We start from the raw sequence: 60,948 nt of genomic DNA, 5'->3' as shown, positions 1-60,948 counted from the left end.
AGATGAGACATAGCTCCATGCCTGGCAGATCTTATGCTGTGGTCGAAGGACACGTGTTCCCATGGCCTATGGGCTGTTAACACGTAAGTCGGCAGCTATTTAAAATTATGTCCGCTATGCTCTTGCCCTTCATCCTTGTTGGACCTCTGTGAGTTGTCCTCCTAAATGTCAAATGTGGCATGACCCCGGGCCGAAACTGATTATAAACTGTAAGAAGTGAGACCTGACTTGCTGACTTGGTTGAATGTATGTCATCGTATCCCAACTACGTGGAAGTCATTGGTATATGTGTTTCAGAGTAGATTACTGACAGATGGTCGTAGACCCGTGAACATCCGGGTTAGAATTGGTCTTCAGCAACCCATGCTTGTAAAAGAGGAAGGGATCGTGTGGTCAGGTTCGCTGACTTGGTTGACAAATGTCATCAGTTAGATCGATGCTTATGGTGTTAATCACTGGAATGTCTGGTCCAGATTCGATTATTTACAGAGCGCCGCCATATAGGTGGAATATTGCTGAGTGCGGCATCAAAGAATAAAACACTATCACACACCACGCGACAGCCATGGGAACAGAACCCAATTCGAGCGTCACCAGCGAACGCTTTGCCAAATGGGCTACTGAATAGTCTCCATTATAATGTTATGATATAAGAAATACAAACTAAGAACATGTTACAAAATTGGTTTATGTTAGAAAAAGCTCGGGGATATTTACAAACATATGTACAATGTATTATACATGTAGACTAGATAACAATCATTGACATCAAGGGAACGGCCAGCGTTCATTTGGAGGATGACTAACAATTTACAAAAGAACAAGTTTCGTAATTCCTTCTATTTGAACATATTTCACATTACGAACGAAACCACTGCAGTAATAAAATATGAATAAACATAATTGTTTTCAATATATGACTCATTCGTGAAAAAAAGATTATGAAAAGTCATGTTAAACAAAACATACAATAGAGAAATGTGGAACATTGGAAATATAATGCTAAATGTAATTTGTTGAGAAAAACAAGATGATAGTATCAGATCATGTTGGCATTGTCAGTTAAAGGCTGCTTTTACCGTTATCTTCATTAACTACATAAAATCCTTGTGATTCCGAGTACACATCGTTTTCAAAATAAACAGGCTTGGTGGTAAAGTGCTCCTTGTCGTAAGACCTTTTTTGAAATTTTGAGGCATCATTTTCAATCGTTCGAGCTTGTCGTCTCCTACAATAAATTAATATATACATAGCTATATACAATGTAGCTTATCAATGTAAAATATCATTCCATAATGATGATGAATATTAAACAATGGACACTCCATAATACTGTCTAGATGTTAATTTAAATGTATTCTTTTCATGAGATAATAACCAAAGTGGCATATTCAAAATCGTCTCTTGTATTGATCTTTGTACAATCTCTTATCTTATGCATTTTACTCTTGGCCATGTTGCCTTAGATATGGAACAGATTTCTTCAAAGATTTCCTTATAAGGATGTTACATTATTACAGAAAAAACTCTTTCAGTTGTCCACGATTTGGAGTAATGTTTGCCTACAAAGAATAAGTACTATGCGGTGTGGTTATTTCATAGCTTCAGCGTGCCTGTAAAAAAGTGATGAAATATATAACTACAAGCAGTGGTTAGAACGTAGTTGAGCACGTAATATATATGAAATTCAACGTGCAAATGTATATATCATATAATATCAATAACCGACGTATCTATTCCGTAAACTTGTAATACGATACAGAGGAAGGGTATGAATACCAAATGGAATAATAACTGCATTGAAATATAATACACTGATAAGAACCAAAATGCACCCTTTCAGGTCGAAACATATTTTCTCTGTAGAGAATGCATATATTTACTCACAAACAATCATTGTGAATCATGTATATGACGTCATGTGCTTCTATCTAATTTGATATCTTCCATTGTTTGTTCCTCGTTAACGATATAGGTTCTTTGTTTTCCATCCGAGATTTCTGGATCTTCCATATTAAAGGTGGGGTTATTAAAGTGGGGCTCGTCTGAGAAATGCTGTTTGTCATAGCCGTTTAATTCTTCGGGTTTCTGTTTAAGCGTATGCGACATCCGGTGTCTGAAACAGGAAGCGGAAGCTGTTTGTGCATGCGCAGTTGCAAGCAGGACAGGAAGCCATAGCAGGGAATGACCCCCTGAATAAGATAAAATGGCTTCCTCTTTCTGAATTTTACAGATAAGGGTCCCATTGAACAAAGCAGCCTTAGCACTACGCCAATTGTAAGTCTATGTTAAGGTATGGGAGTTACGATCACCTTAGTGCTAAGGTCACTTTGTACAATGGAGCCCAGAATGACATCTCGAAGAAGCACCGCTAGGCATTACCATGCACGTGAAAGCAACTTTTACGAAATGTGACAGTAGACTTCTAAACAAATGTGACTATGTGAGTGACATTTCACTTCCATGCTGCAGACACAAAAAGACACCTCAAAGATATCCAGATTGAGGTGAACTCTCGATTCCAAGTTAAAGTGCTATGGAGGAGGCCCGAAGACTAACAGTTATTCAAAGCAGAACAAGCTACAGGCGAAGCAGGTGAAGAATTCTATGATTGGGGACTACTTACCTTCTATTCCGTATCACCAGCACAATCACTATGATGATAATCAACAGTAGCAGTAGCCCGAGGACGATCCCAAGTGGTATGGCCCAGTCAGACTGAAAAGGGAGAAGATACCAGTCAATATTGATGTGTATTGTCCACTACAAGGGTCACGATCATAAAGCTGAAATATAATTACAATAGTTTACATCGTTCTGTATAAGTGGGAAAGAGTGAGTGTGTGAGTGAGTGCTTTTAGCAATATTAAAGCAATATCACGGCAGGGGACACCATAAAGGGGCACCCATCTGGGTGTTTGGCATGACGAGCGAACGCTATAACTTCTGAGCTATATATGAATAAACAGAAGCTTTAAAATGGATTGGAATAAAAATAGAAATTGAGGAAGAATATAATAAGAATTATAAGAAATATAAAATTTCAGTATGTTCAGAGGTACTGTCAAACTCACCGTATCTGAATCATCATCATTCTCGCCTTTGTAAACTGTTAAATCTAAGGGTGATATTTCGTTTCCTATGAGTGCATCTTGTGGCGTTGTCAGGTCATTCTCTGTAAAGGCGGCTGGACCGCCGGTTGGAGTCACAATATACCGGAGTTTGGTCGGTGCGTCCCTGTGAGGCAAATAATTTCATGGTAAGGAATTCTATAATGTCTAATTATGATCAGTGAAACATGAGCACTTTTGTAGGGAATATACACTGCTACAAACATCGTATTACCTTTTGTAATTAGGTTATTTTGTTTACACTCTCATTTTGGAAATCATGTATGAACCCTACCCATACGGATCGGAATTATTGGGATACAGACGAATCACTATCAGGATCCACTGCCATCTTTGTGATTGATTCAAACTCTCTTCTAGTTGCAGTATACCAAGGCTTGTGGGTCAGCATAGTTTCACATTAATACATCGGTAAGGTTGATAACCGTTTTACTTACCCTTCGACCTGCTTGATTCCCACTGACAACGTACCAGTATAATCTGAAAACAGATAAAATCAAGTATTAACATACAAGGAGATGAGATGTACTCATAATTCACACACGGAGGGAAAAGGATTATTCTCCAAAACTATAAACATATTAACGTATTTACACATTTTTCCAAATTTCATTATCCAAAACTATAAACATATTAACGTATTTACACATTTTTCAAATTTCAATATAAAAAATTACTGTGGATGCAAATCCCAACTGTGACTTGAACTTGATTTTCACGTGTGCATATTTTCCAGGTGAATTTTGCATATTTGTGTGACCGTGCTACTTGATATTATCACCATTTAAATACACATGCTGATGATACAGTCGAACTGCACAATGGACTCTGGTTTCCTTGGAAATGTCTCATGATCATAGAAATGTTTTGTTGTTTATATTTACAGTCAGATATAACAAGAAGACATGGTCATCAATATCCCCCGCCACAGAGTTCTGTTCCTATTTGGTTCCTGTTTTTTAATTCCACCACAACATTCATGTCCTGAAAACACATACCACGTTTGGTTTCCCTATCTATAACAGTTTCTGAGAAAATCTGTTCCCATTGGGGATACCGTGCACAAGTGAAGACATAACTTTGTAACAAATTGTAATTCAGTTTCTGTTTCCAAACTCCATGAAGGGATTCATGCCCTAAAAACACATACCAAAATTTTGTTTCCTTATTTATAACGTTTTTTGAGAAAATCTGTCCCCTCGTATATCCCCCTCCCACTTCGTGACGGGGGGTAATAATGCTCTAATAACAAACATTCTTGGTGACATGGTAGGAATACATTATAGAATTATATAGTTTCATAACAACAGTCAGCTTTGCTTACCTGGGTTGGCTTGCATCCAGGCTTTAGTGAGAGCATTTTCGAGGTCGGTAGTATCGTTACCAACGACGCCTGTTACCATTATCTCACGGCCCTCTCGAGCTGAGCACCCACAGGGGGTAAGTCCAGCGGTGGAACTGAATTTCTCCCCCAACATTCCAGTGTCCACCCCTTCAAACCGCGTCCAGTGGGAGTCACCTCTCTGAATGGCCACATTGTACTTGACCTGGGTCACTTGGTCATCACTGAGAACAATAAGTGTTGAGTGAACATATTTTCCCAGTTAGTCATGGTTTCTCACTTACATATATAGCGAAAATATATATATGTTGTGTAATCTCAGCTAACGCAGAATAAACCAATTCCCCTCCAATATTCACTATAAACAGTACAACCAGAAATTATTGAGAATTTAAAGATTGTACTTTTATTTTTTTTTCATTCATTACTCACGTATCAAATGTGAATATTAGCAGAACATAACTCCAGATTCAAAGACAGGTGAACAGTTAGTATTTTGTCAAGTCACCATGGGCAGCAATGCAGGCTTCAATGCGGCGGGACATACTACTGATCAAAGAAGTTAGAAAGTCGTGTGGTCCATGCTGTCCCAATATCGGACCACCTCTTCTTTCATTTCAGCAAAATTTGTCAGATTTTTCTTATTGACATTTTCCTTCATAAGTCCCCAAACATTTTCTATTGGATTTAGGTCAGGGCTATAGCTTGGCCAATCTAATAATGTCAAGTTTTGGTCAGAAACCAGGCCTGTGAATGCTTTGAACAATGTTTTGGGTCGTTGTCCTGCTGGAAAATCCAAAATTTCCATAGAACACGTGAGCAGATGGAAGTAAATGTCCCTCGAGAATATCTGTGTACCGCTCAATGTTCATATTTCCTTCAAATACACAGAGGGGCGTTGCCCCTAACACAGATATGCCACCCCACATGTTAAATTTCGGACTGTACCTTGGGCGCTGATACAAAGGTTTTTCAGTTTGTTTGGTCCAGAATTTCAGTGTATTAGGAAACAGCCACACAGAACTTTCATCTGAGAAAATCACATTGTCCCAGTTAAAATTTCTATGCTGAAAGCACCAGTTCAACCTTCGCTACTTTTGTTCAGGTTTCATGATCGGTGATGGAATTCCTTGACTTTTCTGCCAACCCATTGCATGTAGCTCAGTTCTAATTGTCTCCTTACAGACAGCCACAGTTCCTCTATCAATCATATCCAGCCTTAAGTTTTCTAAACTCCTTCGTTTGTTTTTAGAAACAAGAATACCAAGCCGCCTCCTGTCACCGACAGTCAATTTTCTGGGCCTACCTGCGCCTCCCTGGTGCTCAATGCCATATCCATTTGCAATATTTTTCAAAACACGATAAACCGTGGACAAAGGGATGCCTGTTCTACTTGAAATCACTTTAGCTGATCTGATGTCCTTGTTATAATACTCTAAAATCAACTTCCTCTTCTCTAAATCATCCATACTGAGGATCACTGAAAATGTCGTCTGCTAGCAAGTAAACAAAGAGGGATAACTCTTCACAAACTAATGAAAAAGGATTAACGGAGTTGTCTCTCTTGAATGAACCCAAGCACTTGATAGCTGGTCAAGGTTGTTTATACTAGAAATCCAATTGAACATATTCCTAAAATTCTCAATAATTTCTGGTCATACTATATATCATCATGGTCAAAGTATACCTATAATGCTGATTGGGGAGGGAGTGAATTTAGATTTATGCCGCTTTTAGCAATATTCCAGCAATATCATGGTGGGGGCCCCTAGAAATGGGCTTCACACATTGTACCCATGTGGGGAATCAAACCTGGGTCTTCAGCATGATGAGCCAACGCTTTAACCGCCCCAGTTCATCTGTCATGCCAGAATAAGTTAAAGAACACCCAGCTGCTTCAGGAAGACACATTGACATGAGTACACTCTTATACATTAATCATGCTCCTTATTTGTCTGTGACAAATGCGACAAACACATTATCGACCAAATCTGAGTGAGTGAGTGAGTGAGTGAGTCTAGTTTTCGCAGCACTCAGCAATATTCCAGTTATATGGCGGCGGTCTGTAAATAATCGAGTCTGGACCAGACAATCCAGGGATCAACAGTATGAACATTGATCTATGCAACTGGGATACGATGACATGTCTCAACTCAGTCATCTAGCCTGACCACCTGATCCTGTTAGTCACCTTGTACGACAAGCATGGGCTACTGCATGAAGATCAGTTCTAATCCAGACCGTCACAGGTCGACTGCACTTAATTCAAAGTAGCATTATTACGATACAATGACTGCCATACCTTGTAGTACTATAGAAATTGTCATTAATATCATTGACCATGACGGAGACATTCTCTGTGGGGATCCCAAGACTGCTGCCTGCACAAAATAAAATATAGGGATTAGTCATTCCTTAATGTTCCAGTTGGACACACCAATGTTTATGAGAAACATGTCAATTTCGAGTAAATTGACTTATTCATCTGTAGAGGAATGAGTAAGAGTAATCATTTCATCTGGAAGAAGATACAGGAAAACGCTGTGCTTCTCACAATATATAAGCTGACATCCGTACATTTTCCCCTTTTGTGAGTGCTGACGTCTCTTATAATCAGTGTGCGAAATAGCCACTGCCCCGCTAGCCCGTGTCTAGTAAATATCCAGTCGGGCCACTCAATTTCCAAAGTCACTGGCCCGACTGGCTAGTGAATTTTCATGGGGTCATTTTGTAAATATATCACTCTCTCCGACTTGTTAAGCTATAATACACTTTTTAATCATGCAAGACTGTGGCATAGTAAAAATGTATATCATACTAGCAGCTTAATGATGAAACCCGTGTCTACATTCAAATTTCGGTGGGCTAGTAACTTTCAGGCATAGCTAGCCCAACTGACTGCCTAGCAACATTTGGAAACTATTTCGCACACTGTTTATAATTATGGAAATGATTTTATGTTATATTTATTCATATGTTCATATATTCGTCCTGTACGTTGAGTTTAAGGAGTAACCACTGGTGAAACCACCTTTCTACCATTTCTGACTAAATAACTTACTCCAAGTGGCCAGTAGACCGTCTGCAACCACACTTTCCTGGTCATCACCGAGGCTGCCATCAAAATTAAAGGTGAATACTTTCTTCACTGGAAGTGAAGGGCGTTCAAGGTTGTGATTGGTTAAAATTTCGTCCAACTGATCTGGAGACAGTGCGGTTGATTGAACGTTTCCATTCTCTATTGTCGGTCTGTAGAACACCCGTGTAACTGGTTCCCTGGTACAAGAAAAAAACACAGTGTTCATTGTACATTCTTGGGAGGATGCACCTCATGAAGACAAAAGTATCATGGCCAATTAACTATCATACACGTCAAACTGGTGACAACTATTACTGCTAAGAATGATAAAACCATGTCCTTGTTATGTGAGACCGCCTCCGTGGTGTAGTGGTTAGAGCGTCCGCCCGGAGAGCGGCAGGTCGTAGGTTCGATCCCCGACCGCGTCATACCAAAAGATGTTAAAATATGGTACTTGTTGGTCCCTGCCTGGCGCTCGGCTTTAATGGGTACAACAAGGACTGGTCGGCTGGGAGTCAGTATAATGTGTCTGAGTGGGGTATTCATGCTTCACTGCGGCATGGTATCTCAGTGGGCTAGCACTATGAAAAAAACAACTTAAGTCTGGGCTAGTACAAGCAGCCGCACATACACATACACACGCATGCACGTCGTTATAGGAGCGAAATATTCTCAAGCACGATGTAAAACCCAATTTCACCTCACCTCACCTCACCTCACCTCACCTCACCTCACCTTGTTATGTGAAGCAAAACTGTTGGAAACCTTGTTCAGAACATTGGAAACAAACAACATGTTAACCAAATGAAAGTGGAGAGTATAGCCGACTGAGAGTATAGCTGACTGAGAGTATAGCTGACTGAGAGTATAGCCGACTGAGAGTATAGCCGACTGAGCTGACAGTTGAGAGTATGCCGACTGAGAGTATGCCGACTGAGAGTATAGCCGACTGAGAGTATAGCCGACTGAGAGTATAGCCGACTGAGAGTATAGCTGACTGAGAGTATAACTGACTGAGAGTATAGCCGACTGAGAGTATGCCGACTGAGAGTATAGCTGACTGAGAGTATAGCCGACTGAGAGTATGCCGACTGAGAGTATAGCTGACTGAGAGTATAGCCGACTGAGAGTCTAGCTGACTGACATGACAACACCTCTGCAGATTAACCATATGACTTCCTGTCGCCATTCAAACAAGGAAACCGAACAACTTACCCGTTCCCTTCAGAGAACATATGTCTCTCCACAGTGGAGCCAGTAGTGTCTGAAACAAATACACCATCGTTTTATACAGTTGTTACATCATGGTTGCTAAAAACACATACACATATATCATATAGGTGTTTGAAATGTTTCAGTTGTTTCCGTTGCAAGCTTATTAGGGAGAGAGTCTGGAATGGTACAGGTCTTAGACGAGTATACCTTTTGTGAAACCAATGGACATTGGTAAACAAATCTGGGATTTGAATCAACAATCATAGGATTCTGGCAGCCTAAGTGCCATAGATGACTTGGCCACCAGTGCCTCCCTGACCCACCCAATGGTATATGTAGTCTTGGGATAACTTCTAGAAGTGAAACAGACTCACCAGGATAAAATGGTTTACCTGCAGGGTTAAGGCTAGTTCCCAACTCAAGCAACTTCGACCACTGTAGCTGCCCTTTCACATCCAAGAATGGTACAGGGATAGCATCACAATCACAGAAGATTCCTCCTGACAGATTGATGCTGATGTCGGGTCCAATCAGGTATCGCTCACCCAGTTTGACGAAATATTCAACGTTGGTCACGGTAGTGCTGAGTGGTGAAGAGGCAATAGAGTGAGTAAAAAAATATGTTTGATATCCCTATTCAAGTAAGTACATTTTATGATGATACACTCTGAATATGGGAATTATAGTGGTAAAACATAGTTATACTACTGGCAAACAAGGATAAGTTGGAATGGCGCAGAGAACGTGTTTACGAGAAGTAGGTGGTGCACGGCAATGAGAAAAACCCATTTGGTTTGTGAAAGGTAGAGCAGATGTAGGCTTGTGCACATGCAGTTCATGAGGATGAAATTGATTCTGTGCGTAGATGCACACGCCTTGCTCATAAGACTCTCACGTCAGTGTAGCAAGTCGCACTACACTTGATCGCGGACAACCTGGGGCCCCTTCGCTCACAATGACAAGCGCCAGTGGGCGGCACTCATACATGCTAATACGGGTCAATTGTCAGGTCAGTGCTCAACTTATCCTTGTTTGCCAGTAACTTATAGGTGTCTGCGTCAGTAGAAAGAACTGATCTTCTTCTTGGAATTTTTATTGTTCGTGATACCTTACTTTACTTAAAGAGGAACACATGTTGAAGTTTTATACCAATAACATGGGTGTTTTTATCAGTAATACTAACCCAGCCTGTGTGTAGTATTTCTGAGGTCGCAATAGCAGAATTTCCAAAGGCTGGGCACGTAAATTATCTGGAACTGAATAAATAATCGCACATGTACATTCATCACTTGGAATACACGAGACAAAAACAATCACATGAAACTAATTATTAAACATTATCAATTCAAAAGTCATATTTATCAGCATTTTAAAATCATTAAGGTTGTTCCAAATCATGAAATTCACAATCCTCTCCCTTAAAACGCTGGAACCTCCTTAGTTTATTTGTTCAGTCGAGATAAATAAAACTGACCGTTCAAGAATTCTGACAATTAACACGATTCTACCTAAGATTATTTAATCTGTATCTTGAAACACGTATTTTGTCAACAGCCCCAGTCACCCTTTGTTTCCAGTCGAACCATTTCTTACGTACCTGTACTGTCTGTGTTCTGCCACTTCTTCCATTCTGTCTGCAATGTGCGTACTACCCCCTGGCCCTGTTCACTGGTCATATCCACAACCCTGTTGAGCACCACACTGTGATGTTGGTCATAGGGAATTGGGGTGGACCCATAGTACAGAGGGTTTATTCTCTTGTCATTGTCTATAGCTGCAGAGATCACTTCCCGAGAAGGTGGAGGTACACTCTCAGCATTCTGGGTCTGTCCATCTCGAGTGATGGTGTAATATACTCTGGTTACAACCATGCTGGAAATGGGGCAAACCATTATGATTATTTCATACAAGTATTGAAAAGGTAAAAAAACTAATAATCATAAATAAACTTCGTTAAATATCAATAGAATTTGTTACAATCATTCTATTTACAATCATTGTGAGAAGTTATGTCATTTCACCATGTTGTAAACATATTTCAAATGTGGTCGGTTTTGTTTATAAAAGAATCAATTACAGTTGTAGAATTGTGTACTTTTAATGTATATTGAGTAATTTTTGATGATTAAATTTAGGGTTGACTACAAAACCAGGAATCTTCTTCTTGGTTCTGGAAAGGTAGATAACGACCCAACATTCATTTAGATTCAATGTGTAAGTACAAAGTTTACCCATAATCGCCGGAGAGTTGTTTTGTTAGAAAGATATCAGCTTTGAACTGGCAACCACAATCTGTCAAAGTAGAATTGACATTAGATATTAATTAGACTGATAGACAACACTGTAGTCACATAAATCACAAACGAGTACAAGACAAAAGCAATGTAGGAAATGAAACGAAAATGGAATATAAACAGATCAGATGGTCATGAAATGGTGGAGGTGGATGTACAAAGGACATGAGGAATGAAAGGGTTAAGTCATGTTGACAGGGGGAAAGAAAATGCTACAGCAAGACAATACAACACAACATGACACAAGACAACACAACATGATTAACGCTAAGTTGTAAGTTACGAATGATAAGTAATACTTACATACAGGCAATTCCAGTTGTGTCAATTCGGAATGAAATGTTTGCCATTGTGTTTCAAGACTATATTCTATTGATATCCTTCATTTAAACATACTTCAACATGGCAAAAACAGTTTGGTATAATTAACATACGTCCACATTTCATGACTTGTGTTCATTCATAAATATTTACAGTTTGTAAGAAAACGTTTTTTTACCAGGATTGGTATTTGTCCACGATGCTTCAATGACATCAACGATGTTTTGTGTACCCGTGACTCTTCCAGTAATATCAATGCCATAGGTAATACCCAGGTTTCTGAGATCACCTAAGGAACCAGAGTACACCGTGACCCCATTCCATCGGAACTGAGGCACTCTCTGGAGTTCTCTGTTAAGTTCATTGGTAAGCAAGCGTCGTTGTTCCGGGGTCAGTTCGGACACCGTTCCTCCAGTAGAGTTGGTCATGTTGTACCGGTAGCCTACAACCATCTCCCCTGCAGGAACAACACAATAGATGACAATTCATTCACATTACTTTCTCCACCTCCGTGGTGTAGTGGATAGAGTGTTCACGGGTTCGATCATACCAAAGGATGTTAAAATATGGTACTTGTGGGTCCCTGCCTGGCGCTCGGCATTAATGGGTACAACAAGGACTGGTTGGTTCGGAGTCAGTATAATGTGTCTGAGTGGGGCATTCATGCTGAACTGTGGCATGGTATCTCAGTGAGCTAGCACTATAAAACCAGCTTCTCTAGGCTAGTACAAGCTGCCACACAGCCACCCATACACACGCATGCACATCGTCATAGGAGTAAAATATTCTTAAGTGCGACGTTAAACCCCATTTCACCTCACCTCACATTACTTTCATATGATAAAAGCAAATCAGTTATGAAGAGCTGAAATTTTCTGCGCAGTCTATGTCAGGTATCTAATGGATTATTGTGATCAGACGAGCTTATCTAGTATGTGCATACCTGGATATAAGTGTTTATTATATTGGTAGTATTTTTCCTGTACCACGATTGGTCAAAATACCATCACATGATTGACTACAAAACACGATATTGACTTGAGTTTTCTGATAAATTACGATATTGACTTGGGTTACTAAAAATAGACAAGGAATCCCATATGAAGGGGCTTCCCCCGCTTTTCAGCCAATCAGATCACTCGGATAGATGGCACAGTGTGTGCATTAAAAGTTTATGTTAAAACCCGTTTCTCTTTCATTATTATAATAAAACAATTATAGACTCTTGTAGAGGTCGATATCGGTTTTTATTGACCTGAGAAAAACAATATCGACCTCGCAAGCTCGGTCGATATTGTTTTACTCAGGTCAATAAAAACCGATATCGACCTCCACAAGAATCTATAATTGTATAATGTCAGATGCTGTTACACTTATCCAAATCCGTGAAGATCGGGATTAGTATTCATCTTCAGAAACCCATGATTGTCATGAGAGGTGACTGACGGGATCAGGTGGTCAGGCTCGTTGACGTTGTTGACACATGTCATCTTATCCCAGTTGTGTACATCGATGCTCATGCTCTTGATCACTGGATTGTCTGTTCCAGACTCGATTATTTACATACCGCCACTATATAGCTTCAATATTGCTAAGTGTGGCGTAAAACAACAAACCAACAAGCTTATATAGCATATGTCTTACTGGGCAGGGTTAGCATAGGCTGTCCGCTTCAGAATATCAACCTTCAGGCAGCAGGATGATCCTACAGCAAAAATACACATCCATACTCCATAGTGCATTGACTTTTATACATGTTTTATGTATCTTGAATTTTAAACATCTTACGCATAAAATATTGACAATTAATATTTACTAAGTAAGCAGTATAATTAAAATAGATTATCATTTCAAAGAGGCATAAATGCACTGCAGAATTTATAAGATTTGTCAGTGGCATCGTTTCTACTTTTCAGTCACCACATACGTCAGGGTATACTAATTAGTACATAAACCCTTTAACATCAGTCATGAAAATGAATATGAGGGTTTGACAGATATGTGAGGAATTGAAAATACATATATAATTTCAAAATGTATTCAATTGACTTGAGAAATAATCACTCACAGCGTGCTCTGTGAGAGAGTATGGTTTTACACCGCCTTTTGCAATATTCCAGCAATATCATGGTGGGGGACACCAGAAATGGGCTTCACACATTGTACCCATGTGGGGAATTGAACCGGGGTCTTCAGCATGACGAGCGGACGCTTCAACCACTGGGCTACCCAACCGCCCCTCACAGGTCTTGCTCCTGTTATTATAAATAAACGAGTGTCATTTACCACTGTTGATTCTGTCCATGGCTCTCTGCAGGGCAGCTTCTACAACCGGCTGATCGAGGTCGTTTATGTTTCCTTTCAAATAGATATTGTCTACACGGTACATTGGCCCAGCTGTAGTCGCTGTAGTCGATGTTGTTGACAAGCTTGTTCCTGATCCTCCTCTAGTTATTTCGCCTCCGAAAACGACAAGATCTGAGGAAGTGAAATATCGAGCTGGGTCGACCCCCTCAAATCTCGTCCACTTAGAGTCAGCTCCACGGATGGACACTGTGTATGTCATTCTGGTTACAGCGTTGTTGCTGAAAAGACGGTGTTGTTATTTGACCATACACTGAGGTCATAAGGGCAGCAAACAAAATTATGCTGTCTGTATGGTATGTTACTGTACATATCTTAAAATAAACCATTTCTTCCTTTACAAGATAATATTATTTATCGGTAGATATATCGATATATTAGATCAGGTATTTAAATGGTTCTCATTCTGGTGTCCATTTTCTGTTTATGTTAAGTCATTTGCAATTATATGTTGCTATATTTCTAAATAGTTGCTATCAAATTGATTATTGAGTTTAATGAAGTTAACATGCTTTTGAATTGTGTGACACACAGTACTGCAAATCCAAATTACAAAATACTGTTAGATTATTGTCATATTATATATCACCATACCTTGAACTGATATAATCACCATCCAGGTTCTCCACATTGACAGACACCGCATCAGATGGCATGTCAAAAGTACCAACTGAAATGCACAACATCTTATTTTTAACCTTGTAAGGCAAATAACAGTCTCGATGGAGATTATCCAAGCTGTAATACTACTTCTTTGAGTGGCATTTAGAAGCTGGTATACAGAACTAACATTCCTCTTTTTCTATCATGCCTACCTTTCAGGAAAGATTAAATGAAAATATTGAAATAGTTATTTGCCATAACATTTTGAGTGAAGGTGTCACTGTGTGTGTACATATAGGTGTCAACTTACTCCATAGATTTTCAATGGTCTGTTCTATTTGGGGTATCTTATCTCTTCCAACACGTCCTTCAAAGTTTAAGGTGAAGGTCTTATCAGTTGGCAGGGAAGGCTCTTCCAAATTCTGACTGGTCAATATTTGATTCAGTCTCTGACTGCTGACGGCTGTTGACATCACATCCGGGCCCGATATTTGGGGAAGGTAGTACACACGTGTTACTGGGTTGCTATGGAAGAGCAATCATGTCATCTATTAAACACTCATTCAGTATGTCATTTTTATTCCTTAATCAGTTTGATATATTAGTATGTTTTTATATGACAAGAAAGAAAGTAGTACTGTTAAAAAGTCTTATCTAGACTTGTATATAATCATTGATATACACTTATATAGTATTCATTCCATAACTCACTCTTCTGAAGTGATGAAAAGCTCGCTTATTGTGGCTGACCCATCTGAAAACAATATATAATATTAACAATTATTACAACATGATATACTCCCAATATAAAAAACGTATCCCTTCTTAGAGTGTTCGTATTTATACCATTTGTGCCAGAACATTGACAAGGATAACAATAATTTCAATGTGGAACGTTTGTAATAAGTACTTCATACAGTATTTATTCGTAAACTTACCTGATGGATTAAGGCTGGATCCAAGAGCCTGAAGCTGGTCAGATGACAGGAGACCTTTCACTTCAATAAACGGAACAGGAATTGCCTTGCAATCACAGAATTGAGGTCCTCTCAAGGAAACACGTTCTGTGTCGGGTTGAGGTCCAATGACAGTGGTATTATTCAAAATAACGAAATACTCGAGTTTCGTCAGCTGTGTTCTAAAAGAAGGAATGAAACAGAACTTTATACAATTATAGACTGGTGATGAGGTCAATATCTGTTTTTATGGACCCGCGAAAAACAACATTGACTAAGGACGAAGTCAAAGGTCAAAATTGCTTTTCGCAGGTCCATAAAAACAGATATTGACCGAATTCAACAGTCTTTAATTGTTTTATTATGTAATTACCGAAAAAAAGCTTCCAAAAACCAAAACATGTCCATAAGAAAAGTAATTAAATTTTCACTACAAACCAATAATGTCATGTCAACAATCCTGTGACATGTAACAACAGAATGACGTCATAGCTTGATGCCCTTACATACACAAAATCTATTTTTAGTAACTCAAGTCAATATCACTTTTGGTCGGACCTGGGTTGGAGTCAATATGCTTTTCTGTCGACGGTCACGTGACCACCTCTAGACCAATCAGGTAGCCGGAAAAATATGCTTACATAATAACATGAAATATTCCCTCAAACTAGTTTCAATGACAGTATCATTTCCTTTACACACATCTCTTATATAGGCTATACCTTGCTATCAAAACGTTTAACAATAACTTGACATATCATGTTCCTAGTAGAAATACTTTTTTATTATGAAGTCTTGGTGAAGTCAATTATCAATATTAAACATCAAAGTCATTAAGTGCAAATAGTCCTTATTGCATTTATGTGAGGTGAGTTACCATGCAACATGATATTTGTTTTAGAAATCTTTGATAGTAGGTGCTATACACGTACCCATTTGTGGTGTAGTACATCAGTGGTCTCAGTAGTCTGATTTCTAGTGGAGCATTCCTCAGGCTTTCAGGTACTGGAAACAACACATTAACTTCATTAATTATTTTCCAAGATAACCAGGTAAACAAACTCATAATTATACTGATATCAATGTATCAAGTGATATTATAATGTTTGCTTGTTGTCTAACACTGCACTCGGTAATATTCCAGCTATACGACATCACTCTGTTAATAATCAAGTCTGGACCAGACAATCACCTGATCAACAACATGAGTATGGATCTATGCAATTGGGATACGGTGACATGTGTCAACCAAGTCAGCGAGCCTTAGCCGATAGTCGCCTCTTATGACTGACTGACTGACTGAGTGTGGTTTTACGCCGCTTTTAGCAATATTCCAGCAACATCACGGCGGGGGACACCAGAAATGGGCTTCACACATTGTGCCCATGTGGGGATTCGAACCCGGGTCTTTGGCGTGACGAGCCAACGCTTTAACCACTAGGCTACCCCACCACCCCTACCTCTTATGAGAAGCATGGGCTGCTGAAGATGAATCCTCTCCCCATTCTGATAATATAATTAACAAGACATCACCTAGTTATGAAAATGATAACATTCATCTGTTAGCATCACTGTTTGACATGCCTACATGTTTATGCCATGGAACTGTACAATGGACTCTGTCATAAGTATACATTCCTTATGTGTGTGGAATGACAGTTTTCTCGCACCTGCTTGGTCGGCGTTTCTCCATGTGATCCATGTGAATCTGATCTGATCCAGGATTCGTTTCCCCTCGTCACTGTTCATGTCCACTACCTTGCTCAAGAACACATTGTGGTGCTGGCTGTAAGGGATGAGTGTGGCGCCGGAGTAGATGGAGTTGATACTGTCATCTCTCTGTACTGTGTTGTAGAAGTCCTGACGTGATGGAGGTATTACTGTTTGAGGATTCTGGACGAGTCCGTCCTTTGTGATTGTGTAGTATACTCTGGTTACTACAGTACTGAAATATAAGAGTATACAATGTGTTACATATACTGGCCAAAATAGTTAGGGATATATGTAATTTTTGAAATTATGAATAATGATCTATTTATTCATTGACACACTGATAAAATATCAATCATAAAAATACCAATATCCCTAACTTATTTTGTCCAGTATATGTTAGTCTCGTTACCATTTCCAATTGTCCATATACCACTCATCTTTTATTGGGATAATCAGACATGTCATTCTATATACACATAACATGGTATTTAAATCAGTTTTGTATTTAACGAGACTTTAGAAATATCTCTATTTCACAATCGAACACAACCAAAATGGAGGCAACATCTATGTAAGAAGAATTATCAGTTGGCTTGTTAAGTCAGTGTTCGTTGTAAAATAAATGTTAACAATATCTTGATCGCACATCTATGGACTATTAAGTAATAAATCAAGCCTGAAAGAATGGAACACTGATACGAGTATAAAATATCTTCTAGCTTGTCATAAATTTTGACGTCAATGTTACTAAGAACACTTTGTTCGCAACCTTTTAGTTATTAATATAATACCAGTCTGTTTAGACAGAGGGACAACACAGATTATAATAACGGTGAAATTATGGATGAATTACACAAACAGTAAACTTAAAATATGTCCAAACATTCGAAAGTGGCAGAAATGGTCTGTGAACAATAACATGATAATGGGCACTATTGTTTCTTCTTCTCTTTCACTCCTTAGTCAGAAAGCTTAATTATTGTATGGATATTGTCTATAACTTACCCAAAATCTCCCGACAATGCTTCCGTTTTAGTAATATTGGCCTTGAACAGACATCCGCAATCTAGAAAGTGTAAAAGCAAATTCAGTAAGTTTTTTGATAATCATACAGACGGGTTCAAATGTACATCTACAGAACAGGAATGTCACCAGCAGTCACTAAAACCTCCCCAGTACATAACCTTCTATTACACTAGCATTGTCAGGTTACTGCGTGCTGGAGCAAAGGTCAAAGTGAAAAAAGGACCCAAACCTTCCATGATTGTTTGTCTGTTACCCCCCCAAAAACCCATCCAGTTATGATGACCGTCTGCAAATAATCGAGTCTGGATACGATCATCCAGTGACTGCTTATGTCAACAAAGATTCCCCCAGTCGTAGTCACCAGATCCATGGGACCGACTCCTACAACCAGTACAGGTTTCAGGGGAAACCAATGGGACTACGGTGAAACCAACCATATGGCTATATGCTAATATACCACAATCACGTTCGGGAAAAACTGAGATCTGACCACATGAGAACCGCATCCTGAGACGGCTTAAGGCCGAACTCTGAACAGCGCTTTGTTTAAACTTAGGCTACTGTAATCTTTTACATGTGTTCACAGTCAACAGACTCACCTGGATTAACGCTAAGCCACGCTCTCTCGATATCCGTTATAACGGCTCCTCGCTCTGTCTGTGTTATTTCGCCTATGAAATCAATAGTGTATGTGTCTGTGGGAGCTTGTACGGAGCTTTGGTATACTTGTATGCCTCGACCTCGGAAGGGCGCCAATGTCTGGAGCTCGTTGTTCACCTCCCTTGTGAAATTGTCTCTCTCTGTTGGCGTCAAGACAATGGGCGTACTTCCGTTGGTGGCATTGTATCGGTAGCCAGTGATGATATTTCTGTTCGATGAATCATAAGTATATGTAAATATAATGATACGTTCCAAACACAACTTCCGTACTAGACTTTTAGAGCTTCGGGGTAGTATTGTCATTAAAGCATTTGCTCGTCAAACCGAAGACCCAGGTTCGATTCCCAAAACGGGAGCAATGTGTGAAGGCCATTTCTGGTGCCAACTGCTGTACTATTGCTGGAAAATTGCTAACTGCGACATAAAATCTCACTCACTCACTCACTCACTAGGCAGTGTTTCTTTTCTATGGATGAAAACACATTACTTACCCAGCAGGGTCTAGGTAGTTCGTCCTCTCAATAATGTATAGATCTATGCAACATGCGGGACCTGGAACAATAAACAGTGTTGCTATTTTATATGTAACCAATCGATACCAAAACTATTCAAAATTGAAGTCTATGAAAATATATCTTTTTCACAAAGTCTCTATTACCCTTTTTAAACTTCAAGTATACAAGTTGATTACTCCTTGTATTGGTATGAAAGCATGCTTCCTGCAGATTTCCATCAACCAAGCAGAGTGGACATATGTATATACGCGCAACACCCTTAAAGATGGACTAGAGATCGTAATTAATCTGTTTACCATCCCAAATATAACATATGTTACTGTTTACCATTCTTTGTTTTATTGAGGGCACTCTTGAACACTTCCTCCAGAGCAGCCTGTTCGTTGTCGCCGATGTTGCCCGTCAGATAGATAACACCATCCAGGTTGGTCGTGCCTGTCGGCGTTGGTGTTGTGACCGTCGATCCTGTACCTGAGGTTGTCCTTTCTACATTTCCTTGAACCAAGGTCAAACCGCTGGATCTGAAATATTGGTCGAGCATCCCAGGGTCTACTCCTTCATACTGTGTCCAGCGAGAGTCTGCGCCTTGGATGGACACTGTGTAGATGACCTGGGTCACAGGTGTGTTGCTGTAAAAGAGTTTCCGTTTGACACGATGTCCTTTGTCTATTTGAATCCTTATAGGGTTACTAGTTCATATTTCTACATGTAGAAAATATTAAAATATAAAAAATTGACATGAAACCATTTACATCCCCACTATAACCTGTCGTTTTTTGGCTGTGTAAGAATAATTCTTGGCCTTTAATTCTTTGGCCAATGAAATATGAGGACGGTGGTATTTGCTATATGTGAGAAGTCATGAAGCCATTAAGCGGTTATGCCCAGTATCCAGTCCTACAGAGTTGTTCAAAACAACATTGTAGACTATAGATACTACCAACAGCTATTTATTATATGATATTTATTTAGCGCACATATCCACGCACTAGTGCATGCTCAAGGCGCTGGTATTTTTTCCCTCGATCATTGGATGTCAATCTCAACGGCACATCGCATTATCAATCTCAACTCCCTGGGGACCATACAACTCTACAAACGACCCTATACTTGACTGATGGAGGTGATAGTATCAGTGATCATACGAAGACAAGATAGTGCCTGGACCTGTACAGTAACTCCACAAGTGTGAAGAGTATACAACACTCATAAACATTGACTTTAAGGTTGCACTTGACTGCCGAAAGTATGGAAATGCTATATGACACTGTATGTTGTAGTTACAATGTTAGATACAAGATCAAACACATGTGAGCTGAAACTGATATGACCGATGTTACCTTGTTGAGCTGATGTAGCTGTCATCCATGCTCTTTATATCAACAGACAAAGAGTTTGATGGGATGTTGAATGTTGTACCTGAAAATATGCATTCGTATTAAAATGAATTATGGTATTGTAAATTAAAAGGTACAAACACGTTAAGTCTAAATCTATATAATTCAGCAATCTGGAGCTTCGTCTGTTGTGGTGAATTATAAATAGACATAAAATGATTGACTTTAAGGTTGCACTTGACTGCTGAAAGTATAGAAATGCTATATGATATTGAATATGGTAGTTACAATGTTAGATACAAGATCAAACACATGGAATTAAAATGAATTATGGTATTGTAAAATAAAAGTTACAAACATTTAAAGTAATCTTATTCAGCAATGTGAAAGTTTGTCTGTTGTGGTGCATTATAAATACACAATGCAATCAGTTTCTTAGAGATATTTATAATATTTCAGTGCAAAGTTTTGTGGTTAGCTTAGTGGCAAAAGTATTTGTTCTTCACTCCAAAAGTCTCAGTTCAATTTCAAACATGGCTACAGTTGATCATTTACAGTATGAGTGTTCCTCAGTGATGGTATTGCTGGTATAATACAGCCTTAACTCCCTCACTCAAACAAAATGTATAAAATTAGAGAAAATATTGAATATTTTGTAAGGATATATTACAATGTATGTGAGTGAGTGTGTGAGTTCAGTTTTACGCCGCACTCAGCAATATTCCAGCTATATGGCGGCGGTACAATGTATGTGAAGCACCAGGACCATGATGATGTCACAAATGTCTCTGACCTCCAGAGGAACTAAGTGAATGATTCTTTGCAAGAGCACAATTCAAGTTGCAGTGCATTATGAGGAAAAATGGATTAAGTTACATGTTCAACAAACCCCATATATCAACTTACCCCAAACATTTTGGATTGTTCGTTGGATGACATCTTTGTCATTATCTCCAATACGACCAGCAAAGTTCAATGTATAAGATTTGTCTGTCGGCAGTGTGGGCAGTTTCAGATTCTGATTGGTTAATATTTGATCCAATGTCTCCTGACTGACCGCTGTTGACGTCACATCCGGGCCTGATATTGGAGGTCTGTAGTACACTCGCGTCACTGGCTCACTGTAAGCAGTTACAAAATTATTTTTCTTCAAAATACTTGTTTCATACTTTATGCTACTGGTACGGAAGGACATAACCTTTTTCTGAAACACATGGTAACCAATGATTCCACCCCTTCATAATATTTTCAATGCTATCTTCCATTTTAGACCAAATGAAATCTGCTTGGGTGCATAACTGAGTGTTGAGTTACTCCTCGTTCACGTATATTGACAGTCAAAACATCCACTTGATGAATTTACAGGATGCATGTCCTTACAATTTATAAAAAGAAATCACAAGGGGGGCATCAAACTGTATATCCTGATAATTATTAAAACTCACTTGTTGGAACTGACAAACATTTCGCTCATCGTTACTGATCCGCCTGAAACAAGATATAACATATTTCACAGACAGAAAAAGGGTATCACAAAAGTGTTTGTTTGTTTAGGTTGTTGTTTAACACCGCACTCAGCAATATTCCAGCTATATCAGGCTGCAGGCTGTAAATAATAGAGTCTGGACCAGACACCCCACTGATCAACAACGTGAGCATCTATCTACAGAATTGGGATACAATGACATGGTCAACCAAGTCAACAAGAGTGACCATCCGATCCCGTTAGTCGCCTCTTACGACAAGAATGGGTTGCTGAAGACCAGTTCTAACTTGGATCTTCATGGGTACGTATGCCAAGAGAAAACTTTCATGAGAAATCTCTGCTCAAAGCAGAGGTCAAGAATCATATTCAATCACCTGAAAATTAAATTGCACACAATAACATATACTCATGCCAATAATGGTTGTCACCCCCCTCACCACCCCAACCCCACACCCCCTCTCCAATAAAAAATTTTGAAGGGCAACCATTATTGGCATCAGTATATTAACAGTTAAAGAAGGTACACATATTGTTCAAGTGTCTGTGAGACGAACCTGAGGGATTGAGATTAGAGCCAAGGGTTGTTAGTTGACCAGGTGACAAGCGACCATTGACTTCTATGAAGGGAACAGGAATTGCGTCACAGTCGCAGAACAATGGACCTGTGAAGGTGACACTGTCTATCTCTGGTTGTGGTGCAATAACAAGGGTGCCATTCAGAATAACAAAATACTCCAGTTTTGTCACTTGTCTCCTGAAACAGAATGTATTCTGTACAAGTTTCCGTGCACAATACACATGCATGCGTGTTACTAATGTTAACATCATCTGAGACAAATTTAATCTAATTTTAGAATAGTTGAACAATTAGAAAATGCAGTTATCTGTATGACTCAACATTGGTTGAGTCGAAGTATAACTCATATACTTCCAGTCAAAGTGAGAATATCAGATATAGTACAGAACATTATCGCTACTTCAATAAGATATGGAGATATACTGGACAAAATAAGTTAGAGATACTGGTATTTTTATGATTGATATTTTATCAGTGTGTCAATGAATAAATTTACATATATCCCTAACTATTTTTGTCCAGTATATGAAGGAGAGTGTGATAACATTGCAATCCTTCATGTGGGTACTTGCTTTAAGCCGTTCTGTAACATAAAAAGCTGTTAAGTTGTGCTTACCCATCCTGAGTGTAATAAATCAAAGGTCGAAGAAGCCGTATTTCGACTGGAACCTGTCTGAGGTTTTCAGGCACTGAAATGTAATGTTGTATATGAATATTATCAAACAAGGATGATGATGATGATGATGATGATGATTCGAACTCAGGATCATGGCACACCCAGGAGAAGCAACTCAGTGCGAAGTATGACTCTGATGATCTCCTGTGTCTCAAGTTATGAGGATGATAATAATACTGTTGCATCAAAATTTGTTGCATCAAATTGCATTACACGCTGCCAAAAACAAGAAAATCGTGCTATCAAATTTAATAATACCAGTGTGTGGTTCAGTATATACAAACAGCTTCTAGTATATACAATCGGCTACTAGATCACACAAACGGCTTCTGGTATATACAATCGGCTTCTAGCATATACAATCGGCTCTAGATCACACAAACAGCTCCTAGTATATACAAACAGCTTCTAGTAGATACAATCTGCTTCTAGATCACACAAACAGCTTCTAGTATATACAATCGGCTTCTAGATCACACAAACAGCTTCCAGTATATACAATTGGCTTCTAGATCACACAAACCACTTCTGGTATATACAATCGGCTTCTAGATCACACAAACAGCTTCTGGTATATACAATCGGCTTCTATTTTACACAAACGGCTTCTGGTATATACAATTGGCTTCTAGATCACACAAACAGCTTCTGGTATAAACAATCGGCTTCTATTTCACACAAATGGCTTCTGGTATATACAATCGGCTTCTATTTCACACAAACGGCTTCTGGTATATACAACTGGCTTCTAGATCACACAAACAGCTTATAGTATATACAATTGGCTTCTATTTCACACAAACGGCTTCTGGTATATACAACCGGCTTCTAGATCACACAAACAGCTTCTAGTATAAACAATTGGCTTCTATTTCACACAAACGGCTTCTGGTATATACAACCGGCTTCTAGATCACGAAAAAAGGCTTCTGGTATATACCATCGGCTTCTAGATCACACAAACAGCTTCTAGTATACAGGAACATTCACTTGCATAAGCCATCATCATGCCTACCTGCGGGAGAAGTGTTTCTCCATGTGATCCATGTGGATCTGATCTGATCCAGGACTTGTCTCCCCTCGTCACTGTTCATGTCCACTACCTTGCTCAAGAACACATTGTGGTGCTGGCTGTAAGGGATGAGTGTGGCGCCGGAGTAGATGGAGTTGATACTGTCGTCTCCCTGTACAGTGTTGTAGAAGACCTGACGTGATGGAGGTGTTACTGTTTGAGGATCCTGGATGAGTCCGTTCCTTCTGATTCTGTAGTATACCCTGGTTATCTTGATGCTGTGTTGTGAAGAAAATAGTATCATCCACAAAATATGCTCATTAGCCAACATTTACACGAAGCATACGTTTCCTATTGACTTCGAAAACACTATGGCATTGTTAATAAATCTTGGATGAATTCAGACAAACATCACCATGGCTTTGAAGATGACTGAGTATCCTTATTGGTTGTCAGTGGTTCACAGATACATACTATGATCTAGTTCGGCTGGTACAATGGTTTGTACTTTTAGCAGGAACAATCTGGTTATGGATTTGATTCGCTGCTTATATCTCACAGTTAGATCGAATTGATGTCAGCAGAATATAAACATACCCGAAATCTCCTGAGAATTCATCTGTTCGTACAACATCGGCACTAAACACACATCTGCAGTCTAAAAGCAAAACATATTTTTTTAAATTAAATAGAAGCAAAAGATTGCATTGATATACATACAAATAATATAGAGGATATTATATGAGTGTCCATGTCATTTTTATGTTTACGACACGAGTGCCTAAATGTTGGTATTTATTGAGCGAGAGCGAGGGATATACCCATATTTAGGCACGTTGTAAAGTTAGTATGATATGGGCACGAATATAATATTCTGTTTATTACCGAAGTCATCAAATTGAGGAAAATAACCCCAAATCTACTTTCAAACATAGGTTGGCTACCCGCCATCGCCACAGAAGAAGCATGACGTCATAGCATTGTTCATGACATCACATCACCATGACAAGGTGATATTCTGCCCAAGGGCATCGTATGAAAAATATGAGCCCCGATCATCCCTCGTAGGTAATAAATACATATATCTACATATTACATACAGTTATATATATGAACATATTTATCGAATTTATCTAATGTTATATTAAATCACTGTCCATGAATTATGCAATAGATACCAAAACTAAGTGAGTGAGTGAGTGAGTGAGTGAGTGAGTGAGAGTGAGTGAGTGAGTATGGTTTGATGCCACTTTTGGCAATATTCCAGCAACATTCTGACGGGGACACCAGAAATGGGCTTCATACATTGTACCCATTTGGGGAATCGAACCGGCGTGATGAGTGAACGCTTCAACCACTAAACTACCTCACTGACCCCCAAAGTTATAGTAAAAGTATGTACCAACCTGGATAGGTGTTTAGCCATGCCCTTTCAATGTCTCTAACCACAGTTTGTTTCCGCGTTTCTGGAATATCCCCAACAAAATCAACACTGTATGTGTCGGTGGGGCCCTGGACGGGACCCTGGTAGATCACAATTCCTTGTCCTCGGAGGACCTCAGATGTCTGTAGTCCATTGCTCACTTCGTTTGTGAAATTTGCAATTTCTTCAGGATTCAACAAGACTGGTGCACTGCTGTTAGTGGCGTTGAAACGATAACTTGTCAGGACACCACTGCAATGGAAAGACAAGGTCTTAATAAAGATGTTCTCCAGTATACTGTGCTTCAAGGGCTGGTTGTTTCAGGTATCAGAATCGTACAACTAAGATGTTTGACTCACCCATTGGGATCAAAGACAGTTGATTGTTCAATGATGTGTAGCTGTATGCAACACGATGCACCTGTAATGGAAGAAGTATTACATAACTTTGTTGTTGTATTGACAGAAACATAGTTTTAACATATAGGAGGCACAGATCAGTCATAGTGTGGTCCCAGGCAATGAAAAACACAAGATGCAGATGCAGATACCGTAAAGTTCCACTTTACATATATCATCTGGAGTAAAATTCCACTTTACATGTATCATCTGGCGTTCAATTATCTGGAGTGAAATTCCACTTTACACATATCATTGTGAGTAAAATTCCACATTACACATATCATCTGGAGTAAAATTCCACTTCACACATATCATCTGGCGTACAATTCCACTTTATAAATATCATCAATGCTTATAGATACTCCTAGGACATCTCGTTTTGTTATGAATGAGTGAGTTTATTTTACGCCGTTTTAAAGCAATATTCCAGCAATATCATGGTGGGGGACACCAGAAATGGGCATCACACATTGTGTCCATGTGGGGGATTCGAACCTGGGTCTTCAGCAAACGGACACTTTAACCACTAGTCTACACACCATCCCCGATTTGTTTTGGAAAACATCACGCTTTTGTCATTTGTTCTATCAAAGGTTCCTGAATTGCAGCCAAAGATATATTTCAATCCTTATTTACCGTTCTTGGTTCTATTCAGTGCATTCTGCAGAAGTTCTTCCACTGCCGTCTGATAGCTGTCACTAATGTTGCCCCTCAAGACAATGACGCTGACAGTGCTGATCGTGCCCGTTGGTGATGTTGGAGTAGCAGTTTGTCCTGTTCCTGACGAAGGTGTGGTTCTACCCTCTATCCTGATTATATCGCCTTCAACCAAATTAATCCCAAGAGATCGGAAATATTGGCCGAGTGTCGCAGGGTCCAATCCTTCATACTGTGTCCAGCGAGAGTCTGCTCCTTGGATGTCCACTGTGTAGGTTACCTGGGTAACCGGTGATCCGCTGTAAAAGAACAGTTTCACTTAAGTTGTGTCCTTAAGTATAACAACAAACTTGTATCCACCAAAGGAGTGTACACCCGAATGAAAGTGTGTCGTAAAACGGCAACGTCTGGTTTTTTATGTCGTCTTGTGTACCACTGACTGACCTTAGTATATTGGTTCCTGCAGTAATACACACAAGCTTTGTGTACTGTTCCTATCTGCAGAAATGTAATGTTAAGCATTGTGAATGAGTGAGTTCTTTTTAACAAAATTTTAGACACCAATGTCTATCATATCGCAGCGTGTTGGCCGACGGTATGAACACAGACCAGCCGACGTTACTGACATAAGGTTAGAGAAGAAGGTGTTTATATTCGAACATCACAAGAAAAGAAAGTTATTGACATTTAATAACATGAAACCATAATACAGTGACTGGAATAGGGAATATGTCGTATCTTGCCAATTCTACTTCAGCAATAGAGTGAGTGAGTGAGTAAGGTTTTACTTCGCCTTTAGCAATATTCTAGCAGGGGACACCAGAAATGGGCCTCACACATTGTACCATCAGGTAAATCGAACCTGTGTCTTCAGTGTGGAGAGCGGACGATTAACCACTAGGCTATCCCACCTCTCCTTCATCGTTAGAACATTTGTGATGGAACTACAAAGGCCCTTCAAAATGTTTGCACTGTCGACATCCAAACTATTGTTTCGAACAAACATGCCTGAATGTATGTATGTATGTGTGTATGTGTGTATGTGTGTGTGTGTGCATGTGCGTGTGCGTGCGTGCGTGCGTGCGTGCGTGTATGTATGTATGTATGTATGTATGTTGATGTACACAAATACAGTAAGGCTGTGGCGTATCGTACCTTGCTGTGCTGACGTAACTATCATCAATGTCCTTCACATCAATTGACACGGAATCAGATGGGATGCTGAAGGTTGTAACTGTAACAAATATATATACATTGTTATAGGGCTGGGACGGGTAGGAAAAAATGGAATCAAGTACCCGCATGTACTTACCCGAATCGGAATCGAGTACCCGGAAATGTAAGGAATACAGCCATTCTGTCAACTTTCTGAATATTCAATCACGATTTGACAGAGATTATTATATAAAGCTTATAAGGGTGGCAATAAGACATTAAAAAATGATCTTAAGCTAAATAATCTACGTCTGTTAACCAATATAAAGAGTAACACCATTACTAACATTGCTCATTAAGATAAACTTTTCGTTCCTACTGTTACTGTAACTTGACTACTCACTGCTCATGCGCAGATTAATTACAGTCGTTAATAATAACCTCCCTATATCGGACAATACCAATGATGTAAATGTATGTTACATCAATAATGAAAAACATGACAAGTTATTATCTGCTCTTGTCATTACAGAGTTCTCTCCCTTTCCGGGTACTCGATTCCTAGAAATAGGACTTGATTCCAGCTGTACCCGACCTGGATTCGAGAACCCGAGTACCCAGCCCTACATTGTTACAAAGACTGAGTAAAGCAAACCAAAACAATTTATACTACAAAAATACTATTTTTTTAACTGTGACCTGAATAATCAGTTTCTATATCAAATAATGTTTATGGTAATAATTACCTTAAGCTTAGCCAAGGCTACTCTTCTATGGCTACTTTGAAGATGTTCTGTTTAGATCTACAGTGACAAAATACATTGCACCTACCCCAAAGGTTTTTGAGGATCTGAATGATGGCATTTCTGTTATTATTTCCAGTACGTCCAGCAATATTGACTGTAAAGGACTTCTGTGTTGGCAGTGAAGGCTGTTCCAGATTCTGATTGGTTAGTACTTGATTTAATCTTTGCTGACTGACAGCTGTTGACGTCACATCCGGTCCAGATATGGGCGGTCTGTAGTAAACTCGTGTCACTGGCTCGCTGGAACAAAATATTTGTTTAAATCCTAATCTTTATCATCTTATGACATCACTTCACGAGGTATTGTGGTTACATAAAAAAATGAAATGATGCTATAACATAAGGATATTGTTTGTATATTATAAGCATATAGACTTTTTAATCAGGAAGGGGGTGTTTGATTCACAGATATATATATACTTACTTTCTAGAATTGAAAAACATTTCAGTGTTGACTGCTGACCCATCTGAAACACAACACATTTTATATGTCATATTTTGTCAGGTACATCATCATTCATAGAATACAAAACGAAGTGATGTAAACAATGGTGTCGTATTTTACAATGGTAACTTTTATATCAGCATCCATTGATATGCATGCTTCATAGAAGAGAATTCAGTCCTTACCGGATGGATTAAGATTGAAACCAAGAGTCTGAATCTGTGCAGGAGAGAGGCGACCATTGACCTCCACAAAGGGAACTGGAATTGCGTCACAATCATCACAGAACAAAGGCCCTGTAAAAGTGACACCGTCTGTCTCCTGTTGTGGTCCAATGACATTCGTGCTATTCAATATGACGAAATACTCAAGTTTTGTCAGCTGTCTCCTGCAAAAATAGAAATATGCAAACATATGCAATTTTTCTGAGATGGATTTCATTTGTATTATTTAATTATATTCAGTTATGTTTTTCCTGAAGACACTAACCGTTATTATTGCACAATAAAACAGTTGACAGTTCAATCTCTTTTACAAATTACAAACAGGTCATACCCATCCTGAGTATAGTAGATCAGTGGTCTCAGAAGCTTGATTTCCATTGGAGCCTGTCTCAGGGTTTCCGGAACTGAAAGGAAACGTCATAACCTGATTGGATATCCTTGTTGTTAAGTCATGTGTCACCTGTGACTGAGTGAGTGACTTTAGTTTTATGCCGCTTTAGCAATATTCCAGCAATATCATGACGGGTCACACAGAAATGGGTTTCATACATTGTGCCCATATGGGGAATCGAACCTGGGTCTTCGGCGTGGCGAGGAAACGCCTTAACCACTAGACTACCCCTCCACACAATTGTCACATGATGCAATGTCTGATTTCATCATGGAAGAACAAATACACAAACCAATCAAACCATGCTGATATTTTCTCTCATCTGGTTGTCACAATTAACCCTACAAGCCATACAAATACACTTCACACACTCAACTTCCACTAAAGCTGCATAAGCCATCATGCCTACCTGCAGGAGAAGTGTTTCTCCATGTGATCCATGTGGATCTGATCTGATCCCGAACTTGTCTCCCCCTCGTCACTGTTCATGTCCACTACCTTGCTCAAGAACACATTGTGGTGCTGGCTGTAAGGGATGAGTGTGGTTCCGGAGTAGATGGAGTTGATACTGTTGTCTCCCTGTACAGTGTTGTAGAAGACCTGACGTGATGGAGGCCTTACTGTTTGAGCATCCTGGACGAGTCCGTCTTTTGTGATTGTGTAGTATACTCTGGTCACTTTAATACTGAAAGCATATGTATTATATCATTGAACCATATTATGTTTTATTGTACACATCTAATTTGAGTGAACATACCGATATATTCGTTGTGTTTATGTATTCTTAGTCTTAATTAAAAATAAGAAAGGTGTAGACTATTCCACTCCGTCAGCTCTGTTTTTATCCATGTTCATTTGGATATGCTGCACAGGTATTATGGTGTTTTTGTTACTTACCCAAAATCTCCAGAGAATTCATCCATGTTAACAATATTTGTACGGAACACACATCTGCAGTCTACAAAAAAGAGAAATATCAGGTACATGAGATCATGAAATTCAGGTGGAAACATTGTTTCACTAGAAAAATAACATCTACATGAAACTTCATCAGATATCGTCGAATGGCAAAATACATTTTATGTTAATAATCAGTTTGCTTGAAATAAACAGACACACCAAAACAAGAAGGATGTGTCTATTGACAAAGATATATACCTTCTATACAGTCACACCGCATGCCTACACAGTCATAGTAAAGGGAGACAATCACAGCGACCAAGTATCAGAGGTGAAGAGTTATCGAATGTATCCATTGTTATTTTAAATCACTGGCCACGGTTTATGCAATAGATACAAAAACTAAGTTAGTAGAAGTATCTACCAACCTGGATATGTGTTCATCCATGCCCTTTCAATGTCGGTAAGCATAGCCTGCTGCTCTGTTTCTGGAATATCCCCAATAAAATCAATGCTGTATGTTTCTGTGGGGCCCTGGACGGGGCCCTGGTAGATCACGATTCCTTGGAAGAGATTCGATGTCTGTAGTCCATTGTTGACTTCGTTTGTGAAATTTGAGGTTTCTTCCGGTGTCAAAACGACTGGAGCAGTTCCATTTGAGGCGTTGAAACGATAGCCTGTTATTACACCCCTGTTAAGTGCAATGTATGTGACGTTAATAAAAGTGGCAACACCCTTTCCACATCCATAAGAAATCTCTGCTAAAAGCAGAGTCGATTGTACAATTGTGACTATATCATGAGTATATTTGTTTGGACCAGACAATTCAGTGATTTGTCACCAAAAGAAGGCATCGAATCACACTGAAAACCTAAGAACAATAGTAATAAGTTGCCTGATTACGTCACAGGAAATTCCCTTTCTCTACATGACAGCGCTAGCAGTACAACATCTACCAAGTACTATCAAAACTAACTGATATTTATCACACTGCCGTGTGTATAAAGTACCCGTGAAGATGCAGGTTAGAATTGATCTTCAGTAACTCATGCTTGTCGTAAGAGGCGACTAACGGGATTGGGTAGTCAGGCTTGCTGGCTTGGTTGACACATGTCATAGTATCCCAATTGTGTAGATCAATGCTCATGATGTTGATCACTGGATTGTCTGGTCCAGACTCGATTATTTACAGACCGCCGCCATATAGCTGGAATACTGCTGAGTGTGGCATGAAAATAAACTCACTCACTCACTGCTGCAAAGTGTCTACACACAAGGCGTTGATGAAGTGGCAGCTCGATGCTGCAGTGGGATACTCACCCTGATGAATCCAGGAATGTTGTTTTCTCAATTATGTAAAGCTGTATGCAACACGACCCTGTTATAAAAGAACAAATAAGGAGCACTGATTCATGACATTATTTCACACAACAAATACATATTAATAGGTTTACTGTTGGTACACACAAAACAATTAACCTGTTGAAAAAGATATTCCTTACCAAGATGTCACTTAATACTTGGATTAATATTTTTCGGCATTCTACCATTTAAATATGAACCTGTTGGTTATTCTTTGATAAACGAGATTTTGTTATGTATCTTGTAGCAAATTGTGTACATCGATGGTCATCACTCTAAATATGTTCCACAATATTTTATTTACAGATGCTGTCCTGTAACTGGAATATTGCTAAGCGTGGCGCTAAAGAACCAAAAAATGTTCCAAGATGAGATATCTTACCGCTTCTGGTTTTATTAAGCGCGTTCTGTAGCAGTTCTTCCACGGCTGCCTGATTGCTGTCGCTGATGTTGCCTCTCAAGTAGATGATGCTGACAAAGTTGGTGGTGCCAGTCGGTGTTGTTGGTGTAACGGATACTCCTGTGAATGGCGTGGTGCCCCCGGGTGCGGTAGTAACTTGTGTGTTAACTACTTCTTCCTGGATCACAGTATAACCTGTTGGGGTGAAGTACCGACCAAGTGTTCCAGGATCTACCCCATCAAACCGTGTCCAGTAGGAATCAGCGTCTGTGATGGTGACGGTGTACCTCACCTGTGTTGCCGGGGTGTTGCTGGAACAAATAATTTGATGTATATTCCTTCCCTGTTTTTTATATTCTTCCTATTGTTGACACATGACATCGTATCCCAATTGTATAGATCGAAGCTCATGCTGTTGATCACTGGATTGTCTGGTCCAAACTTGATTATTTACAGACAGCCATCATATAGCTGGAATATTGCTGAGTGTGGTGTTAAACAACCAACCAATCACATCATAGTTTATAAACATTTGCATATTCGCAATTAAACATCTAGAGTATATAGATATATCGGAACATGGTTATAAAAAACGGGGGTATAACGGTTATCCTCTGAAATTCAGCTTACCTTGGTGTGCTGATAAAACTGTCATTCAGGCTGATTACGTTTACTGAAATAGCATCGGCTGGCAGGTTATACGTGTTACCTGAAACACAGAATTAAGGTCATGTTCATTATGCAACAAGCACTGACATTACATGAAAAGTATCAAAAGGAAAGTACTTACATAAAGCGAGGTTAAAGTTTTAAATATTCAACCACCAAAGAGTATGCACAGAATAGCTAAGTTTGTGTCACACTAGAATGACATCAGGATGCAATGCACACACACGTGCACATACGCACACGCGCGCGCACACACACACACACGAGTTTTCAGCTAGTGGTCCTATGTAACTGGCGACAGTTGTATTTGCTCGTGGTACAACTGATCACAGTCGGTGTTTTGGCTGACATTTATGTATTTCGATGCCTGGGTAAATCCTGACCATTGTATACTTTTAGAGAATTCCTATCTTTAAGGAAGTGATTTTGTCTCTTTTTTATCAACATGATGATGATGAAACAGCTACTTACTCCAAGCGTTCCTGATTGTTCTCTGAACGTTATCTCTGTCATTGTCGGTAATCCTTCCACCCATGTACAGTATGAAGGACTTCTCCAGTGGGTCTGAAGGTTGCTGCAGGTTCAGATTGGTGAGGATTTGGTTCAGTCTCTGCTGACTGACCTCTGTGGACTGAACTCCTGGGCCGGTTAAAGGAGGCCGGTAGTACACTCTTGTCACTGGCCCACTAGACAATAAAAATTACAATGATTATTCCAACACTTCTGAGACTACTTAAGTAGATGCTGGGTTTAATGAAGTACTTTATGATATCTGAACGATCTGATAATATTTGAACCAAACTAATCAAAATTGTGCCAATAATGCGACATTCTGCTTAAGGAATTCATGGCTGTATTTTTCCTATTGGAAACAGCATGTTTTGCTTTGACAATGTAGCTGTGATATCAAGAACTCAACACCAAATTGTACACTATGTGGCAGCATATCTGTGGAACGGTATTTTTACATTCTTTCAACTTCTGTTTATATAAGCAAATATATAGAGATACATACCCATTTGTGTCAACAAAGTTTTCTCTCTCAATTGTGACACCACTTGTATCTGTCAAATAAACCAGTGAATAATTTAAGATACAATTCAGGGGTAAGTGGGCAGTAGAGATAGGCCAGGTGGAAAGCAAATATTGGTACCTCTTGATTGTCTCATGTTGGTGAAGATACCTTCTTACTTTTGCACATACATTTCTTCAAATTGTTCCCTAGCTAAACATGGTGGCCTAGTGGTTAAACCATTCGCTGGTTCGATTCTCCGAATCGGGGCCAATGCGAAGCCCATTTTGTGATTCCTCCGCCAATATATATTGTGGGAATATTACAACAGTCGGCATAGAATCACTCACTCAGATGTGCTAAATGATGTAAGTATGTAAGTTCGTCTAAGAAAAAGAGGGACAATCAAAAATATGTAATGTATTGTATTTAGTTTCAGTGCATGTCCTTCGTAATGGACTGACCTATGATACTGCCCCTATTATAATGGCGAGAGACATTCAAAGCCTGGCATTGTCCAAAGTATTAACCCACCAAGAGGATTTAAATTGAGGCCGAGTATCTGCGTCTGTGTGGGTGTGAGTTCTCCCTCAATGTCTACAAAGGGAACTGGGACAGCCTCACAGTCACAGAACAGAGGGTCGGTCAGCGTGACGTTAGCTCTCTGGGGTCCGATAACCACAGTGTTGTTGAGAAGTACAAAGTACTCAATCTTGGTAATCTGACGTCTGAAATATATACCATAACATTTAATAAGTATGATGGTTCAATTTGTATATGGTAATTAATTTATTTACAATAAGCAATATATTCAAAACTGGAATACTTGAATTAACTGATATATATTTGGTAGACAGTCGCCTGGCTTTAGAAATAAATAAAAACTTTTTTGAGACATAATTTGTACACTGTATAAAGTTTTAATATTTTAATTACTTTAATTATCACTGCTTATGAAGTTACTACATACTCCTCAATTTTTTTAGAAGGATAATCCTTTTACACACTGACATATGAAATGCATCGCTTACTCGTATGTAATCTCGCAGGCCTTGCACTTCTTGTATTCAAGTGTGTAATATTACAATTAATGAACATGCAAATTTGCCGAGTTATATTTTTCTACATTTCATCAGTACGGAACAACTAACCCGTCCTGTGTGTAGTACTTCAGTGGTTTCAGCATCAGAATATTGACATCAGCGTTGCGGAGGGAGTCGGGAACTACAACATAGACAACATCCTTGCACATAAACTGACAAAATGAAATCAGGAAATAGGTCTAAAATCTTGATACAATTTTGGTCATCCCCACCGGAGATGGAGCATGAGTGCCACTGTATTTGGTGAACTTTAGTCCATTCCTGCTTTGCTTCAGACATTTAACTATAGGAAGCTTTGCACAGAGAGCTAGTCATATATATCCTCAGGGGTGTTGTCAGGATGCTTAGAAAACAGCCTTGTAAAGTCATATTATGTTTCAGATAAAACGTTTTTTTCTTACTGACACTGAATAGGATAATTAATGTCGTGTCAATTTATTTGAATATTACCTGTCCAACTGACAGAGATACGAATACGAATATGAACATCCTTGACGCTTACGCTGACGTTACGTATTCCTGAACAAAGTGCTATAATTCACTGGTAAAGGCACCTGAAGGATCCGAATATGAACATCCTTGGCGCTTAAGATGACGTTACGTATTCCTGAACAAAGTACTATAATTCAGTGGTAACCGCACCTGAAGGATCTGCATTTCTCCAGTCAATCCATGCAGTCTGAATGGCATTTCTGACGTAGGTTCCGTCAGTGCTGTCCATGTCAACAACACGGTTCAACAGAAGCCCATGCCGCTGGTTGTAGGGGATGCGCAGGGATCCAGGATACACTTGGTTCACGTCGGAGTCCTGCTGTACAGTGTTGACGATGTCTTGTCGTGATGGAGCTGCAACGTTGTTGGGGTCTTGAGGCTGGCCGTCTCTTGTCACCGTGTAGTAAACTCGGCTCACAGTGATACTGAAATGAGTTTAAGAACATTATCAAATCTGACCTGTCTCACAGTGATACTGAAATGAGTTTAAGAACATTATCAAATCTGACATGTCTAAAATATTTCCTAGGCTACGAAATGGATTAATTTCCAAACCAACAATAGATTACCAACTTCTGAGTGTAAGAAATACCAACACATCTTGTAATTTAATGAGTATGTTTAGTTTGTTTGTGCTAAAAACCAGTCCGCACCATACAACATTTCATGTTCACCTGTAAATTATCTTGTTGGCATGTGCAACCCAGGGGTGGATCACCATAATAAATTCACAAAAGAGTACCAGAATATTTCAGCCAAAATAACCCCACCCTTATTATTGTCAGATTGTAAGACAAGCATGGGGGAAAATGGGAACAAGTGTTTGACATTGAGCACCAAGACAGTCGGGTAGGTGAAACACTCATCAACAGATACCGTTTAGTTGCCTCTACACAGTAAAGTATTGTCAACTATTGTGAACCGGTGTCCTAACGTGCTCTGGTCCTGCATATTACAATGTGGTCCCGGTGTGGCCAATGATCAACGACAGGCTGCTAAATGACCAAAGAATGAACTCGTAGTACAACGAAGTCATAGTACACTGAGGGGATTCAACTTCACGTATGTATTCACCAGACGTGTTTCTCTGTTATTAACATACCCATAATCGCCAGACAGTTCTTCAGTTTGAACCATGGTTGCCGTGAACACGCACCTACAATCTTAAAAAAAGAAAAGAAATTTGGTCACAAACTGGTGAAGTAATTGAAAATGAGGTTGAAAACTGCTAAAATAGTTGAGTACTAGAAAAAAACATAACGCAAAACTAACCAGATTGACAAGTCAGAATTTGACTTATACAGATAGATTCATAAGTTTCTTATTTCCGAAGTGCTTCACATATTTCTTAAATACTGATTGAATATAAATCCAGAAATGGCAAAAAACTCACCTGGATAGGCATCTTGCCATGCTTGTTCAATGGCGTCCAGGACAGATTTTTGTCTAGACTCTGGTATACGTCCAATTAAGTCGACAGTGTAGGCGAGATCTGTCGTCTTCAGGCCTTGTATGGAGTTTGTGTAAACATATACACCTCCTATCAGGAGAGGATTACTTTTCTGAATATCGTTGTTGACCTCTCTGGTGAAACTTGTAGTTTGTTCTGGAGTAAGGGTAACTGGCATCCCGCTTGTAGAGTTGGTCACATTGTAACGATAACCAGTAACGACAACACTGTTGGGAACACAAGGCAAATTATTTAATTTACAACTCATAGACTATCAGGCATAGGACATCGGTGGATTTCTATATAACCAATGTTAACCGGTATATTAGATATGGTATAACTAAATTATCGCATGTTAACAAATCCATTGTGGCATCTTCCCTCGCAATTAAATATCACATGATCACGTGAAATGCGATTAATGCAGGTCCAAAAGCATGGTTATTATCTTCTTAGGACACGGTAAAGTGAATTATGTAATAGAAATGGGGTTCCAAATTGTCTTATTTCTAAAAACAAAATGTCAGTGACAGAGATTAACCAGTCTTGATTTTCATACGAAACAGCTTTCACTGGGCAAAAGGCAAACAGCGGTGAAAAGTTTGAAAGGATCACTTACAACCATCAGTGATGACACCAGGTGTTCACCAAAATGATAGACTGAATATCATTGGAGGTACATGATGAGATCACTTACCCGGAGGGATCAATGTAACTGGTCCTTTCGATGACATACAGTCTCAGACAACAGGAAGCCCCTGAAAAATGAATGAGGTCTGTCTGAAATGGCATGGCCATGAACACATCTAAAATATGGGAATGGTGAATTTTGTTATGTACTCCCAACATGACATTTTTAGCTAAAAGCTGCAGCATAAATCCACACTCACTCACTCACCCTCAGTTGGGCAGACACTTTAACAACGTGAAAATCTATCGCCAAACGTTACATCACTTTAATAAAACACACATTTAAAATATTCATATCCGACCAAACATTACTACCGACTTGATAACAGCATAGTTTTATAATCATACCATTTGATGATTTATTGAGGGCATTTTGCAGAATCTCTTCCACTGCAGGTTGAGTGCCATCGCTGATGTTGCCCGTCAAGTAGATGGTCTGTGTTGTGACTGTGCCCGTTGTAGGACCGGTCGTCACACCTGACACAGTGGAAGGTGTCTGTCCTGGGGGCAGTGTCCCCCCTGGTGTCCTGATGATTGTTCCCCCAACAATATACAGATCTGGCGAGGTAAAGTAAGGTGTCAGGGTTCCAGCGTTCAGTCCCACAAACCGGGTCCAGCGGGAGTCCGCTCCTTGGATGGACACTCTGTACGTTACCCTGGTCACCTGAGTGTTGCTGAAATAATAAATCAGGATGAAGAGAAAATAATACCATTTTTTGACAGTAATCTCGATCTTCAGATCTCTGGGTTAGAGGTATGCACATTTAATGGGTGTTGTACCTTAGACAAAACATTCATGTGGACCTATACAGTGTCTGAGGTCATCTTCCTCCCATGGTTTCTAGGTTTAGCAGCACCATATCCCGTTGGTTACAATAAATGTAACTCCAGGCTTTCCTCCCACATTAACCAGGCCCCGTTTCACAAAGCTATCGTAGCGCCATGACTGTCGTACTTCCTATACTGTAACATAGACTTACGATAGTCGTAGTCCTACGATAGCTTCGTGAAACAGGGCCTGAGACTCAGCAATAAGACCAGATTACTGTTCCTAGCAGAGTTAAACCCATTCACAAACTAACGTACGATACACCCATTCATTGCCTTCTGTACAGTAGACTTCATCATACCCAGGAGATGTGGAAGTTTTCTTCGTTTGTTTGGTTGCAGAAGCTCAATTCTAACCCGGATCTTTACGGGTTCTCTAGAAGGACAATGCCCATCATGTATGTCCTCAAATGTGAGTTTGGTGTGTAATCATAACATAAACTGCGAGCCTTGTACATGTATCTTACAATACAAATTAGACATTTAATGACTGGAATTAGTTAAAGTACTAACTTAAGGGCCATTCAAGTTAGACAATGTGTCAAGTAGAGAAAGTTACCTTGTCCCACTAAAGTAACTGTCATCCATAGTATCGACCTTAACTGACACAGCATTGGCAGGTATTCCAAGTGTGGAGGCTGGAAATATAATGAAACACACATATAAATGTCAAATAAAAATCTGTTATATTCTATACGTCCTACACCAATCATGACACATACGCCCGCCCTCCATCCGCCCACGCGCCCCACACATAATCTACAGTATTATTCACGCACCCCATGCATTTCTGATTGTCTCTTCTATGGTGCTTATGTCGCTGTCTTCGATGCTCCCTCCAAAATACAGATTGAATGTTCTTCTAATTGGACGCGAGGGTTGCTCAATATTCAGGAATTCCAACACCTGGGTCAGCCTTTGTGGATTGATGGCTGTTGATGTCACTTCCGGGCTTGTTATCTGAGGTCTGTAGTACACTCTTGTTACTTCCTCGCTATGAACAAAAATGTTATTTAAAATAAAATGTATTAAAAATATGAGAATATTCGTTCAGAAATGGCTCAAGCAATATGTCCCAGATTACACTATTTACCCAATATTCATCAGACGTGTAGAAGCTCCAACGGATTGAACGTTTTTCCTTATGAGTAAAACCATGTGCAAATCTGATATTTTGCTTGTTATAACAGTATTTAAAAGTAAATATACCAACACAAATGTCGAAATACATGTGTCTGTCATTCAACTCAAGTGCTTAGCACTATTTGAAACCAATGCAGAATTCTTTAGTGCATTATCGTATGTCGTCGTAACGGAATGTAGGACGTCTGAGGAATCATCTTTAATCATACATCCAAACATGATATAAATATTTGATGTTTAACAAGTACATCTGTACACACCCGACAGTGTTGAGGAAGGACTCCGTGTTGATGGTCGACCCGTTCCTGTCTGTAAAATGTAAAATGCTTTGTGACATTTCTTGATACACAAAATAATACACAGTTAACAAATCCATTCTTGAAATGTGAATGGTGCAACATATCCACTTTGTTCAACATTCCAGAGAAAGCCATCATAACGTAAGTACCGACATAGCAACAGCCATGATTTAATGGAGGAAACAAACTGCGACGAACTACTGAAGAAAGAAATACTAATCTTGAAAAGATGCTACAATATCCTACCCAATGGGTTTAAGTATGATGCGAATGTCTCTAGCTCGATGAACGTCAGTTGCCCTTTGACATCAACAAATGGAACCGGAAGTGCGTCACAGCCGTCACAGACCAAAGAGCCAGTTATGGTGAGGTTTGCTGTCTGCGGTCCGAGGACTACGGTGTTATTCACTATTACATAGTAAGGAACCATTGACAGCTGCGTCCTGCAACAGACCAAATAGGGCTAGTTAAACACCTTTATGAGTATGATAATAGATTATGTACCGTGTTTCGTCGTATAGGATACAAGAAGAACATATTCGGTAATCGGATACTCGATTATGTGACTACACCACCAGACAAAAGAAAATAGATTCTACCCATAAAGATACAAAAATTATCAAAATGATCCTTTCCTTGAGACAGTCACTGAAAACTACACACACTGCAGCCTTGCTGTCCAAAACATAAATGTGACACCCAATGACAAACATCACCATTACTTGTTCGTTTCAGTTTTAGCCACCGTCAAACATAGGCGTAAACTTTTCTTTGACTGGTAATTTATATGTTGACGGAATTAGAAATTTAATTTTTTTTTGAAAGGTCAAGGTTATAAGAAAGCAAAATGTCATACCCGTCCTGTGTGTAGTATGTCTGCGGCCTGAGAAGAACCACTCTGACGGGAGCATCTCTTAGATTTCCGAGGACTGTAATCACAACCAGTATTGTCAGCAAAATGTGTATAATAAGTAACTATCATTCTTCTGAAGTAATCACATCATTCAGTGAGTGAGTTGTGTTTTACACCGATTGTAACAGTGTTTAAATTATATCACTTGGTCGTCAGTGGTGACTGACGTGATCACGCTCGCTGACTTTGTGGATGCAGATCATTGTATCCCAATAGCGTAGATAGATGCTCATAATGCCAATCACTGGATTGTCTGGTACAAATTCGATTATTTACAGACTGCAGTCATACAGCTGGAATATTGCTAAGTGTGGCGTGAAACAAAAACTCCAATCAAACAAACAAAAAACAAATAAAACGGGACCGTAGAACATGCATTTGATTGTGAATGTCCTACCTAGATCAATCCAGTTAAGCCATGCCGTTGTTATGATGCCTTCCAGGATGCGTCCATCATTGCCATCTATGTCCACAACTCTGTTCAACAGGAGATTGTGGCGTCTGTTGCTTGGCAACAGTACTCCCCCGATATACAGCGAATTGACGTTTGTATCCCCCTGTACAGTATTCATTAAGACGGCCTGGGAGGGTGGTTGAACAGAGCTAGGCTCCTGTATGACCCCGTCCCTTGCCATCGTGTAGAACACCCTGGTCACTGTTGTCCTGTAATTCAAGAGAAGGAATATAAATGCTTGTTTCACCCTTCCTGTTATTAGGCATTCACAAACATGGCATTTGGTGCAAAGTTAAAGTTTAGAAAAACTTTTTATTCTTTCTAACATTTAGAGATGGGAATAAAAGGCTTAATGGGTGTCAAGTTCGACATCGAAAGAGTACACTCAAGGTCACTCTAATCTGATCCAACAAACAGCTGTCCAATAACTTTGTGCAGAAGTACCTTCTATCCTTATTTGGATATAACAACTGGAAATTATGGAATGGTAGTATTTGTTTTCATTTGAAATGTATTCCTGAAATTAAAGATACATTTTTTTTATTTGATTGAACGTTTTTGATATACTGCTCAAAAGAAGTTGAAGAATGTTCTTTCATACTAGATACTGTGATAGGTCATTCTTAACAGAATGAAAGAATCGGTTGTCCTTATTCTGACCACGGTATAGTTACATTACTTACCCGTAATCGCCAGTGTATTCCTGTGTCTGGACCATGGTGGCCTTGAACTGACAACCACAACCTACAACATGGACAACACAATTTTACAACATGGACAACACAAACAGAAGGCTGTGGACTAAAACCTCTGCAAGAGTGTGGTATCGGCCCATTATATAATATAGGATTTATCCACGCTGAATCTGGTATATGCATTTGTAGCAGGGCATTGAGTCATCCCACAGATGACATCCTTACCATGTCAGCTTGCTGACGGGGTTAACCTCTTTGGTCATGTGGACAAGGCGTCTGACTTCTGATCAGAAGGTCCATGGTTCGAATCCAAACGGGACTCAGAAATTTTATAGCCGCTACACATTCATAGATATAAGCGACAAAAACCATTTCAAAACCAACTGCAATTCTGTTGAGATACATACTAAAGGGGGAATGACACACCTAATAACCATTCCTTGCACAGTCTATCTAAATCTGTGAAAACACAGTCATATGTCTTCACTGAATCTTTTCTGGTATGTTAATAAAAAAATTGCAATGACTATCGTCACTTCTTTGATGCAACAAAGGATGTTCCATGCTCAATAATGGTAACAGACTTCAGCGCACAGTTCCTGGTTAAGTTTTAAAATATGATCCTGACAAGACATACTACAATATTTACCATATATTGAAATTTGTTTAAACTGAACCAAAATGCTGGATTTCATTTACTGTTGTAAGTATAACCTTTAACAGTTCAGTTCAACCATGATATACTTATGTACACAACTTAGCTTTGTTATATATTTTTGTTTTAAAGCACGGCCATGCATCTCTTGATTGATTAGTTTGTTGTCTTCAAAGATTTTACCAGAAGACATGACAGTCAATCATTAAGACTAACTACCTGGATTAGATTGCTACCTTCAAAGATTTTACCAGAAGACATGACAGTCAGTCATTAAGACTTAACTACCTGGATTAGATTGCTACCTTCAAAGATTTTACCAGAAGACATGACAGTCAGTCATTAAGACATAACTACCTGGATTAGATTGCTACCTTCAAAGATTTTACCAGAAGACATGACAGTCAGTCATTAAGACTGGTTTAACTACCTTCAAAGATTTTACCAGAAGACATGGCAGTGGATTACCTGGATTGATTGCTACCTTCAAAGATTTTACCAGAAGACATGACAGTCAGTCATTAAGACTAACTACCTGGGTTTAGATTGCTACCTTCAAAGATTTTACCAGAAGACATGACAGTCAGTGCTACCTTCAAGATTTTACTAACTTCTACCTGGTTTAGATTGCTACCTTCAAAGATTTTACCAGAAGACATGACAGTCAGTCATTAAGACTAACTACCTGGATTAGATTGCTACCTTCAAAGATTTTACCAGAAGACATGACAGTCAGTCATTAAGACTAACTACCTGGTTTAGATTTCTACCTTCAAAGATTTTACCAGAAGACATGACAGTCAGTCATTAAGACTAACTACCTGGATTAGATTGCTACCTTCAAAGATTTTACCAGAAGACATGACAGTCAGTCATTAAGACTAACTACCTGGTTTAGATTTCTACCTTCAAAGATTTTACCAGAAGACATGACAGTCAGTCATTAAGAATAACTACCTGGATTAGCTTGTTGCCATGCTTCCTCGATGACACTGAGAACAGCACTCCTACTGGATTGAGGCAAATCTCCAATGAAATCCACCGTGTAAGCAAGTCCTGTATTCCGCAAACCCTGTACGGAGCCTGTGTAGACGGCAACTCCGCCAGGCATTTCTCTGAAGGGATCACTCTTCTGGAACTCGTTGCTCACTACTATGGTGAAGTTGTTGGTTTGTTCGGGTGTCATGGTAACAGGGGTTCCGCTTGTGGAATTGGTCACATTGTACGTATATCCAGTGATGATGTTTCTAGGGAATGAAATGCATATTTACATTAAAAGTATATTTCTTCAATGTGATTATTTCTTAATAAGTACTACGTTCTCCGTATGATATATGTGCGCAAGATTTGGATAAAATATAGATTTCAGTGGCATCTGTCATATAAGGGCATGTCACCTTAATTTGGAGTGAGTGAATGAGTTTAGGTTTGCGCCGCTTTTACCAATATTCCAGCAAGATCGCGAAACACAAGATATGGGCTTCACGCATTGTAACCATGCATGTAGATGATAGAACCCGGGTCTTCGACGTGATGAGCGTACAAGCCTACCTCACCCACCCACCTTAATGTGGAAGAAAAGACCTTTGGTGACAAAAAAAAACAACCATCACAAGTTTGGTGCTGACAAATCTTAGTTTTTCTCTATAAGGGACACAACTCACATTCTTTAGAAGTGGATATAATGGCATGTACCAAAAGAAGTTATTATTCTACACACTGAAGTCAAGAAACACAACCTACCCAGATGGGTCCAAATAACTTGTCGTCTCTATGATGTAAAGCCTTAAACAGCATGAGGATCCTGAAATAAAATGAAGATATACATCATGAAGAAGTACGTGAATATATGTCTTGGTCACTCTATCATTATTCGACAGAAATATGGAGTGCCAGGCCTTCATTTAGATCGAGATTAACGAAGCAAACATTATTCCATCTATATGAAGGTAACATGTTATATTTACAATACTTTCTGAGTAAGGGCATTGTGTATTCATAGCCATCGACACTCAAACCCCCAAAGTACAAGAATCTGTACTTTACTGGGAAACTGTCATCCCAAATATGACAATTTTCCAAATAGGCATTGTGAATCTTTATGATGTCGGCCTGTAAAAACTCGAGTCTGAATCAGACAAACTAGACGTTTTGGAAAATCTGACTTTATGAGCATCGATCAACACTATGGCTTACAATATCATGCATTAACTCTATCCTGTTAATTGCTGAAGACCTCCAACCGTTTCTAAAACAGTATGTTTCTCACATAGTGGAAGTGAGTGAGTACACGTTTAGCAATATATGTTGGGGGACCATAGTGGAAAGACAGATTTAGTATATGTTTATGATATAGATATAATGTGTTTGGCATCATACCAGTATAAGAATTATTCAGCGCATTCTGCAGAATTTCTTCCACGGATGGTTGATTGCCCTCGCTGATTATTCCCGTCAAGAAGATCGTCTGTGTTGTTGCTGTAGGTCTGACCGTTACCACCCCTGTTACAGTCATGGTTGTCGGAGTTGTCTCCCCTGGTGACACCGTTCCCCCTTGAGCTCTGATGATCGCCCCTCCAACTATGTATAGGTCAGTTGAATTCAAATACCGCCCGAGTGTGCCTGCATTGACCCCGACGAACCGTGTCCAGCTTGAGTCGGCCCCTTGGAGGGACACGCTGTATGTTACTTGGGTAACTTGAGTGTTGCTGTAATGAAAGTAAAATACGGTTTCTTCAAATACTAGTTTAATTTGCATCAGTATTAGTCAACTGTTAACTTGCCACATAAAAAAATATTCATTTTTGGTTACTTTTCCTAAATACAACGTATCTTGAGGAAGGCGGAAACAAAGGTGAAAACAACAAATTCTTCCAAACAAACATAAAATGCAATTTCCTTTGACCATATTTTGTAAATAAAAATTATCATCATTTATTAAGAAAAAACAACAAATCCTTTATTGCTGTTACCAAATATACTTTTGGCGAAATATTAATTATTATCAAAATTATTAAGAAACAAAACAATGTACCTTGTACTGCTGAAGTAATTATCGTCCATGGTAATTATATCAGTAGATATTTCAGACGATGGTACGCCAAGAGCCGTGGCTGAAAACACATATCGATTATTATCCTCAAACAAATTCAAAGAGAATGGCAACACTTAATATTCATTTATATCAAACATACAAACTGTATTACATATGTTATAGTGATCTTACCCCAGGCATCGGTAATGCTTTGTTGCACAGTGTCTCTGCTGTTGTTGCTAATCCTTCCACCAAAATAGGTGGTAAATAATCTTGTCATCGGACTTGAGTACTGTTCCAGGTTGAGATTGATCAGTATCTGGTCCAATCTCTGCTGGCTCACTGCAGTGGACTGGACATCTGGCCCCGATATGGGAGGACGGTAGTAAACGCGGGTTACTGGTCCGCTGTGAGAAAAATATATACTTAAAAGAAGATATACTTACAAGAACATGAATTAAATAAAAACAAAATCCTGTGTTTCAAACATAGTTGGAACACCTTGTTTTTTCAAAACATTTGTATGGATCTCTCAAAATGCAAGGAAAACATTGCTGTATCTATCCAAACTAGGAACTCCCCCGCCGTGATACTGCTGGACTATTGCTAATTCACTGAAACACTCGTCTTCAAAGATTTCTGGACAAATTCTGTCGTGTCTATTGTAAAGCACAAATATACCCAAAAGTATTTTATGTTCAGTTGTTTAATTATGGGATATACAAAATAATCAACAGCACATACCCCAGAGAATCCCGATACACTTCTGTGTTAGTTGTTCTCCCATCTACATCTGAAAAATCGATATAAAACAATAATATCTACCAATGTCATGGTTTGATTCAGTAAAAAATCCTCTCATTTAATTCTAATATAGTCATAAATAATGTGTTGGCTTGGTTATTAAAGCTGAAGTGAAGGCTTGGTCAAGCATATGTATATTTCATTCATTTAATATCGCATTCACGTCACGATATTTCTGAAATACAGAAATATGAACTTTCAATAATATATGCTATTTTACTAGAAGTTTAGGAGATGAAAAATGAGGACAATATTTGTGGACATACTACTTTTTCATTTTGTATAGGTGACGTTTCGACATAGATTCTAATGTCGTTGTCAAGCAAGTGATATGTACCATTATACCATACCTGATGGGTTAAGGCTTGCTGCAAGTGTCTGTAATTGCGATATTGTCAGTTGACCTTTGACATCAACAAATGGAACCGGAAGTGCTTCGCAATTACAGAAAATGACGTTATTGAGGGTGACGTTGGCTGTCTGAGGTCCAATAACGATGGTGTTGTTCAACAGAACAAGATACCGAATGTTCGTCAGTTGCCTTCTGCAAAAGAAGGTCAAAGTTTACTGATTTGGTCATGATGAAAACACCACAAAGAACGTGTGCTTTAGGAACATATATTTGAAAGAAGTCATGCCATCTTAAAACCGTGACTGAACTGTACAGAAACACATTGAACCAAGAAAACAGCAGATGAAACAGATTTTCTGTAATATAAAACTAAGGAATAACCCACAATATTTTAACATCTTACCCGTCTTGTGTATAGTATGTCTCGGGTCTTAGAAGAACAATTCGTAGAGGAGCATTTCGGAGGTTCGGTGGCACTGAAAGTATTTAACAAACATATATAGCTTATTGTCTTTGACCAAAAAGTAAAATACCCAAAGTCAAAAGAATTTGTTTAAATATTAGAAAAGAATGTGACATGAAACATCAAACCAATATTAGTTTTACCTTGAGAGTTTGTATTCCTCCAGTTTATCCAACCCGATTCTATGACGTTCCTGACCATAACGCCCTGATCACTATCCATATCCACAACCCTGGACAGTAGCACACTGTGATGTCTGTTGTACGGGAGGAGGGAGGACCCAGAGTACAATTCGTTCACATCTGAATCTTGCTGCAAAACGTTGGTGAACACGTCACTGCTTGGGGGGTGTTACAATGTTAGGGTCCTGAATCTGACCCCCACTTGTAGTGGTGTAGTATACTCTGGTCACTTTGATGCTGAAGCACAAGAAGCGTGTGATAGTGAGAGATGGTGATAGATGGTGATAAAGTACTGCGACGGGAAACGTGGTAACCTAAAGTATGTCATAAAAGGTGTGCTATACCGTGATTTAGTATATACCATTGGGTTTTACATGTGGATGTGACGGATCATCCATACATTAAAAGATACACCAATATTACACCTTCGTACTCCATGGTCAGTGTACATAGGCAATATATTCTGCAACTCTAATAGTGAAGTGTGGAGGAAATGAATGGCGTGGAGAATGAATGAACGTGAGGGTTGGGTGGCGTCGCGTGGGGTGGGGTTGGGTGGAGCGGTGTGGGGTTGGGTAGCATGGTGTGGGGTTGGGTGGCATGGTTTGGGGTTGGGTAGTGCGGTGTTGGGTTGGGTGGTGCGGTGTGGGGTTGGGTGGAGCGGTGTGGGGTTGGGTGGCGTGGCGTGGGGTTGGGTAGCGTGGTGTGGCGTTGGGTGCAGTGCGGTGGAGTGTAGCGTGCAGTATTGTAACCTTCAGTGTAGAGTACGTTAGCGTTGTGTATGTGTAGTGTGTTGTAGTATAGTTCAGTGCTACTCACATCCCACACTGCAGTGCACTTACCCATAATCTCCAGTGAAATCGGTCATGCGAACTATTATAGCTTGGTAGTCTCCTACAAACAAACGTATAAATCATATACAAGAGACGCTAAGGATCTTTCACATAAACTAAACACTGACAAGATCACTCTTGAAAATTTCACTTTACCGGTATTCATGTTTTCGTCAACATACACGGGAATTGTGTTCATAAAACATTTTAACTGAACCAAGAGTCGAACAATGAAGTCAAGGTTTGATGGTTTTCCAAACTAATGTCCAAACATCAATTAACAAACTGTCTTTTAATGAAACATGCTCACCTGGGTATGTTTCTTCCCAAGCAGCCTCTATAGCGTCAATCACAGCTTGCCTCCAGGAATCTGGTATATCGCCAATGAAGTCCACAGTATAGGCAAATTCTATAGGTCTCAGTATTTGCACAGAGCCTGTGTAGATGATGGCGCCTGTCTGTAAGAAAGGCTCGGTTCTCTGAAGGTCAATGTTAACCAGGTTTGTGAAGACGGTAGTTTGTTCTGGGGTCATGGTATCCAAGGGACCTCCAGTTGAGTTGCTGATGTTGTAACGGTATCCGGTAATGAGGTTGCTGGTGAAGATAACATTTAACGTAAGAAAAGGCACTATTGAAGTTACTTTAAGTACTGTTAAAAACAAAGAGTATATGTTCCCTGCGTCTCTTGAAATTGTTCATGCCAAGCAGCTGCATTTCTTTGTATGTTATGAACAGGGAAAATTGGCAATATTTATGAGCAAGTTAGAGAGATGGACTAAATGGCGGTGTAACGCAGCTTGTTGTTTCAAGCCGCAGAGTTTCTGGCTGTTTGATGTCGATGTCTAAATTATCTTGTCTGGAACAGACAATCCAGTAACAGACATCATGATCATTGAACCACGCACTTGTTACACACTGACGTTCTCCAATATTAATGCCCATATGTAAGGTGCTGACATTATCAGGGCCAAATGGGGTTCGACCTAAAGATGACCATTTTCTACCAGCGGGTAACGGTGCCTCGGATCGCTTGACTACCCATAATCCCAAAGACACTGAAATCTTTGCTACAATGGATCAACACCTACCCATTTGGATCTATGTAGTTAGTCTGTTCAATTATGTACAGTCTTAAACAGCAGGATGATGCTGAAATACAAACATAAAATTATTCGAAGCACATACATGTAGCATTGGTCATGTGGTATAAACACATTTTGACATGGATATTGTTTCAAGTTTAAGTTGAGCTCATTTGCTTGTGTACTGGAAGCTCTTAATGAAAGGGAACTATGGTTATCTAGTTCTACCCCTTTGAATGTGTACAGTAAACACTCAATGAAAGGAATAGTATAATAGTTCTGTCCATTCTCATGTGAACTATAAACACTTAATGAAATGGTTAATTCGTCATCAATTCCTAATCTTTTTCACATGAACTATAAACACTTAATGAAATGGTTAATTCGTTATCAATTCCTAATCTTTCACACGTGAACTATAAACACTTAATGAAATGGTTAATTCGTCACCAAGTTCTAATCCTTTGAGTGAATTAATAGGTGTATTTACTTTTATCCATCTGAATAAGTTGTTTGATACATTAGTATTCCTACTTCAAAGTTTGACAATTTTTCCATTGGTTTACCATTCATAGAACTGTTAAAGGCTCTCAACAGTATCGCCTCTACAGCGTTTTGACTCCCATCACTGATGTTTCCCTTCAGATATAAAGTCTGTATCAAAGAGGCGGGGCCTGTTGGAGTCACTGATGTAGTGGTCTCTGTGGTACTGGATCTTGTAGTTGCGGTTGTCTCCCCTTGCGTGCTGGTTACCTCCCCTTGGACCAGGACGAGAGGCAATGTGACATACCGGCTAAGTACCACAGGTTCGACTCCCTCATAGGGTGTCCATTGGGAGTCTGATCCTTGAATGGACACTGTGTACATCACCCGTGTCACCTGAGTCCTCCGCCCATCGCTGAAATATAGTATGTATTCTATTTAACTACAGCCGAGGACAGTTCCTAGAATTGTGTTAATATTAATTTAAGAGTGAGTTATATGGAAATACATACTAACTATGTAATAAAGTGTTATGAAGGTTACACTGAAAAGAACTTTTATTTGTTATGATGACACAACTAACCTTGTAGTGCTGACGTAGCTGTCGTTCATGCTGTCAATGTTGACTGACAGAACACTTGGAGAAATCCCCAGATACCCAGCTGGAACACAAGCAGTGTTTTACACTCACAGACATAGACATTGAATACACACAAATAAGCAGATACATAGTTAGGTAGTCTTACAATCCTGAGCCAAATGCGTACGTCAACGCTTAAGTATAATAAATACGTTTAAGACACACTGAGATCACCTTCTTGGGCACCGTCATAAGAACTATTTACTTTTACTTTTTATGTTTACTTGCAATTTGTTCAGACAACGTTGTTGACATGTACAGCCAGGACTGATTGGGTAACCTGTTATATTTCATATCTAACTCTGGTTCGATTCCCAACGTGAGTACAATGCGTCGCCAATACTGGCGTAAACCATCTCTCACTCGCAAAGACATAAGATGTGTGACAACTACGGTGTTTTGAAAGACGAGTTCACCAACTTACCCCAAGCGTTTATGATTGTTTGTTCTATGGCAGTCCTGTTGTTGTCGCCAGTACCTCCAGCAAAGTACAGAGAGAATGACCTGTCGGCTGGACGGGAAGGTTGCTGGAGATTCAGCTCAGTCAATATTTGCGTTAGTCTCGCTTGACCAATCGCAGTGGACTGGACTCCGGTTCCTGATATTGGGGGCCTGTAGTAGACTCTTGTCACTGGTTCGCTGTAGAGAGATACATTAAAAGGTTTCGTTGCATTTATCGACGGATAATGTACTCGAATACTAGCTTGTTCAAAATGTATCGTTCGAAATGGAATACATACGTGATCATTCTAAAGTCTCGGGAATAGTTTTGAATCAGGGCCTAGATTTTCGAAGCTCTCTTAGCGCTAAGATAGTCGTAAGTTAATGTTAAGGTATGGCACTTACGACTATCTTAGCGCTAAGAGAGCTTCAAAAATCTAGGCCCTGGTGTTTAATCCATGAAACACTTGGGTCCGTAACTATTAACTAACATTTCATTGGAACCATGAATTTATCGTACATGCTGAGTAAAGGATTCAAATGTCATGCATTAAGGTGAGGTGAGGTGAAATTGGGTTCAACGTCGTGCTAGAGAATATTTCGCTCATATGACGACGTGCATGCGTGTCTATGTGTATGTGTATGTGCGGCTGCTTGTACTAGCCCAGACTTAAGCTGGTTTTATAGTGCTAGCTCACTGAGATACCATGCGACAGTGAAGCATGAATACCCCCCACTCAGACACAGTATACTGACTCCGAGCCGACCAGTCCTTGTTGTACCAATTAATGCCGAGCGCCAGGCAGGGACCAACAAGTACCATATTTTAACGCCTTTTGGTATGACGCGGTCGGGGCGGACGCTCTAACCACTACACCACGGAGGCGGTCCATGCATTAAGAAAACCACAAACAACATTCATACGAACCCATCAGAATTTATGAACTGTTCACTGCTAATGGTAATCCCAGTTGTGTCTGAAATATAAAAAAAGAATACAGTTCCAGTATTCATAAGTAACAATGATAATCAAAATAATTACTACTTTTCAATGCCCCTATGATTTTGCTAAAGTGAAACAGCTAACACGTCCTTGAAGTGCCTGGAGTTGTCAATATGTGCTAAAATATGTGTTTGATTGTGAATATATACTAACGACATTATTCTTGTCTTAAAAAAAATAAACACTCTTGAACTGCACTCAGACTTGTTGGTCATATTTTGTTATTGTATAGTTTTAGATAAATTGTGAGATACCGGGAAACGGCCCGATCTCAGTATGTATCTCTATGTCTGTAAATTTACCAATTTCTGAAAGAACATGTATTCTTTGACTACCTGCAGGGTTAAGTCTATTTCCAAGTATCTGAAGCTGTGTTGATGTCAGTCCACCTTTGACATCTACAAACGGAACCGGCACTGCATTGCAGTTGTCGTCCGTACAGTATATAGGACCGCTGATGGAAACATTCGCTGCCTCGGGTCCGACAATGTTGGTGTTTCCCAGCTGCACGAAATATTCCACTCTCGTCATCTGTACGCTGCAAAAGACAAAATGTGTTGTAGAACGCCCGCAGGTTTGGAGAGAATGAATATTGTTTTACGGACAATATCGCTGTGTCAATCACCAAGACCAGATGCCACAGACTGCTTCCATCTTGGGAATTGTACAAAGTCTCTAACACTGTGAGAGAGGCTACGTCATTGCCCGTATATATTTTTTAAAGAAAGATTATTTACAACGTACAATCCATGGGATAATATGGAGTTTATATTTCTATAATTAAAATGAATTCCTTAAGTTTCGTTTCCAGACACAACTAGATAAAAATCATATCTTATACAACGGCAAGTGATTCATGCTTGATCCAATGCGACACGGTTTTCAAATGAGCTCTATATGTACATGGATTCCTAAGCAATGCTGGTACATAACACTCAACACTACAATGTTAAGATTACATATTGATTATGATTGGGACAATATATGATGGTATCTATAGCAACGCTTACCCATCCTGTGTGTAATACTTCTGTGCCCTGACGGGGATAATCTCCAGAGGAGCGTTACGGAGGTTAGGTGGTACTGAAAACAAATATTACGTCAGTATTGACAGAAAATGCCCGAAACACGCCAAGTCATGCATTATTATCGCAGATCTCATGTCAAAATGAACGCTTACAACTAACATAGATTATATGACAGAACCAGTACATGTGTCCGATACAGAGGGTAGAAAAGCCAAGATCTGAGCATATATGCAAAGCCTTTGACAGTAGGCAACCTGTGTTCTGATGTAGCGAGGAATAACTCTTCTGAGCCGACGTTAAGGTTCCAAGGGAGACTACTCTTCACACCTTATAGGGAAATCCTAGTTTAAATCTTTAATTTCATAGTCACAAACGCGAATCCTTTCATATTAACGTCCTTGCATATTATATTGGATGCAAAACCACAGAGCAAGGACGAATAAAAAATGCCTGTACCCGACGTTTTATGTAAAATATGTGAGACGGTTAATGACGATTATTCCATATTGGGCCAGTAACAACCATCTTTGATTTTGACAATGATGTTTTTCAGTGCAGAACATCCACTAACCTGACGGGTCCGTGTCTCTCCATCTGATCCACGCTGAGCGTATGTCGTTTGTGATAGCACTGCCTTGAGGGCTTCCCATGTCCACCACGCTGTTGATGAGAACACTGTGACGTCGGCTGTAGGGGATCAGTACTGACCCTGTGTATACGGCATTGCCGCTTCCACCACCCAGCACTGTAGCAAAGAAGACTTGTCTTGGTGGAGGTTGCACCGTGCTCGGGTCCTGGAACCGACCGTCTCGTGTGATGGTGTAGTAGACTCGACTTATTTTGGTGCTGGAAATAGATTACACAGAAGAATCTCATTTACAAAACTGTCCAATAGTCCATTCAATGGCAACATATTGCATAGACATCATGGGTAAAACGAACTATTCTAAAAGAAACGTTTTTGTTATTTTGAAAATACGAGACACAGACCAGATAACGCATATTTCCGTCAAAACAAAATTAATTCAATCAGGTAATTCATGTTTACTGAATTCTCTGCTTCGAATAAAAGGACATACCCGTAATCGCCAGTGTAGGCTACTGTTTGGACTATGTCAGCACTGAATGTACATCTGCAATCTGAACATAATAAAAAAGCAATCAATAGTATTTGTCATTTGAAAAAAGATGTTAAATTCAAGAGATCAACATGTTCACGTGTTATCTTAGCGATTCGATCGAAGAAACAACTCTTTAACCTTTAGAAGTACGAAAGTCGTACAAGTAATGTCGCTTTAGGAACAAGACAGAATTGATAGCACCAATCTACAATCTAACTGACATTCAAAAGAGATTTACTCATTTACCAGGATTGGCATTCCTCCAAGCTGCCTCAATATCAGCTATGACAGATTGTCGTCTAGATTCAGATATGTCCCCGACAAAGTCCACGGTGTAGGTATATCTTAAATTGACTAGGCTAGGAGTGGGGCCTCGATATACAAGTACTCCATTCTGGTTGAAAGGGTTTGTTCCCTGTAGTCCGATGTCCACCTCGTTTGAAAAGTTATTGACCTCTTCTGGTGTCATGCCGGATATCACACTTCCGCCCGTGTGAGTAAAGTTGTATACGTATCCAACAATAATATCCCTGGAGACGGAAAACATAAATGTTGGATTTTTAAAAGAGGTCATCTTGATCAGAAGTTCTTTGAGAGGCATTCTAGAAGTTGTATGGATGAAGGAAAACCAAGTTCTATGGACAGTCAGCTTCTATATTGCAATGACTGCGACGTTTCGGTGTAGGTACTAACACCGTTATCTAGACGGTGTACCTACACCGAAACGTCGCACTCATTGCAATAAAGAAGTTGACTATCCATAGAACTTGATTTTCCTTGATGTCTTTCAGTGGCATTTAGAAGTTGTACATTGATGTCCAAGATATTTTTATGGATTAAACTTCCTTGATCAGAAATTGACCACGTGAGTGCCATTATATATTCACCTTCGAGTGTTGACTGCAAAACAGGGCTGATAACTATATGAATAGATCACTGAAAATCAGTAATGACGTTTCGTAAAAAGGGTAAGCACATCCTGCTCTAACAGATACTACTAACATCACTTACAATAAAACTTAAATGTAGGTTTGTTGCGCGCTGTCAGACAGGCCAATTGTAGAAGTTATAACACATTTACTAGAACCTTCAAGAGACACATTCGGTATATAGAAAGCGTATAAACATGGGATATTGCCTACCCTCTTGGACCCATGTACGTTGTCTTCTGCAAGATGTAGACGAGAGGACAACACGAAGAGCCTAAAACAGAAGAGAACGGACATACAGCTTGCAAGCTAATAGAGAGATGCAATGTTGCGAGATAATGACACAATTTAAGATTTATGTATTATATCAAGGAGCAGCTTCACAAAGGGACTACCACCTTCATTGAGAGGTATTGAAAGAAAGAAGAAGGTAAGAAAGAAATCAACTTTAGCAAAGTTCAGTGATTTGCGTAAATAATGTATCTGGTTAACGTACTGGCAATGGACCTGTTCAAAGCTGCCTGTATTATCTGCTCAAGAGCAGCCTGACTGCTGTCACTGACGTTGCCCCTCAGGTAGATGGTCCGGATGACAGAAGTAGGTGTTTGTCCTGTAACTATCCCTGAATCTGTGGTGGTGGTAATGGACATGTCAATTTCACAATATTCCCCAGAAAAGGGATAGATGCAGACACACGAAAACGGCAGAACGACATGTACACAGAATCCCCCGTTTAAACATTTGACTTCATCGCACGATTCCAGCGTACTTGTGGAGGAGCCGGTGGAGACTGAGGATGCGGTTGTGGAGCTATATCCCGGGGGGAAGCCGATGAACGTCTCGCAGTTGATTCCGCTATATCCAGGAGAACAGGAACAGTTGTATCCATTCGTGAGATCCTTGCAGGTTCCTCCATTCCCACATGGATTCCTGGTACATGCCAGGATTTCTTCTTGACAATATTCACCCCTTGATGTGGCGTGACAGCAACAAGAACCGTTGAAGCACTGTCCTTGATTTTTACATCCAACAGCAGGGCATTCTGGGTCAATCTCTTGCAGCAGGACTCTTGAATTACATATGGTTCCAATCCATCCACTTCTACATAGCTTTCTGCCAGAGCTTGGGTCACAATAATAATGGCCTCCCTCGCAAGTATCTTCTTCTTTGCAGTAGGTTAGACAGTTGGGGCCATAGTAACTTTCAGGACAGCCTGGTGTGGCAGATGGGCGTGGTGTGGTTTCTGCACAGAGGTCTCCCCGAAATCCCTCGGGGCACAGACATATGGTTTCTGAGCTTGAATTAGAAACACATGTTCCCCCATTCTGACAATTAATGCTCATGCATGGATCGGGTTCTTGAGTTGTGATGCTACCTCCTATATAGATCTCACAGTTCCTTCCTGCATAGCCTTGAGAACATACACAAAGATAATCACCGATAAGGTCCTCACATCTAGCAGCGTTTCTACACGGGCTGCTGGCACACTCTAAAATCTCGATGTGGCAGAGACTACCCGTATACCCGATTGGACAGCAGCAGGTACTATTCGTGCAAAGTCCACCATTCCTACACTGGCTGTTTGGACAGATGACGTCGTGCTGGGCTCTTGGATCCCTTTGGTTACAAAATTCGCCCCTCCAACCAAACCGACACAGCCTTTCACCAGTCATAGGATGACAGTTCCATTGTCCAGCATTACAATCTTCTTGGGCCCTACAGAATACAGAACAAGTCGGCCCAAAGTAGTCTGTAGGACACGCTGCAGCAGGGTCTGGTGTGGTCAACTCCGTCTCACAGTTTTCACCAGTGAAGCCACGTGCACAGTCGCATCTAAACCCATTAGCTTCCTCGTAGCACTGTCCGCCATTCAAACACCGATCAGGAGTGCATCGAACCCTGAATTCACAAAGGGAACCGGTAAATTCTTGTGGACAGCAACACTGGCTTTGAAAACACTGACCTCCATTTTGGCAAGGACAAGTGGCATCACTGACGGTTCTCTCAGTACAGTTGACACCTCCCCATGTGGGGTTGCAGATCCGGTTGCCGTCTTGACTGTCGCAGGTGTAGTGGCCGCCGCAGTCGTCCCTGCCTTCACAGTACACGGAGCAGGATGGTCCGTAGAAGTTCGCTGGGCAGGCCGGGGTGGTGGTCGCTGGTGTTGTGGTTATCAACGTTTCACAGACATCGCCAGTGAACCTCGGGTCACATATACAGAAGAAAGACCCGAAAACTGGTCTGCAGTCGCCACCATTCAAACATGGGTTGTCGTCACATGTGCGCTGAATTTCACATTTCTGACCCTTGAACCTTAAATAGAATAATGATATGTCAGTAGTGCAGACAACATAACTTTGTTATTCATCCACGCCTGTGTAGGCCTTCGTTTAGTTTCACTCGATTAAATGTCCTCTCTCGAGGTCTAAACTATTTGAACAATATAAATGTGTCTGGGTCTCGATCCACAAAGCGTTCGTAGCGCTACGACATTCGTAAGCCTATGGTAAACTGTAGAGTTACGACAGGTCGTAACGTTACGAACACACTGTTTTCAGCGTCTAATAAGTGCAAGTAAGCATATGTGTAATAAAGTAGTAACTTCACCGATGGGGCGGGACACGACCATTTTCGCGAACACCTGGTATGATCACTAGTTGACAGTCTTTCATCAGACCGTGTTTATTGTATAATATCAGGAATCGAATCCCCTTTAAGTACAGATTTCATATAGTCATAGAAATGATTCTGTGGGCCATATTTGTATAGCATCTGACGACAGCTTACCACTGTCTGAATTATAACACTATAGTCACTATGTGCAGAGCAAGTATATACCTGATAGGGCAGGTGCAGGAGTAGGAATTGGGTTCATCTTGGGAACAAGATCCTCCGTTCTCACAAGGGCTGGAGGCGCACTCATCTACGTCAATTTCGCAGTTATCTCCCGTGAACCCGGGGGCACAACAGCAGTAGAAGTCAGAGAAACCGTTACCGTATCTGACGCACTCGGCACTGTTGGCGCACTGTTGGGCTAAAGAGGAAGATTTACGGTTCCATAAACATCTAAACACTTTGCAGAGACCATTCTGTGCATACTTGTATTTACAAGAGTTGGAAGTACTTCTCAATCAGTACGGATAAAAAAGGATATTGTTTGAGACAATAACAGTTAGGACCAGAAGTAGGGTAAGGTTTGTATAGTTGTATATTAGTAAGCATTTCTATCTAGATTCGTTGAAGACAATAATAGAGATGATGTCCGTTGCAATTCCTTATTACAATGCAAAATATGTTTTCCTGGTCTTTCTTCAGGTGGACAATTGACTTGCCTTTGCAAGTGTTTGTTATGTCTGCCCCAGTGGGTCAGAAAACGCTCAAATTTAAAAAAGAAGAATTTGAAAGTGATTCAAAGCTTTCTCATTCTATAGTCGGAACCGGACAGTAGACTCTGTCTTTGGTAGAGATTTATATGTTTGTATAGAATGTATGTTTCTTTTATTTACATGAGAAACAGCCATGATCTGCCGAGACAGATATGCTACAGTTGTCACCAGCCCAGCCATCGTTACATATTTTAGCACCGGTGATAGGATTGCAGGTGTAGTGGCCGTTACAGTCGTCGTTCTCAACACAATTGATGGAGCAGTCGTCGCCGTAGAAGAAACGGTCGCACTGAACGGCGACCGCTGCGTCAAGTCTGGAACGTAACAACACACGATACATGATACAACTACCGTGTGGATATACAGTGGGACGTACACATCACATATCTCTCTTATGTAACATGCATGTTGAAGGACGTATGTCCATCACACAATGGGTATGTGAGTGAGTTTAGCTTTACGCCGCACTCAGCAATATATCAAGTTATATGGCGGACTGAAAATAATCGAGTCTGGATCAGACAATGCAGTGATCAACAATATGAACATCGATTAACGCAATTGAGATACGATGACATGTGTCAACCAAGTCAGCGAGCCTGACAGCCCGATCCCGTTAGTCGAATCTTACGACAGCATGGGTTACTGAAGACCTAACCCAGATCTTCAGGCGTCTCCTTCATACAAGGCCAGGGTATGTCCCCAACAGCAAAGTCATAAACGGCGTCAAAAATGGTCCAGGTGGTCAGGTCCGGAGCCATTATGACGCTGATTATGATTTCTATCATTGTTTGTCTGGTCCAAACTCCTGTATTTACCTCAGTCATACTGTTGGAATATTGCAGAGTATGATGTTGAAAATCAAAGTAATAATTCCGGGCCCTCACCTTGTGGGTAGAATGGATCTCTTCCCCGTCAGAGTATAATCCTGGAAGTCTCCCCGGACGACTGACCTACTGGAGATGGGCTCCTGTTTGGTGTACGTGAAGTTGAAGCTGTCGACCCTCTCCTCCCGCTCTGTATCCGCGTCGGAGATGGTGATGGTGACGATAATGTTCCCCTGCAAACACGCAACACATGTAGTTTTTTCTTAAATTGTTATTATTTTGTTGTTGGTACTGTTGTACTAACATCACGAAAGATCATTAAAAGTAAGCACGGAATTCTATATAATATATTCAAAATGAAGGGAATATAATTAATACTGGATTCACAATGGCGAGAGATAACAGATTTCGGAAATACATTTTGTCAAACTATGTTACATTATTATACTTAATGAGTAAGTGAGTGAGTGAGTTTAGTTTTATGCCGCTTTTAGCAATATTCCAGCAATATCACATTGCAATGGGCTCCACACATTGTACCCATGTGGGAATCGAACCCTGGTCTTCGGCGTGACGAGCGACCGCTTTAACCACAAGGCTACCCTGTCGCCCCTTATGCTTAATGATAGTAGAAATGCATTTTAACATTTGTAAATATATAAGATCAGATAATCTTCAGTAAAATGTCCATTGCAAAGGTGGTTTAAACATAATTTTTCCGGATTGGTAAACAAGCAGTATGGTGCTTATCTGAATACCGCTCCGGATTGCAAAGGTATCTCTTTCAGACACAGGACATCGACGTCTCTCACCTGCCATGAGTCGAGTGTGATGGGGAGGGGGTTGGCGAAGCCGCTGATGAAGGTCAGGGGGAAGTTGAAACTGCTGGTGTCGACGTCAACGCTGCCGACGTCAAATGTCTCAATCTCGCACGGATCCCCTGTGGCATTTCTGCAAACACAAATAACAGGTTGATGTAATGTTTCACATCATACAGAGATACCCGCTTGCCATTCATATCACCCTTTATCTTAGAGTACATCAATGTGCCAGCTGTTGGTTTGAGATATCATTCGTGACACTTTATCCACATAACCCATGCGTAGTGTGTTTATGCAGGGATAATCTACAACTATATAGTCTCTCTGGTTTATGCTATAAACCATGTGTATAGTTTTATTAGTCTATTTGATAGTATTTACGATTTAATTAATGTCAATGGGCACTGGCTGATTTCCAAGTTCACAGTACGACTGTTGTTGTTTTCATTCATTGAGACGTGTTATAACGACGTTTATTTATGACATAACATCCTTTTATCTGAAGGATGGTCATGATCACATAGCAGCTTTCATGCATACAAACAATACAAATAGTTTGACGAAACGAATGACCTTATCAAACCAGAAATAACTGAAATATTGTGCACATATCGGTATTGTTTCGGCTTTGACAGACATGTGTAA

The 60,948-nt window shown here is 39.8% G+C and overlaps 2 protein-coding genes and 2 long non-coding RNA genes across 4 annotated transcripts in view; all 4 read right to left on the bottom strand.

Moving 5' to 3' along the window:
* Window positions 1-672: 672 nt before the first annotated feature.
* LOC124275346 lies at window positions 673-25,972 on the bottom strand. The gene is made up of 33 exons (XM_046710845.1): window positions 25,714-25,972; window positions 24,905-24,965; window positions 24,311-24,585; window positions 23,236-23,308; window positions 22,597-22,796; window positions 22,002-22,044; window positions 21,463-21,677; window positions 20,560-20,638; window positions 19,547-19,848; window positions 19,196-19,256; window positions 18,644-18,912; window positions 18,024-18,084; window positions 16,976-17,250; window positions 16,238-16,310; window positions 15,288-15,487; window positions 15,061-15,103; window positions 14,660-14,874; window positions 14,341-14,416; window positions 13,669-13,967; window positions 13,027-13,087; window positions 11,561-11,838; window positions 10,999-11,059; window positions 10,365-10,639; window positions 9,951-10,023; window positions 9,160-9,350; window positions 8,768-8,816; window positions 7,535-7,749; window positions 6,776-6,854; window positions 4,456-4,697; window positions 3,569-3,611; window positions 3,075-3,237; window positions 2,627-2,718; window positions 673-1,228 (listed from the first exon to the last, which is right to left on the bottom strand). Exons 3-33 carry the CDS (start codon window positions 24,387-24,389, stop codon window positions 1,063-1,065), a joined length of 4,551 nt encoding a protein of 1,516 aa, XP_046566801.1. The 5' UTR covers window positions 24,390-24,585; window positions 24,905-24,965; window positions 25,714-25,972; the 3' UTR covers window positions 673-1,062.
* A 117-nt stretch (window positions 25,973-26,089) lies between these two features.
* LOC124275221 lies at window positions 26,090-28,009 on the bottom strand. The gene is made up of 3 exons (XR_006898240.1): window positions 27,944-28,009; window positions 26,768-27,087; window positions 26,090-26,150 (listed from the first exon to the last, which is right to left on the bottom strand). It is a non-coding gene; the product is annotated as an uncharacterized LOC124275221 (long non-coding RNA).
* An 18,194-nt stretch (window positions 28,010-46,203) lies between these two features.
* LOC124275389 lies at window positions 46,204-47,110 on the bottom strand. The gene is made up of 3 exons (XR_006898259.1): window positions 47,063-47,110; window positions 46,653-46,701; window positions 46,204-46,315 (listed from the first exon to the last, which is right to left on the bottom strand). It is a non-coding gene; the product is annotated as an uncharacterized LOC124275389 (long non-coding RNA).
* Window positions 47,111-54,578: 7,468 nt separating this feature from the next.
* The window catches only part of LOC124275261 (neurogenic locus notch homolog protein 1-like), a 9,823-nt gene continuing 3,453 nt past the window's right edge, over window positions 54,579-60,948 (bottom strand). Inside the window, exons 3-9 of the mRNA XM_046710742.1 lie at window positions 60,295-60,433; window positions 59,543-59,715; window positions 58,824-58,969; window positions 58,108-58,303; window positions 55,766-57,582; window positions 55,483-55,543; window positions 54,579-54,870 (exon numbers count right to left, since the gene is read on the bottom strand). Of these exons, the coding sequence (XP_046566698.1) occupies window positions 54,579-54,870; window positions 55,483-55,543; window positions 55,766-57,582; window positions 58,108-58,303; window positions 58,824-58,969; window positions 59,543-59,715; window positions 60,295-60,433 (2,824 nt within the window). The remainder of the gene's footprint in view (window positions 54,871-55,482; window positions 55,544-55,765; window positions 57,583-58,107; window positions 58,304-58,823; window positions 58,970-59,542; window positions 59,716-60,294; window positions 60,434-60,948) is intronic.

The sequence above is a fragment of the Haliotis rubra genome, unplaced genomic scaffold, assembly GCF_003918875.1.
Source record: "Haliotis rubra isolate DU_JTF1 unplaced genomic scaffold, ASM391887v1 Scf2, whole genome shotgun sequence".
NCBI classification, from domain to species: domain Eukaryota; kingdom Metazoa; phylum Mollusca; class Gastropoda; order Lepetellida; family Haliotidae; genus Haliotis; species Haliotis rubra.
This window is presented reverse-complemented; position numbering and strand designations above follow the sequence as displayed.

What these genes read in the sequence shown, in the direction of transcription:
- LOC124275346 (XM_046710845.1), bottom strand. Translation starts at nt 24,389, where the DNA reads ATGAACAGTGACGAGGGGAGACAAGTCCTGGATCAGATCAGATCCACA. An exon ending in GCATTGTCGGGAGATTTTGG is followed by an intron (nt 17,251 to 18,023) that starts GTAAGTTATAGA and finishes CTTATATTTCAG; the next exon opens with TACTGTAGTAACCAGAGTAT. An exon ending in CATGGACAGAATCAACAGTG is followed by an intron (nt 13,088 to 13,668) that starts GTAAATGACACT and finishes TTTTTGCTGTAG; the next exon opens with GATCATCCTGCTGCCTGAAG.